At 37.4% G+C, this 72,089-nt stretch overlaps 1 long non-coding RNA gene across 1 annotated transcript; it reads left to right on the forward strand.

Moving 5' to 3' along the window:
* Positions 1 to 8,099: 8,099 nt before the first annotated feature.
* Positions 8,100 to 59,916, forward strand: LOC125094665 (uncharacterized). Its single transcript, XR_007125648.1, has 3 exons — positions 8,100 to 8,213; positions 54,314 to 54,465; positions 59,599 to 59,916. It is a non-coding gene; the product is annotated as an uncharacterized LOC125094665 (long non-coding RNA).
* Positions 59,917 to 72,089: the final 12,173 nt, after the last annotated feature.

Raw genomic sequence — 72,089 nt, forward strand, 5'->3', positions numbered from 1 at the left:
TGATCCCACTGTTCACAATAGCTCTGTAAGTGAGATATTACTATCACTGTTTGAATGAGCTTCAGAAGAAATGAGTATGTTTCTGGTGGGGTTACTCAGTTCCACCATGAGAGTGAGATCAGGCTGATAATACAGTCCCATCAGAACTCATTTTAACACAACATATGTGATGTGTGCTGTGGGCCAAGCTTCTCTGTGGTTTTATTTTGTTTTGACCTGGAAAGTTACATAGTAGGTAAAATACCTCACTCTAACTTTGTAATCAAGACCTTGCAAGTTTTATGACTTAAAACATTATTATTATTATTATTATTTTTACAAATCAATAACTTTGAGTTTAAAAGTAAAGGATGTTATAAAAGAATATAGAAAGCATCCTTATTTGCTTTTTATAGATGAGCAAGATATCAGAGGAGAGTGGTAAGGTCATTGCCTTCTGATATAATGGGTTCAATGTGATTTTTACTTCTAGTTATCTATATCTTAGCGATTTTACCTCTTTGTCCTCCCATCCCCCTAACTGAAATGGAGGTGCTTGTATAAATCCTGGGCTCTGAAAGCTGGAGATTGGCAGGTGGGTGTGCTCTGTGATTTTCTCCATCTCTCTCAGTGTGTGGGCCTAGTTCCCAGCCTGGAGCTGCTCAGCTTAGGTTCAGTGAGGTTTTCCTCTTGACTTCACATAAAACACCAGATGTGAGCTGCTTGAATTAAAGTGGGTTGGAAGTAGAGAAAGACGGAAATAATATCTTAGCCAAATCACATCCTTTTCTCAAATCTTTGGATTTGTTCTGTGTGTTTTATGTTTTTGGCATTGGTATATCTCTTTCTACTCAAATAATTAGAGTGTGCCTCACTGCTGAGGACTTGGACGCTTTGGCTTTACTTTCCTTCTACTAGTCTTGGGGAAAAGAAAATCCTGTCTGTTGGCCCCTTTGATACTCTTTCAGGATTTTTGGCTACTTCAGGAACAGAATAAGCACAGTGAGCCTTTCCTCTTGCTCCTGCCTGTGCAGGTGCTTGCTAATCTCTGTGAGGTATGCAAATGATGTAGGTGATTCCTCTTACCCTCTAAATCATCTGGGGGCAATGTTAGGTTTCTGAGATTTGTTTTGGAACAGAAAAATGCTAAACACAAGTCCACTAGACCCTGTATTTCTGGAAGAGGTAGCGGCTTGAGGATGGAAGGGATGGCTATTTTCCTTGCCCTCTTTGCAAGCGCAGGGGAGCCTCCTATGGAGTCTTTGCTCTGCCTGATGGAGGTCTTAGGTGAGGGGGGGAGCATGTAGGGAAGATGGCTTTGGCTGTGCTCTCTCAAGAAACTTACATTTCAACTCCTTTATTTACTTGATTAGGAGGCATGCTCCCTGCCTTTCCAACCCTGATTCTTTAAGAGGCTATCCATTTGGTATTTCCATTTGCTGACTATTTTCTCACTCTAGAACTGAGGTGCCATGGATAGATGGGAAGATTCTATTTTATGAGATAAGAACTTCTAATTTGGGGAAAAAAAAAGAAATGACCGTTAGTAAGTTTTTGTGTCATGGACTGGATGTTTTTGTCTCCCCAAATTCGTATGTTGAATCCTAATTCCTGATGTGATGGTGTTGGGATGTAGGGCCTTTGCAAGCTCATCAGGTGGTAAGGGTATAGTCTTCATGAATTGGATTCGTGGCTTTATTAGTGGCCTGTGAGAGATCTAATGCTCCTTCCACCATGTAAGTACACAGTGAAAAGATAGCCCTCGAGCAAGTGGGGCCTCACTACACGTGGGATCTGCCTGAATCTGCCAGTACCTTCCTCTTTATCTTCTCAGCCTCCACAAGTGTGAGAAAGAAATGTTTATTGCTTAAGCCAGCTGGTATATGATATTTTTGTTAAAATAGCTCAAACAAATTAAAGCACTTCCTTGGTTGGAGAGACTAAAGTCGTTTTTTGTTTTTGTTTTTAATAGTTGTAATCATTCCAGGCCACCAGGGTATCGTAACTTAGCCTACTTGCTGGGTGAAGCACAAAGATTTATAACATTAGCTAATCATCGTAATTAAAAAATTACTTTGAATTTGGAAAATACTTTCCAAATTATTTAAAAAAACCCTCATAAACATTTTCTCATTTTATACATGGGCATGCATACAGATACGTAAATATGAACATAACTACATGGCAGTGGCTCCCAGGGGAACACAGCATACCTCTGAAGTAGAATCCATTAGGTTGCTTGGAAATCTAAGTGGCTTCCAAAGAAGTTGCTTGGGTTGACTAGTGGAATCTATCTCAAATACCAAATCTTTCCCTAGGTAAACACCTATAATTCCCATTACTCCTGGTATTTTAGTGTAACCAAGGGTAAGAATTTTGGGAAGGAACTTTGCCTAGAGGAAGTGAAAGGTGATGATCAAGACAGTAATCCAGCCCATTGAGAGTTGGGGATGAGTTGTCAAGGGCAGTCCTTGGCTCTGATTTCATGGATAAGAAGAATAAAATGCAGTTTGTGTTTATTTTTCTCCTTGGCAAGACAAATAAGACAGAAAGAAAATAACTTTCAGACTAAAGCAGAATCTTAATAATAAGCCACGATAACAATAAATTGGAAGCAGAGTTTAATTATTGTTTTTCTTTGCATGATTCGCTCTTTGCCTTCTTTGTAAACTTCCTAGCACTTAGTTTTGATTCTTCGTTTATCCTTCATCTGCTGATGTTATTTACATCTAGAATTGTGAGGTGTTTACCATATTATTAAAATAGAACTGGATTTTAATTAGATATCAATTCAGGATCACAGCTTCAAGCTATTTGCCAGCACTGATGGTGATCAATGGAAGATGTTGAACAAAGAAGATAAACAGATTTTCCGAATAGTCAAATATTTTTCATTTCCCTCCCTTCTTCCTTCTCCTGTTTCCCTGCTCTCCTGTTCCCCTCTCGACTAGTTCCCTCATTCCCCTTCTCCATCCCTCCACCTGCTTAATTTTTCATACGTTGCATATATTTAATTTCCTGTGTGCTTTTCACTCATTCTATAGCATGCATTCAAACACGGGGAACCGGAGATGTTGACTGCCAGATCATCACGTTTGCTAATTCACAAATCTACTTCCAGTTGCCAGTTCCTTTGGATAAGGCATCTTTGAAACAGTTTCCATTATATGCTTGTTTCAGAATTATAAAATGTTATTTGCTTGATTGTGTATTTATTTTACAACAATTAATTCACCCTGATCTTTTATTTGGAAAAACCACTGCCTGCAAGAAGTAAACAGTTCTAAGTATTCTAGAATATTATACCTAATTATCCCTTTATTTTTGTAATTGTACACCATTCCTTTCCAAGTTTAGCATTTTGGTTGATTTAACTCTTGCAGAAATTAAATCTCTTTGTGAAAAATGTTGCTTAGAAAAATACAGGATTGTAGATTTGAAAGAACTATACCGAATTGGATATATGCTTCATGGAATGCAATCTTTGCCTGTACATTATAACAAGGTCATGCTGGATTAGGTGATATGCACTAATTCTTTTGCTTATGTATTCATGTATTTTTTGCAAAATTATCTGAATATAAGAAGAATTGAAAAGCAATTCAATATTACCTACTGGCAGTAGTCCACCATTCCATCAAGCCATGAATCTGATCACGTTCACTTATAGCCTGAATGTATAAATTTCCACACAATTTAGTGAAATAGTAATTCACATTGTGTATTCAGTGATATGAGAAATTTCTGTATTGTGTTTTTCCACATATAAACACATATGTTTATGTATACATATATTACATATGTATCACCTGTGTATGATCATTATACTGCTAAAATGGTCCTGGATTTTTAATTTTCTTCTCCTTCTTAGGAACATGTGTCCATTAAAGTTTCCCATATCTGTCCACTTTTACCTTTTTCTGACTGAACTTTCATCTTCCTTCTCTGTCCTTTGCTTGCTTAGGAAGATTATTCCCATATACCTCTGCCTATATACCAATAATTTCCTGAGCAAATTGCTGATTAAATCTGTGAACTTCTCCTTAGACTTGTTCTTTTGACCTCTGGGCATGTGAACTCTCTCTTTAAGGAACTCACCATTTTACACATCCCTTGCCCTTCAGCTGGGCACATGGCCTATGTTAATAATTTTCCTTCAACAAGCAATGAGCACTTGATTATTGACTTCATGATTTCTGCTCTTCACTAGCCTATGTTTGATATGGCCATTTTGCTCCACTACTTACCCTAGAATATAGTGACTTATTCTCTCCTGTCTTCCATATCCTTCCTTTTCTCTTGGGGAGAATATCGGGAAGCATGTTTTTATAATATTTTTATGGATGTTAAGGGGAGATTGCCCTATGATGCAGGGAGTAGTGCTGTGTGGACTATAGCTGATGTGTATGCATAGAGATTATTCATGAACTTTCTTGCTAAGTAAACTTGTGACTTGCCTCACTATACTCAGTGTACTGGCCAGTATAGCTCAGGTATGTTTTAATGGTTTGTGGAATGAGGGAAAGTAGGAATGAAATAGGTATGTGTATATCATTCTCAATGGGGAAAGGCTTAGAGCCTTTCCCTTAAGATCAGGGACATGACAGGGATACCCACTCTCACCACTCTTGTTCAACATAGTACTAGAAGTCCTAGCAACAGCAATCACACAACAAAAAGAAATAAAGGATATTCAAATTGGCAGAGAAGAAGTCAAACTCTCTCTCTTCACAGATGATACTTTATGTGGAAACCCCAAAAGACTCCACCCCCAAATTACTAGAACTCATACAGCAATTCAGTAATGTGGCAGGATACAAAAGCAATGCATAGAAATCAGTTGCTTTCTTATGTGCTAAAAATGTACTGAAGAAAGAGAAATTAGCGAACCAATTCTATTTACAGTAGCACCAAAAACTGTAAGATACCTTGAAATAAACCTAACCAAAGAGGTAAAAGATCTATACCCTAGGAACTACAAAACACTCATGAAAGAAATCGAAGAGACACAAAAAGATGGAAAAACATTCCATGCTCATGGATTGGAAGAATAGACATTGTTAAAATGTCTTTGCTGCCCATAACAATCTATATTTCAATGCCATCCTGATGAAAATAACAACGGCATTTTTCAAAGTGCCAGAACAAACCTAAAATTTGTATGGAATAGAAAAGACTCCGAATTGCCAAGGAAATGCTGAAAAAGAAAAACAAAGCTGGGGGCATCATGTTGCTTGATTTCAAGCTATATTACAAAGCTTTGATCACCAAGACAGCATGGTACTGGCACAAAAACAAACACATAGATCAGTGGAACAGAATAGAGAGCCCAGATATGGACTCTCAGGTCTCTGGTCAACCAGTCTTCAACAAAGCAGGAAAAAATATCCAATGGAAAAAAGACTGTCTCTTCAATAAATGGTGCTGGGAAAATTGGATAACTATATACAGAAGAACGAAGCTTGACCATTCTCTTACACTGTACGTAAAGATAAACTCAAAATGGATGAAAGATCACAGTGTGAGACAGGAATCCATCAAAATCCTGGAGGAGAACATAGGTAGTAACCTCTTCGACAGTAGCCACAGCAACTTCTTTCAAGACACATTTCCAAAGGCCAGGGAAACAAAAGTGATAACGAACTTTGGGGACTTTGTCAAGATAAAAAGCTTCTGCACAGCAAAGGAAACAGTCAACAAAACAAAGAGGCAACACACAGAATGGGAGAAGATATTTGCAATTGACACTACAGACAATGGGCTGATACTTAAGATCTATAAGGAACTTCTCAAACTCAATACCCAAACAACAAATAACCAACTCAAAAAATGGGCAGAAAACATGAACAGACACTTCTCCAAAGAAGACATACAAATGGCTAACAGACATATGAAAAAATGTTCATCATCATTAGCCATCAGGGAAATTCAAATCAAAACCACATTGAGATACCACCTTACACCAGTTAGAATGGCAAAAATTGACAAGGCAAGAAACAACAAGTGTTGGAGAAGTTGTGGAGAATGGGGAACCCTCTAATACTGTTGATGGGAATGCAAGGTGGTGCAGCCACTTTGGAAAACAGTGTGGAGGTTCTTACAAAAACTAAAAAATAGAGCTTATGACCCTGCAATTGCACTACTGGGCATTTACCCCAAAGACACAGATGTAGTGAAAAGAAGGGCCATCTGTACCCCAATGCACATAGCAGCATTGTCCACAATAGCAAAACTGTGGAAAGACCTGAGATGCCCTTCGACAGACAAATGGATAAGGAAGATGTGGTCCATATATGCAATGGAATATTACTCATCCATCAGAAAGGATGAATATCCAACTTTTGCATCAACATGGATGGGACTGGAGGAGATTGTGCTAAGTGAAATAAGTCAAGCAGAGAAAGTCAGTTATTATATGGTTTCACTTATTTGTGGAGCATAAGAAATGGCAGGTAGGACACTAGAAGAAGGAAGGGAAAAATGGAGAGTTGGGGGAATTGGAGTGGGAGATGAACCATGAGAGAATGTGGACTCCAGGAAACAAACTGAGGGTGTTGGAGGGGAGGGGGGTGGGGGGATGGGTGAGACTGATGATGGGTATTAAGGAGGGCACATATTGCAGGGAGCACTGGGTTTTATACACAAACAATCATGGAACACTACATCAAAAACTAATGGTGTACTGTATAGTGACTAAATTAATAGAATTAAAAAAAGAAAGAAATAGGTACATGTAATCCAAGAGATACAACACCAGTGCTTTACTAATAGTCCAGTGTCTATGTTTAGCAAAGAAAAATGGTGGAATTAAAAAGTAGAAATCGAGGAGTCATATGAACAAAAGGAAAAAAATCTTACTGAGGAAAGTAAAATCTGGAGATTAGAAGACAAGAAAGAAAGGGCACACTGACTGAGTAAGGCTGTTCAAAAATTAATTTAAAAAATAAATCATAGAGGCTCACATTGGAAGTCTTGGAGACAATTTGTCTTGCTACTGTAACCTTTGGAATCATAACTAAATTATATGTAATATTTAAAAATCAATAAATAGTGCAAACCAGACAGAGGAGGGGTTGAATGGCAGAGGGAACTATGGAAGGCAAGCAGAATAGAGCCTTCAAACAATATTCATGAGACAGATGCCAAAAAAAATAAATGGCCCACTTGCAACCTAGAAGAACTTTGGGGTAGAAGTTACAAAACCTGCTGCTGTTCTTTACTTGATTTTGCTGGCTCAAGGAACAGACCTTCTGCAATCCTAAACTTTCTCTGTCTAGCCATCTTGACTATTTGTCTCCCCCACAGTTCTGGTGATGTACGTAAGGCACTCACACTCTCCTTGAGGAAAATCTCATGACCCTTGCAGATGCAGGATTCTATCGAACATTGATTAAACTTTAATCAAATGATAAATGTTCTCTTTCTAAAAATTTTTTTAGAATGGAGGAAGAGTTACCAATGAGAATGGTAAAATGCTGCTGAAATCCTTAGGGGAAATGCTCCTAGGTCACTCATTCACAGCAAGGGTTTGGTACATTCAGTGTTCTTTTGTTGCAGAAGTTGGTTGGTTTGGTTGATGGTCCACAGTGGCCATTTGGGATAGAACACCTCATGAATAAAACACAACTTGTTCTTGGTATATTGGCATATTTTTTTGTCAAAGTTAAAAACAGGCATATTGGCATATTTTTTGGGTCAAAATCAGAAATGTCTGTGAGTGAGAAGTAATCACCTTATGAAATGAATCACAAGTAGCAGGTTTATATTGCCATTTAGGGAAGAGGGGAAGAAGCTTTATATGTGTATGATCCCTCCATATGCCACCTGCTCACAAACATTACACACACACAAACTCACACACACACACACACACACACACACACACACACACACACACGCATGCATACCTACCCAGGCATCCACGTTTCTGGTTATTTAAATAGTCAGGTAGCTTTTCTCTAAACACAGAAAGATAAACTTCCCAGGTAGGTGTTGACTTTTATTGGTTGACATTTAAGAGGCTTATGTCAGGTAAGGAAGTGTTTTGTCGAGGAGCTGATTGAGCCATTTAGTGTGACTGCTTAGAAAATTAATTTTGCTCTTTTTTTTCTAACGAAAGAACTGTTTCCTACATGAGACACTTTTCCTCCCACCTCTCCTCTACAACCTGTAGATTTAAGTGAAATTAATACTGGACAGACCATCAATCGTTATCTGTGGGCACTAGGAAACAGGTAAATCATGATATTATGAAACTTAAAAAGTTATCCATTAACTCCAGGTAAGTAGATAGTCAAACCCTTCTCACAGGATCATTAATTAAGATACTTATGGAGGGTAGATCTTTATTCAATCTCTCTAACTTATTTTCAGGCTGTTTATAGAGAGAGGGTTGGGGTGGGAGAGGGAGAGAGAAAGGGACTATAAATAGTTTAGTTGTAGTCATATAAGAAAAATAAAAACATTTTCATCTTTTCACACTTGAAATACTCTATCCCCAAGCAGAGTAATTGTCTTACTTTATTCAAAGCAAAACGATGTAAAAGGTTGGTACCTTAATCTCCTAGATCCATATTGTGGATAAATTGGCATGTCACAGCTTTCCAAAATCAGGGTTATCCTCTTACCAGTGAAATAACCCAAGGTAAAATATATGGTTTGATATTTCAGAGAAAATCTTATTATAAGCAACTTGGGATCATTGAGATTGAGGATATTTGGCTTTAAATAAACATCTTTCTGCCTCACGTGGGAGATGAAATCACATCTGGGAGTTGGCTTGCCTTACTTGGGGTTATTGCTGTTTCAAAACACTGTCCTTACAAGTCTGACTTGCTACTTAGATGCTTATCATTAGAGTCACTTTTTTCTTTTTTTAATTAAAACTCCAGAAGGCCCTCTTTAAATACAAATATGTGCCCAGGGAGAACTGATTTCATGAATTCCCTCGTGTTGCCATAAAGAACACTACACCGAAGGATGAAAATGCCACACAAGTGCCAGAGAAAGGAATTTGTTCAGGCACTGTGGTGGGTACAAAACTACTTCACTCATCCTCGAACACAACCCCATAGGTTATTATTCCCATTTTACAGATTATGAAAATGTGAGAATAAATAATTTGCCCAAAATTATGCTGTCAGTCAATCTGTTCTCTTTCATGTCTCTGTGTAATGAGTGCCAGCTTTTTAAAATAAGGGTATGGTTAAAAGGAAAGCTTTGTTTGTTTTGGAATCTTATTAGCATACCGACACCCTACGGAGAAAATTTACGCGGTTGAGATGGAGCATTGGGTTCAAACAGCCTCTGTAGTATTTGGAGCTGTGCTCTTGTCAGGACGGCTGAAGACGCTGCTCTTCATGACGGCTCTTTTTTAGAATGTGAGGGGGTGGAGGCAGGGAGTGAAAGGTGACTGGGAGGTAAGAGTCACACGAGTTTACCTGAGAAGTGCAAAGTGTTCGTGGGAGGTTAATGAAGAACCCAAGTTCACCTGCGACGTTATGTTGTAAGAAGGGTGAAGACAGCCGTCGGAACTCAACTCATCAAGGCAGCGTGCTTCTGCTTTTGCTTTTGGAGAAGGAGCAGTTCTAGAAACAAAGTGGGGTTTACAGAGAATGTCGATGCAATAATAATTTTCATGTCCAAGGCGGTGGCAATTTTTTTTTGATAATTTGTGTTAAAAAGGAATTCGAGTTTCTCAAAAGAGAAGGCTGAGAGGATGACTTAATTACTATCTTCAAGTATATAAGGGATTGTTACAGTATTTGGAAGATGACAACCAGCTGTTCTCTATTTCCAAAAAGAAACAAGAGAAAATGGATTTGCAAAGTGGCAAGGATTTAGACTAGAGACAAGAAAGAACTTGATTATTACATATTTTTTTTCACCACGGGGCTGTTAGATGCTGAAAGAAGGACCTGTGTGTCTGGGGGTCGTGGGGTGGGGGGGGAATCTGCGGACTTTCTAGAGTGAGTGTCATCTGGTCAGCCCACTCCTCCCTCTGGGCCAAAGGTATAGAGTATTGAGGACTGTTATTAGGAGCACATTTGAGATGGCTTTGGCACTATATGATTTTTATGATTTCTTCCTCTTTAATACTTAGAAGTCTGTTGTTTAAAAACTAATTCCCAGTAAAAATTAGTTTTTTTCAAATCTGATCAGGACATTGATAATAGAATTTAATGCTTATCTTTTTCCTCACTAAGATTTAATTTCTCACTAAGACTCAATTACAGAAAAATGCTGTAGGAGTCTTAAATTATCAGTGAACTTCCAAGTATGTCTTCTATCCTGCCACCTGGTCTTCAATGATATGGGATTAATATGTTGATAAAGAACGTGCTTATAATATTAGGCCTTTTTTTTTGTTTGACTAGGGTTCCTGATGAATTTTAGGGTGAGATTTTCTTTGTACATTGAAACTAACAGCTGTAATTCTTCTACCTAGAGAGGAAAAGATTCAGGATGGTGTTTGATGATTCTGACAGGGTGTTGCGTGTTTTTAAGCCCTGACTGATAAGCTGTAATGTGATGCAAAATCACTCTGGGTGAGTCCATATAGACAAAGAGTAACTTTGGCACTCCAGGCAAAATAACCAATCTGGATCTTTTTATAGAAGGTTCTTAACCTTCTTCGGAAACCATGTTGAAATCAAAACACAGAATCTTTTGTTATCTTATTATCTTAAACTTACCCTTTCTCCATTCATTTTTTTTAAAAGAGTTTATTTATTTATTTGACAGAGATCACAAGTAGGCAGAGGCAGGCAGAGGGGGGCAGGAAGCAGGCTCTCTGCTGAGCAGAAAGCCTGATGCTGGGCTAGATCCCAGGATCCTGGGATCATGACCTGAGCTGAAGGCAGAGGCTTTAACCCACTGAGCCACCCAGGTGCCCCACTCCATTCATTTTTTAATACTTCCCTTTTTTCTGGTTTAATAAAGTTACATAACATTTAATTACATTTGACAATGCAATTTAGTATACATGTATATTTATATTTTAAATAGCAGGAGATATTCGTAGGTAAATTCTTTCCTGATCACCTTTGGCAGCTTAAGTTTTTGAAACCCTAGATGATGGTAGGAGTTTACTTCTTAGAGAATAGGATTTTTACCTTGTTTGGCAGCTTTGTTTGCACTGTTAACTAAAAAATGTGAAAAATAAGGTATCATCTACTTCACTACTATTGTTTATAGCTATTCGTATATTACTATATATAAGAAGAGACGAGGCAATGTCATTTTATAAATACGGTGATGTTATTTATTTTGTCATAAGGAAAACCTTCATTTCACTTGACACTATAAAATGGCCCTCTCTGCACGTTGAGATGCCGATACGAGTTGTTTACCTGTCTGCTAATAGCAATTAGATTTCTTGTTAATGACCAGTTTGTAATTGAATGCTGCTAGCTAGTCATTAAAACTCAAGAGATCAGAGGAAACAATTTCTCAGGCTTGTGGCATCTTGCTCCAGAGGCTTTAAAAATAGTTCCATATATATATATATATTTTTTTTTTTTTCCTCCTGAATTTTCTACTAGAGTAGAAAGGGAGTCAGTCACTGCTGTTTTGCTCCATATACATACTTCATTAAAATAAGTCCACTCCTTACAGAATTTGTATTTTAAGAGAGCTAATGGAGACATCAGTTTAGTGTGTACTGAAAACAAGGAGGATGCCCAAAATGTCTTAAAATTTAACTATACGTACTTATACTAAAGTTCTCTAATGTCTGTCTTAGAATGGAACTCATTTAGGGAGGGAACTTGACTTTGCCAACACTCTCTACTCTCTTTTCTTAGCAAGTTTGATTTTTTTACACTCTAAGATGGCATTTTGAAATTGTTATTTTCCCCCTCAATTTCTACCAGTTACCTCCCTCTAATGATATACATAAAGAGGAGATTGAGGCAATAAAAGGAGATAAACCTCATCTTTTCATCTTCGAGTCCAGTGGTAGAACAGAGTAGGAACATTGAGGAGATTCCCTCCCTGAAGGACACTGGAGAAATCACAATGAGAACCCTTCCTCCCAGTTTGAGGTTTGTAGGGCTCTGCTGTTTCCCACCCTTTGGCTGATGTTTGGGCAACTGGAACATACCAGCAGCTCTTGTTAGGAATTATGCCCTGGCTCTCAAACACCTGAATTTAACCCACTTTACTGTTAGGCAAACTCTACATTTTTGGGGTACACAAGAGTACATTCACTATTATATTTCATGAGTGTTCCTAAATGCATACATACATACGTACACACACAAGTATGCAAGCATACACCTACCAGAACATCGTTCATAGGGCTTTCCAATTTCTCTGGGCATTAGGTGATGTTTTCAGAACCTGATGAAAAAATTTCTCATTCTCCTCTAGTCAATAAAGCGATGAGTTTTCCTGAATCTTCTCATGGGCTGATTGCCAGGCAGAATAAATTCTTTAAAACTTTTTTGCCCTTTAACTTTATTAAATGCCTGACATTTAACAACATTAGCTGATGGCAGAAGATGAGTCCTGCTCCGTGTGCTGTATCCTGGAACATGATGCAAGACATAAAAAGAAATCTGGACGGAAATGTTGCCATTAGTTTGGAAGTTGCTGTTTAATCTGAGTTATTTTGGGGAGGAAAATGACTCACAGAAGCTAAGTGTTCCTACAGATTGTGATATTGTAGGAGGTTGGCATGGCTCTTCATTAATCTTATTTCAATTAGAACTCTTCACAGCCTGTAATTAGAATGTTGCTGCTGTGATGAATCCATACTGTACATGTAGCCGAGACTGTTTTCTAATGAAGAAAAACAGGCCACTTGGCATTTTAAAGACAAATTTCCATTTTGGGTAATTCAGTAAATGCTGAGGCTTTGCCTGTTCTCTCTACACTCTTAGAATCGTTCCCTTGAAGCTATCGAAAGTTCTCGATTAATCCTAATCATGTCAAACATAACTCTCCCACATCTTCTAGAATGTGTCTTAACTGTGATGGAACGCCCCCGTAATAATGTGACACTTGTATATAGTTTAGCCTAGGGGCTCTGCAGCCTTGCTTTTAAAGGGCCAGATAATAACTATTTACGCCCATGGGCAGTATGGTCTCTGTCACCACAGCTCAACTCTGCCACTACAGCCAGTGGACAGTACGTCAGCAACTGGGTGGGTCTGTGTTTCCATACAGGTTTATTTACAAAATAGATACCTGGCCAGTGAGACATGGTTTTTGACATCTCCTAACCTATACCACCTCTGTTTATCCATTTTCTGGAGCTTGGGGGATCCAGAAAAGATGTTATCACTTTCAAATGTTCCACCTAAATTGTCTGTGTTCTTTATTCAAACTTATGCTTATAATACTGCTTTTAATATTTTTTAATGCTCCTAATATTTCTATCTTTTGGGAGATTATGGATTTGTATTTTAATACATATATTCTTTTTCTTTTAAAAATGTACTTATTTTTTTGAGAGAGAGAGAATGGGGAAAGGAGCAGAGGGAGAGAGAGAGAGAGAAAATCTCAAGCAGATTCTGTGCTCAGCACAGAGCCTGATGTGGGGGTCAGGGTCTCAAGACCCTGACATCATGACCCTGACATCATGACCTGAGCTAAAATCAAGAGTTGGGGGCTTGCCAACTGAGCCACCCAGGTGCATATATTCTTTCATGTCTGCTTCCCACTGATGCAGTGAACCAAATTGGACAAATTGTCCTCCTCATTTTCCTTTCATAATTTCCATCACTACAGAATGATTTTTTGAAAGCATTAGAAATGTCAAGATGTGACAACATGAACATTACTTTTTCTTTCAAATATTCAAGTGATTGGCAAATATTGCCTGTGCCAAGCACCTTGGTAGACATCATAAAAGACAATTTACATCCTCGTTCTTGAATAGAAACACAGAAATAGACTCTTGAAGACAGCATGGGCCAGAGATTGTGTATTCCAGGGTCTCATTTCAAACTTGCAACTTTTTTGAAGAGGCTAGACTTGCAGTCCTTCAACAGTAAACATTGTAAAGCTGTTATAAATAAGGATTAAATATTGAAGTTCATGTGCTAAGGACTGTAAGGACAGCTTCTCCATTAGCATTAATCATCTGTGATACACCAGGCACGACGCTTTGTGGAATAGAAGAGGACTAAAACAGCAGCTCACAGGGGCAGACATGTGTTTGAGGCAAGGAAAACAAAAGAGAGAAAGTAATACAGTCAGCACAGGTCAAGAAAGATTTTCTAGGGGTGGCATTTGACCTGAGTCTTGTTGATCATACAGAGAGAGCCTGAAGAGATGGTCTGTACAGAAAAGACAAGAGAAGCAGTTGCAAGTTAATCCTACTCTTACCCGAATGCAGTAACGATATCTGCCCCCGCATGTAGTAATATAAGCAGTAGACTAGGATTTGTAAAGCTTTATGAGCATGTAAACTTTATGTTAGCACTAACATCAACTTGAGTAGAGACAATAAGGAGTATTGGAGAGCATTAATTTCAGACTGAGGTAGAGCTAGACATATCCTGTTATTACCACTCAGTTACCGTGTCCCCTCAGGCAAGTTATCAAACCTCTGAGGGTCAGTTTCTTCATTTGTGAAGGGGACTATTTATAACTGTCACTTCGGCTGTTTTTATGTACAAATATCTACACAAGGGCTTCAAGGTGACACGATGGCTGCACCAATTCTAGCCATTGTACCCAGGCGTGACAGTGTCAAGCAGAAGAAGAAAGATAATAATCTCATATGGCTTGCTTTACAGGGAAGATGCTTTCCCAGAAGCATCTCACTGGATTTTCTTTTATATCTCATTGGTCAGAATTGATCACTTGCCCATTCCTGAGCCAGTCATTGTCAGGGAGAGTCGGATAGCACTAAATACAGTGCTTCTTTACTTCAGCCATGTTGTTGTTTATATTAGTAATCATCTGTTTAATTACTGAGGAGTATTACATTACTATTACATTGATATGTGTGATTCTTTATGTAGGAGTTAATAGACATTTGGACTATTTCTTCTTTTCTTTTTTTTTTATTTTTGTCCCTTGTGAACAAAGTTTTTGTGTAAGTTTGTGTTCATCCATTTTTTTTTAAAGATTTTATTTATTTCCTTCAGAGAGAGAGTGAGAGAGAAAGAAAGCAAGAGCGAGCACAAGCTGGGGTGGGGAGGAGAGGGAGCCTGATGTGGGACTGGATCCCAGGACCCTGAGATCATGACCTGAGCCGAAGGCAGATAGATGCTTAACTGACTGAGTCACCCGGGTGCCCCTGTGTTCATCCATTTTTATAGAAATACACGATCATTTCTTTTTTAAATACACCAGAAGTTTTGTTACTGGCCCATAACTGAGGCTTGGGAAGAAACTACCAAATAATTTTCCAAGGTGATTGTACCATTGTGTATTTCCATGAGCAATGAATAAGAAAGACAGTTCTTACACATCATCACCAACCCTTGGTATTACCAGTCTTTTTGTCATTTGAGTGGGTGTGAAGTGAAATCTCATTGTGGTTTTAATTTGCATTTCTCTGATGAAGAATGAATCCCACCCTCTTTCATATGCCTGTTGTCATTTATCCTCTTTTGTGAAGTGTCTTTTCAAGACTTTGCCCATTTATTTGTATTTTATTATTATTATTGATTTAATGCCATCTCTTATATAATTCTTGATACAGGTCCTTTCACAGATGTCTGTGTTATTCTTTCTGTGGCTTTTGTTTGTTTATTTGCTTGTTTGTTTTCTTAACAGTGCCTTTTGATGAGCTGAAGTTTTTAATTTGAAGAATTCTTATTTATATATATTTCTTCTGTTTACTCAGTATTTTTTGTATCTATTACAAGGATGCTGTGCTAATCTTTGGTATGTTTTCAGGAATTTTTATAACTTTTTTCTTCCAACTTACTTGTTGGTTATAGATCTATTCACATTTTCTCTTTCTTTTTTTTTTTTTTTTAAAGATTTTATTTATTTATTTGACAGAGATCACAAGTAGACAGAGAGGCAGGCAGAGAGAGAGAGAGAGAGAGGGAAGCAGCCTCCCTGCCGAGCAGAGAGCCCGATGCGGGACTCGATCCCAGGACCCTGAGATCATGACCTGAGCCAAAGGCAGCGGCTTAACCCACTGAGCCACCCAGGCGCCCCACATTTTCTCTTTCTTGAGACAGTTTTAGAAATTATTTTCTAAAAAAGTATCTTTTTATTGAGGATTCTGCATGTTAATTTATACATGTTCCCACAAATACAATTTGTCTTAATACAGAAGTAAAATTGTTTATGTGCATTTTTTTGAGTATATGTATTTTTTTTAAGATTTTATTTGTTTATTTGACAGAGATCACAAGTAGGCAGAGAGGCAGGCAGAGAGAGGTTGCGGGGAAGCAGGCTCCCCGCTGAGCCTGATGTGGGGCTCGATTCCAGGACCCTGAGACCATGACCTGAGCTAAATGCAGAGGCAACCCGCCGAGCCACCCAGGTGCCCCGGGTATGTGCATTTTAAGAAGATGCCATCTATCTTTTTCTTTCCCATTCCCTCTCCCTATAGCAGCATCCCTACATGAATATACCCCATATTAATAATCTAATAGTTACCCATCTTCTGTCTTTCTGTCCATCCATCCAACCATCCATCCATCTACTGTTGAATAGCATTCATTCTCTTCTAACAGATGAATCATATCTTGGTGGAGGAAATTTGAATTGCTGTCTTCTTAATTCGTATCAGGTATTCTACTCTTTTTTCTAGGTACCAGTATTGTAGGGGAGTAATCTGATGCTGTTCTAATACTTTTTGTGCCATATCTCTCACTTTTTTACTTTTATACTTTCATTTTTCTCTGATGACATTTTCTTCCTTGTTTTGTCATTAATGATTTGGAAGCCATGCAACTTCTTTATACTGTATTTATTATTACCTTTAAGTGAAAAACTTTTCTGAATTTGGGTTTTTCTAATTTTAATCGGCCAAATGGCTATTTTACATACACAGTGTAAGGTAGAAAATGTGTATACTTTCTTCTCCTCTTACTTCTTATGGCCTACCACTTAATTTTTTGTAGGTAAGTTTAGTTTTTCCTATTTTTATGGTATTGGCTTTTTAAAAAGCCTTATAATTCAAATGTTTTGCCGAGATAGATCTAGAAAGGAGTATTCTATCTTGAATTCTTCAAGGAATAAGTCTTTTCAACTTGCAAATCCAATTCTTTATTTTACTGGTAGATTTGTTTTTTGTATTATTTACATGTTCATTGCTTCTTGCTTCTCTTTTGAAATTCATTGTAATGTGCACTTTATCTCCCGGATCTGTCCTCCAAGCCTCTCACCTTTTCTCACATCATTTTTATTACCAGCATTTTCCCATTCGTGCTTTTAAGCTGTTTTTTGGAACTTGATTTTTTACCCCTCATTTGTGTGTGTGTGTGTTTGTGTGTGCGCCTGAGCGCTTGTGAATGTGTGTGTATGTATCTTTTGAAGGGTGGGTGGTATAGAGATATTCTTTTTGTGTAGATAGCTTCAAGCTTGCTCTGTCATTTCAGTGAAATATTTCCCACTTCTTATTTTTTAAATATTTTATTTATTTATTTGAGAGAGAGGGAGAGAGAGAGAGAGCATGAGCAGGGGAAGGGGCAAGAGGGAGGGAGAAGGAGGGCTCCAAGCTGAGTGCAGAGTCCCGTGTTTATCTCCATCTGAGACCCTGAGATCATGACTGGAGTTGTTACCTAGAGTCATATGCTTAACCAGCTGAGCCACTCAGGTGCCCCATGAATATTTCCCCCTTCTGTGATTAGGCACACAGAACCCTACATTCCAAGAGTAGCTAGGAACATTTCTGGATTGGCAGCTGAGAGTGTATTAGCCTTATAATCTTGTTAAATAATTTTCTTAAATAATTTTCTTATGTCTTTAAATACTCCCCTACCCTAAATGAGTCTTAAGTCATGACACATCAACTTCAGTAAAAAGAAAGTTAACTACAAAGGAAAATTCTCAAACACCCAAAGCACCAGTTTCCATATTACTCATATTTCCTTCTTGGTGGTCAGCACATCAGCTTCAGTTATGAGTCATTCTGTATGAATATTCAAATAATGAAGTTATTTTTACTCTCAGTGCTTTAGTGTCACTGGGTTGTATGATCACAACATGTTATATCAAGTGGGTCATGTCCCTTCTCTCTTTGTTAGAGGATCAGGATATTCTTGGGAGGTTGGATGACTAACCTAAAGTCATACATCAGTTAAACAAGGGGTTCCATTTAGAACTCACAGCTTTCCTGATAGTCAGTGTTTTGGGTTCATGCAGAATGTTAATGTAGCTCTTAAATACGGATGACATAATTCTTAGTCTTCAATGCTGTGTGCTGCTTGTCCTCAGTCTTCATCCTTCTCAATCTCTTGCATGCCTGATGTCCTCTCATTCCTTGTCTAAGTTCCAGTTTAGAAGGATAAGAAAATAATGCATCGTTCATTATTGGACAGAATACATAATAAGATTTGAGTAAGTATCCTAACTAAGAGAAAAAAACTTTTTTCTTTTCATGTTGGGGGTCTGGTAATATTTAGCAATATTTAGTCTTTGGGATACTGAATCACTAATAGTTTGTTGTTTGTTTTGAATATTTGCTCCCACACATTGTACTGTGAATACTTTCTCATTATTTATTTGTGACTAAAGTCATTAATTGACTTATGTTTTTAGCATTTTAATTGGCAAATAATGTTCCCATACATTTTAAAGCTTTTTTTCTATGCTGAACCAATAAATTTAGTGCTAATTGACACAAGTAAACTTAACACAAAGCATATTTCTAATCTTAAAGAGAATTTATATCCCACACCATTTAGATATGATGTGTTCATAGCCCAAATTCTTGTTTGTAACTATTAGTGGTATATTTAAGAAATAGCACATTGAACAAAAGATTCCATAAGTTGTAAACGGGAGGCTCATATGACCTTATATGTTGTAAGGACTTATACGTTATAAGGAAACCTGCCCTATTGGATGATAGAATCTGGCTGTAGATTGCAATGATATTTGAATTTCAGAGGGGAAAAACAAGGCATTAATAGGAAATTATTCAACAGCTCCAAGATCTTAAATTCTGTTATCAGTGGGAGTGGATAACTAAAATGTGGTGGACATTTACTAACTAACAGTAGGCAATGGTTAGAAACAATGAATTGGAAGTACATACAGCACAATGGTCTGTTCCTAAAAGGTAGATTTTAGGAAGAGGAGTAAGAACTCGAACTGTGTCCATACCGTTTAGGGAACTTAAAACCACATTCATGCACACTGAAGCACGTGTACGATGAATGGGCAAAGAAAATGTACATATTCAAGATCATATATTGGTCACATTTGAATGAATTCCCATGTTGAGGATAAGAAATGGAGAATAAGGAGAAAACATCTTTTAAAAAATTAAAAGAGTATCAGGGAAAGGTATTATATGGACTAAGGCGACAGTATACCAATAGCTGAGGATTATGAGAATTATGATGAATTCAACCCTCTTCACAAGTCTACAGAAATTATAAATTCATTGTTGCCCTGCTGGGAAGACTACTGACTAGAGAGTCAGGAAACTCAGTCCTAGCATATGTTCTGCCATATTTGCCTTGCTGCCAGCTAGCGGAATAGAGTTGACCAAGCCACATCAAGTTGTGGACATGAATTTCCTTCTTTGTAAATTCAGGTATTTGAAAATATGCTCCACAAGGTTTCTTCTAGCTTTAAGCTTTGATATATATATATATATATATATATATATATATATATATATTCATTTATATGCACATTCAGTGGGGGTTCCACACATATGTATGATTACTGGAAGTGATGTATTTAATTATAATGAAAAACTTGTTGGACAGAAGTCTGGTCCTCTCTTGGTCAGTATTAGAAAAAGGGCTTTTCTGTGCTGTATCTGATGGAAATCCTGCTGATGTGTATTTTGGGTGCCTGCACTTTGGGGGTGATCTTGTGATGGCAGTAGAACCAGCGTTGTTGAGGTAAATTACGGTTATGCCCAAGGATCGGTCGCTTCTCATCCTAAGCATTGGATGGAGCCAAAGGCCAGATTAGAACTTCAGAAATTGTTTACCATCCCAAGTATGCTGTCAGAACAGATCTGCCTCCTGGATGCCTTTCTGGTATCTTGCTCACTGCTCTGTCACTCATGCCTGGTGTCAGACTCCAGCTTTTCTTTGCCTGCTTGGCACTTTGATTTGCTGCTGCCACTGCCTCTGTGTGGTTCTGGCATTGTGGGATGCTTCACTGACATATTTGGTGGTGGTTGGTTGCTGCTGTGTACTCCCTAAAAGCTTCTATTAAAAAAGGGCCAGACTCTAATCTCGTACCTTATAATCCTTTCCTGCCACCACCCCACCTGATTTCATTTTGGCATCCTGGCCTCTCTTGGGTTACAGGATTTATAATAGGCCCTTGGTAAGAACGATGAAAGTCTCCTGTTTTAGTCCAGATCTTGGATTGAACTAAATTACACCAACAATTCACATTTTTATGTTTCCACAGCACCGATGTCTTTACTTTTTTTGGTAGAAGAAAATCATGTTGGGTGTATAGCTGGTACTAGACCTAAATAAGTCTTTTTAGATAAGATTTTCTCATACTCACATTTTCTTATAATTTTGAAGGGCTTTAAATACATATGCCATGACAACTTTGAATAAAATCTTGGGGAGTTTTTCTTTCCTTCTTGACAGCTTTTTTATGAAAAATCTGTTCTCCCCGTTATCAGGAGACTTCTGATTTTAGCAACACAGAATACTCATTTAACATAGCCCTCTTCCTAGTAGCAATAAAAATCTAAATGCATATGAACAAAATGGAATATATACAGAATTTAGATATGTAAACACTGAGCTTAGAAAAAAAGAAAAGGAAAACCCAAATGCCCACACCAGTGATTAAAGCCAGAGCAGTAAGCATCCCAGCTGATGTCACAGCAAACTGGGACCTAACACTCCTGGTTACAGGAGCTCAGGGGCTGAGTTTCTAACAACCATATGGGAACGGGAGGTAGGAGCCTTGGCTTGTGTAAGATGTGGAGCTTGAATTAAGACTCTTGCATAAGGCTAGTTCCTGAAAGTGCTGCCTGCTCACTGAGGTTCTGTGTACTCTCCTTGAAGCTCTGCGGGTGGGACAAAGTTTCCCACGAGCTAACAAAGCCACCAGTGGTGCTATGTGTGGATATTTTGACATGATGTGGAATTCCCCAAGCCAGGAAATTTATTATAAAAATTAGTTCTTTGGGGTGACTGGGTGGTGCTGTCAGTTGAGCATCTGACTCTTGGTTTTGGCTGAGGTTGTGATCTCAGGGTCATGAGAGCCTCAGGCTCCATGCTCGACCAGGGAGTCTGCTTAAAATTCTCTTTCTCTCTTCCTCTCTGCTCCTCCCCACTGTGCTCTAAAGTAAATAAATAAATCTTAAGGGAAGAAAATTAGTCCCACACTGGTAAAACCCATGGATCTCCCTCAAGAAGCAAATGTATCACTCCTCTGTCGGGATTTTTCTACAACCCAGTTAGTACAGAACTCCTAGAGTTAAAACAGCCCCTGGTAAAAGTTATAAACCATAGGAGGAAGTAATCCACTGTGGAGATCCAGAAGTGACCTACTAAGAACTTGGGTAAAAAATCTGAAGGACATTATAAAACACACATGCTTAAAATGACTTAAGGAATAAAGAAGGAATAGAAACCAAAATAAAAGAACAAAATACAGTGAGGTTTAAAAGTTAGAAAGGACTAAAAGGGGAAGGAAGTTTCTGAGCCCTAATATATTTAAAATATTTTATGTTCTCCCTCATGAGTTGTCATGTCCTGCATGTATTTATATTTCTTTTTTTTTAAGATTTTATTTATTTACTTGACAGAGATCACAAGTAGGTGGAGAGGCAGGCAGAGAGAGAAAGGGGGAAGCAGGCTTCCCACTGAGCAGAGAGCCTGATGCAGGGGCTCGATCCCAGGACCCCGGGATCACGACCTGAGCCGAAGGTAGAGGCTTCAACCCCCTGAGCCACCCAGGTGCTCCTGTATTTATATTTTATCATAACTATATATATATATACACTTATAATTTAGTATATAGTTTAATATAGTTAACTGCATAACTGTAATATATATATATATATATATATATATATATATATATATATATATATAATCTCACTTGGTGTCAAACCTATTCTAACAAATGCCATTAAAACCAAATCCACGGGATGCCTGTGTGGCTCAGTCAGTGAAGCAATCCAACTCTTGATTTCGACTCAGGTCATGATCTCAGGTTCCTGGGATCCAGCCCTTGTGTTGGGCTCCACACTCAGTGGGGAGTTTACGTCTCTTCTTCTCCCTCTCCCTCTGCCCCTCTGTGTCCCTTCTCTCTCTAAAATAAATAAATAAACCTTTAAAAAAAAATCTTTTAAAAAACCCCCAAATCCATAATTGAAGCAAATTTCAATTCTATCCAATGATGACCAGTTTTTAAAAATTCTCGTCATAAAGGTTGTTACTTGTAGTTATGAGAAGTTTTTTAGACTAGTCCATTCTTTTCAAAGATCCAGGTGTTCTACATCGATTTCTCTTGGGTAAATAGGTTTCACTTAAAGTAGTGTTTAATCAAAGGCTATATATTTACATTCTGTAATACTACAACATAATGAAGTATTCACCTCCTTGCAGATTTGAAGTACACGATGTTTTAAGGTAAACTGTATCATGGACAAGAAAAAGTTTTTAAGACCCCCTCAACTGAAGTACTGCCTTTAATGGTCTTTTAGGGAGTGTTCTCGTATTTTATTTCACATTCAACTCTTTCATTCTAAATTCAGTGCTGTGATTACTACTTGTCTCAGTTGAATTTCAGTGCTAGCCTTTCCAATTATTTCCTAAATGCTCAATTCCTTACTTATGTGCAGTAAATTTCTCATACCTTATAGAATTCCAATCAACATTCCTCAGGGCACTTTGCATTCTTTCAAAGTCTTCAAAGTCTTCTTTCCCAAAGTCAGAAATGCTTGCATTCTTTCTCTTCATAAGCGGCATACTCTCTTGAGCATTTCAAATCAAATAATAAGTTGATAACTAGATTTGAGATGCTCCCCAACTTCAATCTGATTTATCATACTTGGCTGAATTTTTTTTTTTTTTAAAGATTTTATTTATTTATCTGACAGAGAGAGATCACAAGCAGGCAGAGAGGCAGGCAGAGAGAGGAGGAAGCAGGCTCCCTGCTGAGCAGAGAGCCCGATGCAGGGCTCCATCCCAGGACTCTGAGATCATGACCTGAGCCGAAGGCAGCCGCTTAACCCACTGAGCCACCCAGGCTCCCCCTTGGCTGAATTTTTAAGGAAAGATCCAGGAGAATAAAATAAATAAATACCCCCCCCCCAAAAAAAAACCCCACTTCTCTCCATAAAGACTATGCAAAGAAACTCAAAGGAACAAAAACCAGAACTTTTATTCTTGAGGACAAAACTTCTATTTTTTTCTATAATTAAATTGCCATTATCCCAATCGATATCAGTGTAATTAAAATCTTTTGTGGTCAATATTCCAGCCTGTCCATGATTGTTCACTGTTAGTCTTAAGAAAACTTACTCTTTTCAGTTTCTCTACAAGTTGTTTGTACATGAAAAAGTGCTATGTTCAAGATTGGGTGGATCCTAGCTTTTGAGGGAGAAAAAGAGATGGAGAATGAGAGTGAGGGAGGAAGGCAGGAAGGGAAGAAGAAAGAGAGAGGAGGTAGGTGGAGGAAGAGACAGGGAGAGAGAGAGATTTTAATATTGCAATTAACAGACTGGTTTGACCACAACTTACATTCCTGGATACTTGTTTGATTCATTGCATATATTTTTCTGAGTAAACATGAAAAATGTTTTAATCTATAAGGTATCTCATACATCACATTTATAATATGTTAAAAATCATATCAATACTCAAGTGTATGTTCAGGGCTAGGGAAGTGAAACTAACATAAAGAAAATAAATCTAATTCCTGCCTACAAGATACTTTAGCTCTTGACTCATGTCAAGATAAAATATCAATAGATAAAGCAAAACAGTACACCAGTTGATTGATCAGGATGTCATACAACAGAATTAGTATGTGTTAATTTTTCCTTGCTATTTAAGGACTTGTTTATTTAAAGCTCTGTGTTGGGTTTGTATATCACATAACCATTCTTGGTTTATAGTTGGAAGACACAAGCTTGTGGCCAGAGATCTATCCTTTCTATCTATCTATCTATCTATCTATCTATCTATGCCTGGTTATCTATATATAGATATATATACATATAGATAGATAAAACATGAAATGAGAGTGTTTCTTCTTAGTGCTATTTTCTTATGGTTTTTAATTTTGAAGTACCAATCTGGAACATAAACCATGCTGATTAATATTTACTAAGACTGGAGATGCCACCTTATGTGATCCAGGATCTGGTCATGGTTTGGTAGTCCAGAGCCTCATTCGGTTTTGTCTTTGTGCCCAGAGATGTCCAGTCTCAAGAGAAACGATTCTGGTGGTTGAAACATATGGCAGCTTATGGTATTTGCTAGTTTACAGTGTGGAGTGTAAAATGAAAACAGAACTTCCAAACAGAAAGGGAAGCATGTGTCCATGGGTCAGTAAGTCGTTTCCCCAGGATGAAAGGCTACCTAGGAAGTCAAGTTACGATCAAAAGGCTATTCTGTGAGCCCGGTATCAGAACAAAGGAAGTTAGGTCAATTGTTACAGCTGTTGAGTTGACTGGCCAGAACGTGAGTTCAACTCCTCGGAGTGTCCTAGACACCTCTCTCACCACAACCCCCTGTCCTGTCTGGCCTTGCTGTTTGGATGGGGGTTTTCCCCGTGTGCCTTGGGTTTGCAGTTGCTGATGCTCGTTAGTATTGAACCCCCTCAACATGCGGCACAGCTCAACCATTAGGGGTACAGTTTTACTTGTCTAATTTCAGATACAGAATCTGCCTTTAAATATGGTGGGCATCTCACCATCAGCCTCTATATACTGTATACTAAAATATTATGTATTAACTTTTCATGAATGGCCATCTTTCATGCTCTACTGAAATGGTAGTTCCTTGAGGGTAAAAATGTAGCATATTATGAAGTCTTCATAATTCTCTTCAGTGGGCACACCATAACCTTGCTATCAGGACAGAACTTTTCACATGGGGAAAGGAGCATATATTTCCTGAGCAATCGTTGTGGACTGCTATCTTACCTCATTCATATATATATAGTGTGTATATATATATATGCACACACATATATGTAATCTTTTTTTTTTTTTTAAAGATTTTATTTATTTATTTGTCAGGGACAGAGGGAGTGAGCGAGCGAGCACAGGCAGACAGAGAGGCAGGCAGAGGCAGAGGGAGAAGCAGGTTCCCTGCCCAGCAAGGAGCCCGATGTGGGACTCGATCCCAGGACGCTGGGATCATGACCTGAGCCGAAGGCAGCCGCTTAACCAACTGAGCCACCCAGGTGTCCCACATATATGTAATCTTATATAAAAATACATAATACTTTGTGGTATTATGATCCTCATTTTATTTTTTTAATTTTTAAAGATTTTACTTATTTATTTGACAGAGAGAGAAATCACAATTAGGCAAAGAGGCAGGCAGAGAGAGGGGGGAAGCAGGCTCCCCGCTGAGCAGAGAGTCTGATGCGGGGTTTGATCCGAGGACCCTGAGATCATGACCTGAGCCAAAGGCAGAGGATTAACCCAGGAACCCCTGATCCTCATTTTATAAACAAGGAAATTAAAGCTAAGGGAAATTAAACACATTGTTCAAGTTTGCAGCTAGTACATTGACAAAGCCAGAATTTAAATCTCTGTTTCTTTGACTTCTAAGTCCGTGTGTATATGTGTGTGTGTAGAGTTGTGAGACAGATAAATTGCATTAGGTTGCCTTCTGATAAATATATATGTTGTCACATATAATATATGGTCAATAAAGCTGTTGTTTGATTTATGATCAAAAGTAATATTTATCACTTAATCATCTTCTTACAGCTCCCACGTATTTTCATTTGCTGTTTATAGAGATTTGGGAAATGGGGTAGATTTTAATTGTTTCAATCATTTAATGTTTGGCAATGTGAGCACGTAGTAACTGCTCAATAAACATCTCACATGGAAAGGTGAAGGGAATTATAGGGGAATTATGTTTCCCAGCTAGACTTATGAGGTATAACTAGTTAAAGGTCAGTCAGTCCTTCTCTGTTCTCTTTATTCAAAATGTGAATAGTATTAAATCATATTTAATATAAAGTTATTGCTACCTACATGAAAAGGATCTGAAGAAAATATTTGCTATTTAAAGTGATTCATGGCAAATGTATTAGAAAAATAGGAGACACTTTATTATTAAAACACACACACAAAATAACCCTTCGGTGGGATGAGATTTTTCCTTGTAAAGTGGGCAGGTGGATGTAGACGCCTGTATCACTCCGGGTAGTTTCAGACCAGGCAACCTAGAAAGCACAAGGTGAGAACCATTCGGGCTGGCAGTGGACCCACTGTATGAGAGATGTTGTGCTGTGGCCTCACAGCTCTACTAACCAGGGTGCTGAGAGCGGAGCGAAGCAAACCACAGGTTTGTTGTACAGTGAAAGGGTTCTTTGAATTGGAGAGCAATCTTAGAAAAGCACTTCTGTTGCCAGGGTAGCTGACACCCATGGGGAGCCTTTCTGCTAGTCCTTGGCACCCTAGCTGAGATGTTAGTGTAGGTACAAGTGTATAGTCCCAGACGAGACCCTGTGATGGCTGGAGATTGCACGGAGCCCTCCTCCTACACCATTTTATAACGCATTCCTTAGACCAGTGTCCACCGCCCCTCCCAAAGCCCTGCCTGCTGACCTTCAAGCAGTCCTGTGAAATTCTTTTTGAGTAATACACAGTTCCTTATCTAATGAGATATTCATGGAATACATTCATATGAGTTTTACATTTGCAATGTTATTTTTGCAGAAGTACGTATTATGTAGATTGTGCCCAATACAGAGTTTGGTTTCTGCATGTGATGAAGTGGCATATTTATTGCCTATTCCCAATGCCCTGTTCTAGAGTCCTCTTTTGTCTTGCTGCTCTTAAGACAGTTGATCAATTACTAAGGGTTGTTTTTAAATTATCGTGGTATAGTTCTGTAATTCTGATTTTTTGTTCATCTTCCTATTAGGCCTGTTAAAAGTCATTTAAAAATACTCTGCATTCTAGAGAGAATTGATTTAAAAAGTTGGTTATAGATTTTGGCTCTTCTTATGATTTGTCAAATTTTAATTAACATTACTCATATAATACAAAATTCCAAACATCTCCTCCCCTGCCACCAAGTGCTATCACGTTGATCTAAGGTTTACTAGGAAGGGCCCACAAATTAGTATTCTTAATCCAGTGATTTGGGAATGTTTTATCCAGCTGTTATTATTGAAGAACTTACATAATTTAAGTTGGGAAAGAGCTAACATTTATTGACTGACTACTGTGTAGAGATTAGCCTGTCACATATATCACCTTGGTAAACAGATCCAGCTCTGGGAGGCAGATATTAATATTTCCATCTAGTAGACAAAGGCATGAAACTTGAGGCATGTTAGGCAACTTGTTAGAGTCTAAGAGCCTGACTCCAAGGCCAGTGCACCCTCGCACTATTTCTGTAAATATTTGTGTATGTGCTTTCTAAACATTATTTATAAAAATGAATATGACATATATTCTCTAGAGATTGATGCTTGCTCTAATTTTGTCTTCATGTTCTATGAATTTGTGACTTTTCTAAAGAAAATTTATTTGAGAGAGAGAGAGAGAGAGCATGAGCTGTGGGGAACAGCAGAGGGAGAAGCAGACACCCTGTTCAGCAGGGAGCCCTACACAGGGCTGGATCCCAGGACACTGAGATCATGACCTGAGGTGAAGGCAGTCAGTTAACTGACTGAGCCACCCAGGTGCCCTGAGTTTGTGACATCTTGATACATAGTTTGAACCTCTGATTCTTCTTGAATACATTCATCACCCATGATTACTATGAGATTGCCATTTCAGTTATCTTCCATAAATTCTTTCCCTTGCATCCTGGTACTTTTACTCCCCCTTCTCAGCATCTTCTCTGCTGTCTTTTTCTTTTTTTTTTTTTTTATTGTGTTATGTTAGTCACGATACAGTACATCATTAGTGTTTTGACATAGTGCTCCATGATTCATTGTTTGCATATAACTCCCAGTGCTCCATGCAATCTGTGCCCTCCTTAATACCCATCACCAGGCTCACCTATCCCCCCATCCCCCTCCCTTCTAAAACCCTCGGTTTGTTTCCTGGAGTCCATAGTCTCTCATGGTTCATCTCCCACTCTGATTTCTCCCCCCTTTACTTTTCCCTTCCTTCTAATGTCCTCCGTGTTTTTCCTTATGTTCCACAAATAAGTGAAACAATATGATAATTGACTTTCTCTGACTTATTTCACTTAACATAATCTCCTCTACTCCCAACCGTGTTGATGCAAAAGTTGGATATTCATCCTTTCTGATGGCTGAATAATATTCCATTGTATATATGGACCACATCTTCTTTATCCATTCATCTGTTAAAGGGCATCTAGGCTCTTTTCCACATTTTAGCTATTGTGGACATTGCTGCAATGAACATTGGGGTACATATGGCCCTTCTTGTCACTACATCTGTATCTTCAAGTAACTGCCCAGTAGTGCAATTGCAGGGTCATAGAGTAGCTCTTTTTGAGGAACCTCCACACTATTTTCCAAAGTGGCTGCACCAACTTGCATTCCCACCAACAGTGTAAGAGGGTTCCCCGTTCTCCACATCCTCTCCAACATTCGTTGTTTCTTGCCTTGTCGATTTTTGCCATTCTAACTAGTGTAAGGTGGTGTCTCAATGTGATTTTGATTTGAATCTCCCTGATGGATGATGATGACAACACTTTTTCATGTGTCTGTTAGTCATCTGTATGACTTCTTTGGAGAAGTGTCTGCTTACGTCTTCTGCCCATTTTTTGACTTGATTACCTGTATTTTTGGGTGTTGAGTTTGAGAAGTTCTTTATGAGAGAAGATATTTGCAAATGCACTCTTATTTCTAATAAGCACTTCTAAAAGTTTGTACTACTGGTTTTTAAAAATTTTTACTCCCTAGTTCAATATTCACCATGCCTCACAATACCCTCCTGATGGTACTCATATTTTTTCCCTTACATGACTGAGACTGTATAGTATATTGAGAATAATATCAACAAAGAGGTTTTGCTTTTTTGCAGGTAGTCTAAATTCTGCTTAGATCACGCTGTCCTTAGATAAGAATTGCTGTTGCTCTAAGTCCCATAAGCATGAGCCTGAGAAGACATATCCACTTTAATGTACTCGTGGCCTTAGCAGTTGGAACTCAGGGGGAAGTGGCCACCACCAACTTCCATCAGCTAGATAGCTGCCATTTATTAGGCAGTCCTAATGTGCAAGGTATTATACAGGCACTTTATAAACATTTTGTATCTTAAATATGTATCTGACTTGACATGTACAGCACTCAGGATGGTGTCTGCTAGTAAGTTGTACACAAATGTTTGCTTTTATCATTTGCATTATCATCGCCATTGTGTTGTTTAAAGCCTTCAATGATCATTGGTTGGAGATATTTAGTCTCATTTTAAGACAAAGGAAATTGAGGTTAATCAATACTGAATTACTTGAATGGTAGAGACTGAATTTCAGGTCAGGTATATTTGGTTTTTAAGATTATTTTCTTCCTGCTCAGTTACACTGCCCCCCATAAGTGGGTAATGGCCACAGAGAAAAATATTGCCCTGCCCCTGACCTTCGCCAGGTGGGAACACCTTCTTGTCTTCTGGAGGAGAGCATGTCACACAGGGGAGACTCATCCAAAAACCATGGCTGACATTTTCACTGCATTGACTACTGTTTGGAGAAGTCTCTGTGGCCTTGAGGAGAAAGTAGCTGGATTCCTAGGGGCCCCTCTGAATATTTAAGATGTTTTGATTGCTCTGCTTATCCCAGGGAAGATAACTGCTAACTCCTGTCTCCCCCAGGGCATTCTGATTTTCCAGACAGAACTGGACTCTGCTTCTATAAATGCTTGTCTTGTCCTCTCCTTTGTCCCTTGTCATCACTTCTTCTGAACCTGACACCAGCTGTGTGCCATCTATTAACCTGTCATATTCATTGATCTCCCTAAGAAATCAAACTGTCCCTCTAATTCCCCTGTCTGATCTTTGCTTGCCAGAGCTTACTGACAAAATTGTCCCCTCATAGAAAAGCATAGTCTATTCACTTTGGCTCTAATAGCCTCAAATGCTGTATAGTCAATACATGATTTTCTGTACATTTTAAACTTTATGGCCTCATTGAAGATGAAAACTGTTTGCAGATAACTCTGATTTCACCTCCAATGGCTGTGTAAAAATATAACCAAAGTTAACCTAAAGATTAAGGAAGCTTATAGTGGAATGTATAAAACCTTTCCGTTGGGACTTTACATTTTTTGACAGAAAATAGGGTGTACTTTGCAGTTCATAATATCCAAATCCAAAATGGTGTCTAATTTTCTTTCTTCTTATTTGTTGGAGAATGTTGATAGAGGATTATAAAATCTCCAGTGTAGCTTAATATGGTTGTAATGAAGCTATGGTCATTCCCCTTTTCAGGAAATCCTCCATTGTTTGATAATGCTGTTCTTCTCACGATGTCACTGTAAATGCATGACTTCTTTGGCAGAACTAGGTAATTTGAGAATAAGAGCATCCTCATTAGTTCTTTCTTTATTCAGTAATAACACTGTACTAGGAGCTTATATTAGTAAATGTCCAGCCAGGATAACAGGAGTTATTCTAGGCACTTCAAGCAGAGATAATTCAACAGGGGAAGTAAGTTAAACATACTGGCTGTTGGATGTTCATTGCAGCCTTATTCACAAAAACCAATCCATAGAAACAACCTGAGTCCATTCATGGGTAAGTGGACAAAGAAAATGTGACAAACGTATTATGTCTGTGTACACGTAGACACATAATGGAATATTATGCAGCTGTAAAAAAGAAGAAAGTCCTGTCATTTGCAACAACATGGATGGGACCTTGAAGATGTTTTATTGGAGGAAATAAACAGAAAAATACAAATGCAATTATGATCTCACTTCTCCGTGGTATCTGAATGAACCAAAGTCATAGATACAGAGAACAGATTGGTGGTTGCAAGAGGTGGGGGAGGGAAGAAGGTAAAATGGGTGAAGATGGTCAAAAGGTACAAACTTCCAATAAGAAGACAAGTTCTGGAGATGTAATATACAGCTTAGTGACTATAGTTGGTGATACTGTATTACACGTTTGCAGAAGGCCGAAAGAGCAAATCTTAAAAGTTCACATCACAAGAAAAACATTTTTGTAACTGTATGAGGTGATTGTTGTTAACTAAACTTACTGTGATGATCATTTCAAGGTATAAACCTCTATTAAATGTGTGTTTTGGACTAATACAATGTTCCCTGTGAATTATATCTCACTAAAACTGCAGAAAATATATATTGGGAGGATAAAAATAGCAAAAGAAAAAAGTAGGTTGTGATTCAAAATTGGGAACTACTCCCTCTGGGGCTGAAAGCTAGGCATTCAGCGGCCAGTGTGCAGGGGTAGGAGCGGGGGGCTTCCAGTGCCTTGGTGAGTGCTAGCCTCATGCTGCGGCCACGGAGCAGGAAGCTAGAGTCTCCTCTCCTACAGATGCTCTGAAACTGCCCTAGAAGCTGCTGGGGATAAAAACCTCTGGCAGTCTCTCTACAAAGTTCTAGATAGGCTACTCCCTATCCTTGGAACTCACTCTTCCTCCCTGCACCTGTCACCCCACTGCCCTGCCCTCCACTTGGCTATCTTTTCTATTTCTAAAAAAAAAATAAAAATAAAAATAAGTGTGCTTTTTCAACACCTAGCACAATATTGTTACATGTGGAAGTCTCCAGCCTTACCATACTTATCCCGTCCCTTGTTTCGTGTCTTATGTTTGCAGTGTCATGGTGTATGTTACCTGTGTACTTGTCAGCCCAGCCTCTTAAAGTTGAGAGCTTCTCAGTGTTGTGCCTTTTTTTGTTTGTTTATATCCTCTCAACTAGCATGGGACCTATTAAGTCTTGACTAATATTTGTCAAAGGTATTTTAATGGAAGTATGCAAATACATAGAACTATGGTTTATCTTGGTGGGTCTCATCTCCTGGGTCAGGAATTGAAACGTTGTCCTGCAGCTGATGGGGACTAGTGCATTGGGAGACTTGCAGGGACTTGCTGTAATTCAGTGAGTCTGAGCTGGAAGAAGTTGGAGCTCGGGCAGAGTGCCCTCCATATCTGCAGTAGCCAGTAGGAGCTGAGGGTATACATCTACCTTCACTCTTCAGTGACCACTGTTTTGTTTTGTTTTTTTTTTTTTCTCTTTTGGGATGTGGGAGTATAATCTTATCTTACTTTGTTGTGGAGGTGGGGCTTTTTTCAGGATTAAAAAGTACTCTTTTTTGAGCTTCTGAAGGTATCTGGCTGACAGGTTGGCTGAGGTTTTATAATCAACCATTTATAATCATGAAATGTTCTAATTATAAAAGGTAATGTAGTCAGACATTCTAAATTATGTTCCAATTCACTTTGCCAAGTGCCTTTTCAAACCTTTTTGCTCTGGCATCCTTTCTTTTTTTTTTTTTTTTTTTGTAATTTTCTTTTTACAACACAGAAAACTGAGGAGACTGAGGAGAATCTAACTTCGGAAACAGTGTAACTCTGAACAAATTTAAAGGTGGGAGTATAAGTGGCTCGAGATAAATCACAATCTAATATCCTACCTTACAGACATGAACTCGAGTTTTTCCTCATGGAAACACTAGAACACTAGAGCTAGATGCCCATCTGCCTGAAGGTGAGATAACAGGGACAACGCAGTCATCCTTCCTATCTCAAGCTTTCTGTTCCTCCCACAAAGTCTCATTCTCAGGACAGAGGCCAATCTGATCTAGGCCAGTGGATTTCAAACCAGGTCCCACAGATCCTTGGTGATGCCTGAAGGCCCACAAGGGGAGGGAAGGAGAGACAGAGCAGACAGAACTCCATCTGCTCCAGCCTTGCTTGTCTTCGACCTCAGCAGATCCAGTCTTCTCCTTTAAGACATTTAATTCTTTAGGAAACTTCATTTACAAAAGGAATTGATCACTAAAACATTGTAAAAAAAAAAAAACCCAAAAAACACTGATCTAGTTTGCACAAATATTAAGGGAACATGCAGTTGCAGAAAAAGCTGTGTGAAGGAAAATTCCATAGATATAGACTCATAGAACCTCTCCTTTGATTTTTTTATTTTGTTTATCTAATTAGCTGTGAGTTCTTGAACAAGTTACTTAACCTCTTTGGACCTTAATTTTTCATCAGGGATGTCAAATTTAAAATTACTGAAGCTTTGAAGAAGTGGTTTGCAAATTACAATATTGTATTGAAATAAGAGTCATTGTTTTCCAGAGAATGGGTCAGTCAATTGATGAAATTCTGGAGTAATAAAACAAATGCTTCATTATTAATGGATAGTTTTGAATGCCAGCTATGATGGCCTAGTCAAGTGGACTGGGCCACGGGGTCCCCAGATAGTTGATCACACTCTATTCTTCTGTTTCTGTGAGGATTTTTTTGGGATGACATTAACATTTAAATCAGTTGACTTGAGTAAAAGAGATTGTCCCCCATAAGGTAGGTGAGCCCATCAATTGACAGCCTGAATGGAATAAAAGGCTGACCCGCCTCTGAGTAAATGAAAATTCTGCCTGATGGTCTTCAAACTGGGACATCAGCTCTTCCTGGTTCCACAGCACATTCTGACCTTGGGACTAGAACTGGGACATTGACTCTTCTAATTTTGAACTTGCCAGCCTCTGTAATTGTGTGAGCCAATTCCTTATATTAGGTAGGTAGGTAGATAGATAGATAGATGTCATACTGGGTCTGTTTTTCTGGAGAACCCTAATACACCTACTGAGGTGATCCTGAAATACAGTCACAATTCTTCAACATTCTTCCCTCCAAAAGATGGAGCCTATTTCCATTCTCCCTTGAGCTTAGTGACTTCTAATGAATGGAATATGGTAGAAGAGACAGTGTGTGGCAAGGTGATGAAAGGCACTATAGCTTTCTTCTTATTTCCTCTCTTAGATCACTTTCTCTAAGGGAAGCAAGTACCATGTATAAAGATGTTCAGGTGATAAGGAACTGAGGCCTCCAGCCAACAGACATGTGAGCCATCTTGGAAGTCGACCCTCCAGCCCACCAGACCTTTAGAAGATAGAAATGCTGACTGACATCATCATTACAACCTCATGAAAGATTCTGAATGGTCCTGACCATTCGACAAAGCTACTCCCAGATTCTTAATTCATAGTACATGAAATATCAAATTTTTTTTATTTTAAGCTATTATGTTTTCGAGTACTTTGTTTCGTAGCAAGAGATAACTAATATACCTATGTTGAATCCATTGCATTATGCTGTACCCTTCATTCCTGGACTCAGGATGGTGAATAGTTACTGGGAGGTACTGAGAATCAGTAAGGAGAATTTTCATTTAATTTTCTATTTGCATCAAGATATGGGAGAATGGCCAACATCCAGTAAGCCTGGATCAAAATTCGAAGTGCCCTTGTTGATCTGGGCAGGATGTCAAGACAACCCAAGTGAAGGTCAGTGCGGGCAAGGACAGAGCAGCAGGCCTAGGAAGAAAAGCAAACCCTTCATCAGCACAATGGGGAATAATTGGCTATGTAAGAACGATGGTTGGGCTCCCCGTGTGCTTAAAATAGGTGTTCAATACGTATGCATTGATTGATGTTGGTTGATTTATTTTGAATGCCAGACAGACTGTGAGTCATCAGTGTTGCAAGATAGCTTAAATAAATATGAACTGTGCCTGGAAAAATAGCAGTTCAGCAGTGCGGACCAAGAAGAACCATTCAGCCTCTCCCTGGGCAGCTTTCCTTGTCCCACCTACCACAGACTTCTGATTACTGAGAGAGAGGAGCTTCCCAGGTGGAAGATGAGTAATGCTTCAGGGAGAAATGAAGGAGAGCCTTCAATGGGAAAGCCTTTGGCAGAGGAGCCTAACCAATTGCTCTCAGTTTCAAGTGAGGACCTGGATTGATTTCTTGATAGGGAGATTAGTGGTATGATTTGCAGAGATGCTGAGACAGCCTCTGCCTATACTGACAGCGAGAGAGAATGGCATCAGGGGAGGTGATTGCCAGTTGGGATAGAAGAGAAATTTGATACTGTGGTGAGACATAGTTCCTGCAAAGATATTGCTTAATTTTGTTTTTGCCACTCTGTGGGTGAAAACTTTGCCATGTTTTGGCTTCAGTGGAATATATGAAAACATGACTCATGCTCTAGGTCATATATAAGTACTCTTTCTCTGTTTTGGAGAGTAAGGCCCTTTATGTGACGTGCTGAGGGCCACATGATTAACATGCTCCCATGTTCTAGTATCCCCAGGAAAATCTCTGTTTACACAACTTGTCCTAGTGTCATTATTTTAGTGCCAGTTTTACTCTGAAGGATCCTGATTTGGATGATTCGTTACATGGCAACACACTTCTGGTCACAGTGGAAGGGCAGCATGGTAGAGAAGCTGGCAAGACAGGCTCTAGTACAGAGCTCCCTGAGAGAAAAAACTAGACTCTGCTACTTCATCGTCATGTGACGTGAGATAAATTCCTTGATATCTCTGGACTGTGGTTACTGTATCTCTGGACTATGGGATAATAATAACGTCTATTCCTGTAGTTGGGTGAGGATTACTTGAGTTACTAGGCACAAAGCCCTGCCAACAGTGCCTGTATGAGAGCTCTGTAACAGTTTTAGGTCTGGTTCATACTAAATCTTCACAAAACCCTTGTAATGAAGTTGTCCTCATGCTGCTTTGTAATGAGGACACTGCACCATCAAGAGGTGAATTGAGGAACTTTTCATAGGCAGACCAGCTAGATAGTTAGAGGTACAGGAATTGGTCTTGACTCTCACCTCAAAGCTGGCACTTGCTAGAATATCCTACAAAGTATTCCTCAAAGGCTCTTTATGTCCTTTCTTCATTTCCTAGAGCAAGTCAGTATGAAGCATTATACCTGCATTCTTATTCTCATTCAATTCTATACCAGTTCTAGCTAGAAATGAGATTTAATTATTTATTTTTTACTTTATTTGTGGGGTCTGGGGGAGGAGGACTGTTTCTATTATCAGATGGTGTTTTGCACCTGTATCAGGTTCACAGAGGATGAGGCCAGGTCAGCAGCTTACCCATGATGCTGTTGGTTTTCCTTAACCACTGAGAAATTGAGAATCTGTGATCATTTCCACTGTGGAGCTTGGAAGCAATGTCCTTTGGGGAATCTCTGGAGGCTGGCCTTAAATATATGCATCATGTGAAGGACAAAAAAGGGATGATTAACGTTCACTCAGCAGCAGAATGGACATGGCCCAGGAAGCCAGCAGACCTTGGTTGCCCAGCCCAGTATGTTAAAGCTATGCCCATGTGGCCCTGTAGTCAAAGGCTGGAAGGAATAAGCATGTCTTAATGAATACCAACGCAGACGGGTAAACCGCCAGGGCCTGGGCACCTCCCCACCCTCTTAGGCTTTCTCACTGCTGAAGCCTCTTCCCCAAATTGTAGCTGAAGCTCTGCTTCATAGACAGAGACTAACCATCTGGCACCAGTGGAAGAGAGTATTCCTCTATATTTTTAGTAGAAATTTGGCTTAGTTTTGGAAAAATACAATTCCACTGCCTGCATACTTAAGTTTACAGACTTAACATTTATAGGCCTAAAACTGCTGTGCCATTTTGGGGGAGATAGTCTTATTCCCATTCTGGCCAACTGCCCTCCCTCCTGACTTTGTCTCTTTGTAAAGCATGATTCCTCAAGTTGAGCTTTTCAAGAAGATCTCAGACCCTTGCTTAAACTCTGTATCCCCATCTATAAAGTGAGAATAATAATATATCAGGGCCACTGTTAAGATTAGAAGTGATTTATATAACATGCCTGTCCTATAGGGTTGAAACACCATAGATCGCCAAATACTGCCACTATGACTACCACTCCTACTACAACTAATGATAGCGATCATGAAAATAATAATGACAACCAGACAAGTTCTAAAGCATGATCCTTTGAAATTAGTGTGCTGGTATATTCTCCATCAATATATACTTTATCAATATTAAATTCTTGAGGTTATCAAGGTTAATATATGTACCTAGGACATACTGTTAATATGAGTATCTAGGACATACAGCATGAGTATCTAGGACACAGTGTTAATATGAGTATCTAGGGCATATCTTCTCATGAATGCTAGTTTCTTTTCTTTATGCAGAGAGCCCATCCTGTTCTCCCCTGAAAGGGTATGTTTTTCTTCTCTAGACAAGCACACAGAGAGCATTTTACTTTTTTAAAGAGCACATTTCCATACCTATCAAGGAAATGAAAGCTTTTCAAGAAAATTCCTGTGAAAAATCTAAGATTATTAAAGGAATAACTGTTTAAGAAAAAAAAAAAAGAAGAAACAAAGTGTTTAACCTTTTTCCTGCGAAGTTAAAGACTGTACTTCACAAAAGCTTCTGCAACTTCCAATTTTATTCAAGAGCTAAAGAAACTAGCAATCCCCAAGGCTCCAAATTTAATTTCCATTGCATAGAATGCCTCTCACATCAGAATTAATCAGGTTTCATTTCCAATGTCCCATTTCCCTTCAGGAATTCTGTGGTATAAACCTCGAAGGTAAACACAGATATTCATCTACTCACCTGTTTTGAAGAGCCAGACATTCAGGAACGTAAATCATTGGAAGTGACTTGTATGCACTGATTTGGGCACAATTCATCTCCCCTGTCCAAAGCAGAGACTTTCCTTCAGCCTCTCCTCATGTTCCCAAGAGCAAATGCTTTACTCTGAGATACTAGGCCAAATGAGCAGACGTTTATAATTTTTACCGCCTATAAGCAGACAGAACAAATCTCAATTTTCTTTCTTTTTTTTTAAGAAGGGGAAAATCAGATATAAGAAATACAGAGAGCATTATCTGGGTGTCTAGCTTTTCTTCTTCTACAAACCTTCATTCATTGCTCTTCTAGAGTTGTAAGAAGATTATTTCTAAAATGGTCAGGTCACTTCCTGATAATAACTTGAACATATGTAGACCCACTTTCTTTGGCTGTCTCTTTGTTGGTAGAAGTTTCGGGTGTCCGCAGAAGCAAACTCAACATTGGCCGCAGCCGCAGGACGGTGATGTATCTGCAGACTTGGGGACTGACTTGTTTGTGGAAGGGTGGGCCTGGCATTGGGTGTCCACAGAGGCGAGGCTCAGCTTTAGTCTACCTGTGTGCTTTTATTTCCTGAACTTGGAGTTATACACTGCCGGGATGAGGGATGGGGCTTCCCACAGTGGCTTTTTTAGCAATAAAAAATGTCACGGTCTGCTTATCCTTTCTCCATTTCTTGCTATTTCAATCCTCAGCAAGCTCTGGTAGTTACTCCAGTTCAGGAAGTGGACAAAGTACAGAGAAGCACTCATTTTCAAATCTCTCTTTTAGGGAAGATTGTACAGAATCAGAGAGGATGAGAGGTAGCTTTAGAGTCTTTTCTTCCCTATGATAATTAGCATTCTCTTCAAATTCATGGGTCTCTGGGGAGTTTGTTCTATGTGGGCTGGCTCCAAACTATATGCAGGTATTATAGGCAGAAAAGCTCAAGGGAATTTGAAGTGTGCCTTCAGAGCATAGTAAGTAGCTTAAACTATCTTACTTACAGCATGTGTTCTTAGTGCTAAAAGAGGAAGTTTTTGAAGTCAAAAGTTGCTTTACTTCAGTTTGATTGTACAGGGAGTACGTTCCTTAAAATTATTCTTTTGTAGTTCATTTTGAATATACAGATAATAATTTAGAAATAATAGTATAGCTTGTCCTTTCATTCCTGGCGTTTGACAGACTCAAGGAGGAAAATAGAACAGTTGGTTCATTGCTGGAGAGTAGCGTAAGGAAATACTACGTCAGCTACAGAAGTTCCCTCTGACTTCTGTGGTGTCAGATAATAGGACTTCAGACACACACTGACGTTGCTGATTTCTCTGCATGTTGCTGCTCCCAGGTATTAAGTCTACAGAAGTGAAGTATTTGAGGAAGGCAGATGCTTCTGTGGGACAAGCTGGACCACATAGGAACCAACTCTTCTCAGTAAGTGTGTCTAACCAAAATGAAACCGCTGGGGAAAATGTCTTGATCCTAAAATCCCCTGTACTAGGAAGGTGTGTCTTCTGCGTTCTTCTGCAACACTTGCATTGACCTCACCAAAACTTCCCTTAAAATATGGCTTTGAAATGGCCAGGGCAGTTGCCTTTCTCCAACTAAATTGTAAGCTCCCTGACAGTAGAGACTTGGTTTTGTTCAACTAGGACATAATGGTCCCATGTCTGAATGGGAGTAAGCATTTGAAAACTGTTCTTTGAATCAATGACCCTAGAATTCCTGTGGTAAAACAAAATCTGACTCTTAAATCCTGCTGACATTTTTCTAATCTATTAAAATTACCAACAATAATAACATTCAGTGATTTGTTTTGTGTCTGACTTTGTGCTGAGCATTTAGCCTGTCACTCTTGAAAGCCTCATAATTCTGTGGATATTTGGACTAATACTGGTCAGACTGTTGTGGCTTTTGAATCAGAAAAGAGAGTTAAAACTTGTGTGCCTTGTCCCTTGTTAGCTCTTTGAGTTTGGTCTTTGTGAAACACTGAAGTTTCTCAAAGAATATGAATGTCATTTGTCTTTGTCTATCTCATAGCTTGTACCTTTTAGTTGTTACTCCCATGCTTAAGATCATTTTGTTCTTTGAGTCAATGAATACTAGAAATAATTGATCAGTTTGGAACGAGAAGGAAAATAAATATTTTTTTGCAGTCCCCTAGTGTCTTATTCTTACGTTTTCCCATACATCTACCCATTCCTTCTGATACTGGTATAACTTTGCTACTTTTAATTATTTTGAGTCTGCTATAGACAATTGCAAGCTTATGATAAGTAATAACTTCTCTTTAACAGAAACCCTTCTGCTTATCCTTGGTTACCCATTCTAGCCAGGGTCTTTTGCCAATTTTTTGATACATCCCTGTTCTCTGTACACTGTGAGAGAATTTGTTTGGATAAAATATTGTAAGCAGTCTCAACATTACATATGCCCTATCCTGACTGTGCTACCTAGGTCGAGAAAAAAATGTACCATGGTGGTAAAGACAAAAGCAAATATGGGTGTATGACTGGTCAGAGGAGATGCCTGCCATAACGTAACTGATAGGGTCCTATGCGACTGGGACATGCGTATGTCTGCGAACTAGCCGAGGGTCAGCCTGGTGGCCTGTTACCTCTTTGCCTCCCTTCTGGCCTATTTGTAAATGGGAAGAGTTCATTAACAACTGTGATAAATCCCACTCAAGTATGTTTCCTGGTGGGACTCTCTGATTACTTTTCTATACCAGTTCAAGACTCCTGTGCTGGTGGACTACTATTTCCACAGAAACCAGAAGAGACTACTATATAAAGCACATCTGCCATAAGATACTGCAACTGTCTCAACGTTTTCTTGTCCTTAAAAGTGTTTTGTTGGTGCCCTTTATGCGGATTAAGTAATATGAACGACTAAAGATAAATGCACGTTTTGGCCCAAAATTTGCATCAGTGCCTGACACAATTTGAAATATCAGAGAGTTTGAGGAAGGTAGGTGCATTGAATGTTCAAGAATGACTTGGAATATGGGAATGGGAAGGGTCTGAGATTCTACCCTGCTTACAAGTTACCATGTTAGTTTACAACAGATTCTGAGAAGTTGGCAGAGAACATGAGACTCCTGAGCCAGAGACAGGACTTGATTAGTCACGATGCAGCAAGCTGCATAATCTTCATGTTTCTGCCGGTTCCTCATGCTCCCAGTTTCCACAGAGCAACGTAGGATGATATAGATGAATACTGTTCAGGCGGTATGTTTGTGTCTCCATGAGGAATCCCAAATTTAGGAGAATACAGTCTTTTTTTTTTTTAACTTTTTTTTTTAATTTATTTTCAGCATAACAGTATTCATTGTTTTTAGTACTTGGATGAGAGAATACAGTCTTTTATAATGAGCCATAAGCAAACCCGTTTAATAGCCCTTGTCCCAGAAGGAGATACTATCTTTATTACACTGGCAAGCAAACAAATTTACCTTCTCCTCTACCGAAAGTCAGTTCCCAGTTTCCTCTGCCTGTTCTTTATAAAAAGGTCCTTGAAAAGATTGCCCAGTACAGAACTTCTCAGTGCATCTACGTGCAAAATGTACAGAGGTACAAGAGACTCCTTAAAATTCTCTCCCAACATATGAAAGCCCAGGGAGTGATCTGGCTGTGAACTAACACTAACAAGAAGATTTGAACTTTTCTCTCTCCAGTCAAAGAAGCTTCGTAAGCTCTCTCTTTTAAGCTCACGTCCTGATGAAACTTTTTTTTTTCTTTTTTCCTGAAAGATTCAGTGCCAAGGTCTTTCTCATGAAAACTCAAGCTCTGAGATGCCAGTTAACCTTGCATTGCTAAGACTGGCCAAGTTGTTGTTTCTCTGGCCAAGCTTGTACATTTAAACTTTATAAAGGTTTTGTTTTTATGGTTTATAGTGTAGAGGAAAATGACAAAACCATCTAAATCCTATCTGAGTAACAGAGAAGTGAAAGCAAAAGCTTGTTGCCTAACGAATTAATCTCTTGTTTTCCAAGCCCTTCTTATTCATAGCTGTTACAGAAATCTGTAGAAGACGAGGAAGGCTAAGAGTAGGTGCAAAAGCAGGAATGACACCAATGGGTTAAAAGGGAACTGAATTGTATCAATGCAAAATGTAGTTAGAAAGAACTTCAGAGAATCAAGTAGAGAAAAGGTCAGGAGATGATATTTCTAAGAAACCAGAAGTGAGCCAATGATGTGTCTTTATTACATTTCTATTTGTGAAGCATTTCTCACTACTTCTTAATTATTTGTTTTTCACTTAGAAACTTGGTTTTATTATTTCAACAAACTTTATATCCTACTGCTGCTTCAAATGAGAAATGTGTTCATCTTAAATACAGGCTTTGGCAGAACAGCTCGTGTTTTAAATGAGAAATATAGTCATTGAAATGCAGGCTTCGGCATACGAGCTCATTATATTTGAGCCATGTCAAATGTTGACCTGAAATAGGAAAAAAAAAATCTTGGGGTGATGAGTTAAATTTAAGTAACCATTTTTTCTGTGGGATTTGATAACCTCTGCAAAAAGCACATAAAATTCTATATTGCTAGCATCTAATTTGAGACATATTAAAATGAATAGTTGTAATTCAGTGTTGCAAGTTGGGGACCATTTTGAAAAATATGCATGGTTAATATTTTCACTTTCAAAATTAGTAGGGTATAGAGAAAATATACAGAATTAAGGACCTAATATGATCTGGAATGAAACAACAACAACAACAACAACAACAACACCTGTCAACCTGTGATATATTGACAATTCCAGTGTAAATCTCATGTAATTTTATACCTAGGTATGAGTAAATGATCTTTAATTAGTTATTGGTTTATCAATCCCAAGTGAACTTTTACAGTATAGGTTTGCTTTCATGTAGATGTTATGTACTGTATTATGTTTTCATGTGTGTGGAGGAGAGCAGGCATCAATAGTCTCATCCAGTTTTTTTCCTTCTTCTTAAGAGAGAGAAAGAGAGAGCAGGAGGAGGGGCAGAGGGGGAAGGAAAGAGAGAATCCTAAGGAGACTCCCCACTGAGCACAGAGCCCCACATGGGGCTCAATCCTGGGACCCTGAGATCATGACCTGAGTCAAAATCAAGAGTGGGGCATTTAACCGACTCAGCCACCTCATCTACTTTTAAGTTTAATTTAACCAGAGTTAAATGTATATTATTTCTGATTTTGTTCTTTTCTCAACTCTTTCCACCTTTAACCTCTCATGACTTTAAAGGAATGGTAAAAAGAACAATTCCTTTATTCGTTACTTTATCTTCCAGTTATATAACATGCAGATAGCATTTGACAATTAAAGCATCTTTATATCTTTTCATTTAGGATGTATGTTTTTTTTTTAAATGTAGCTAAATGAAAACCAAAATACTATACATGGAATAAATCATGTTGCAAAAATTTTGTATCAAATCATGTTTATGATACCTCTAAATGCTTATCAGATTGTGTTTTCAGGGACCAGAACAGAATGAGATTAGTTTCAAAAAATAGTTTGTAAAACTCGAGGGCTACTGAAGGAAGTGTTTAAGGTGTGATCAGTAATTATTCATTGCAGATTATACATGTGAAAGCTATAGCTTTGAAGGACAAACACTTAAGTGAGGGCAGGCAGGCAGGTAACAAAGTGAGTCCTTTCTGATTAGGAGAAAGGACAGTCATAAGGTTATAATGGCATCTAAAGGGTAAGTCAGATTTGGATAAATTTCCACTATTGTCATGGTTTCAAAGTAAGAAAGAGCTACAGATTCCTGAAAATACCCACAATTAGGCAAGGATTCAGTGAAGGACAATAACTTTTCTTAGAATTAAAAATATTCATGGATAAGAGTAAAGATTTCAGGGATCTTGACACCTTGTGAGACAGATGAACGATCCCAGGACATGCTTTGAGCAGCATAGGAAGACTCCAGCTTGGAAAAGGATTCGAGGATTTCTCAAATATTAATGTGAAGTTCAATCATTGAAAGTACAGATCCTAATTTGGTTGCTCTAGGATGGGGTGTAACACGCTGTTTCTAATTAGCTTCAAGGTGCTATCAATGGTTTGGTTCAAGGAGTAACTTTGAGTAAATAGGGATCAGGCAACAGCTTAGAACAAGTAAAGTTAGATGATTGTTATCCTGGTGTTTTATTATAGTTTGTCCACATACACAGACACATGTGCACACATACACTATAATGCATGCCACCTCTTTTCATATACATGTATATTTTTCAGTACAAATCTTTTGGGTGATGGGCAGTAGGGAGGACACGTGATGTGATGAGCACTGGGTGTTATAAGCAACTAATGAATCATTGAACACTACATCAAAAAACTAATGATACACTCTATGTTGGCTAATTGAATTTAAATAGAATTCTAGACAAGAAATAACATGTAAAATCAGAAAACAAAAGAAGTGCCTTTTTTGTTCTCCATTTATCTTTTCATTTAATGACCTTAATTTTTAAAAATTTTTATGAAATTCAACTTATCACTTATTTTTTTAATGGCTTATGCTTTTGGTGTCTTGTCTAAATAATCTTTGCTAAACCTAAGGTTATGAAGATTTTCTCTCATGTTTTTTTATAAAACTTTTATAATTTTAGGCTTTATTTTTAGAATGGTTTTGTGATTCTTAAAATTTTGAGTATAGTTGACACACAGTGTTACATTAGTTTCAGGTATACAATGTGGTATGATTCAATTTCTTTATCAGTTATGCTCACCACAACTATAGCTCCCATCTGTCATCATATAATGCTATTACAATATCATTGTGCCCTATGCCCCGCCTTTTATTCTTATGACTTTTTTCATTCCCTAACTGGAAGCCTGTACCTCCCACTCTCCCTCACACATTTTGCTCATCCCTTCACTCCCTACCCCTCTGGCAACCATCAGTTTGTTCTCTGCATTTATAGGTATGCTCTACTTTTTATTTATTTGTTTGAATCATTTTTTTTAAAGATTTTATTTATTTATTTGACAGATCATAAGCAGGCAGAGAGGCAGGCAGAGAGAGAGGAGGAAGCAGGCTCCCCGCTGAGTAGAGAGCCCAATGCGGGGCTCGATCCCAGGACTCTGAGATCATGACCTGAGCCCAAGGCAGCGGCTTAACCCACTGAGCCACCCAAGTGCCCCTGTTTGAATCATTTTGAATTAAGTTTTGGAAATGATAAAAGCTATATACTTTAATCAAGGTTCATTTTTTTCCCCACATGGATATCCATTTTTTCTAGCACAATTTAAAAAAAAATTTTTTTAGAGATCTTATTTATTTATTTGACAGAGATCATAAGTAGACAGAGAGGCAGGCAGAGAGGCAGAGAGGGGGAAGCAGCCCCCTGCTGAACAGAGCCCAGTGCAGCTCTATTCCAGGACCCTGGGATCATGACCTGAGCCGAAGGCAGAGGCTTAACCAACTGAGCCACCCAGGTGCCCCCCAAAAGGATATTTTTTATCCATTGAATTGCCTTTGTACTTTTATTGAAAATTTATTGGTCTTGGAACGCCTGGATGGCTCAGTCATTTAAGCAGCTGCCTTCGGTTTGGGTCATGATCCCAGAGTTCTGGGACCAGGTCCCGCATTTGGCTCCTTGCTCAGTGGGGAGCCTGCTTCTTCCTCTTCCTCTGCCTCCTACTCTGCCTGCTTGTGCTCTCTTTCTCTAACAAATAAAAAATCTTTTAAAAAAATTAATTGATCAGAGATGTGTGATGCTTTTGGATTCTGTTTTCTATTAATCTCTGTTTATTATTCCATCTTACAGATTTGGTTACTGTAGCTTCACAGTAGGTCTTAATCAGGTGTTACAAATCTTCTCACTTTGTCTTTTCAAAAGTTGTTTAGATTATCTAGATCATTTGTATTTACATATAAATTTTAGAATTAACGCATCACTTTTTACTGAAAAAACCCCTGCTGTTTTAATTATGGCATTAAAACTATAGATCAATTTGGATCTTGTGAAATCTCAGTGTGGCTTTAATTTACATTTCCTTAATGACTAGTGATGTTGGATGTCTTTTAATGTAGTTTTTGCCTACTCACATACCTTTTTTTCCTGAAATCTGTTCAGATTTTCCCCATTTTATAATTAGTAATTTTTCTTACATGATTGTGTTGTAAAGTTTTAATTTATCCTGAATACAAGCCTTTTAAAATATGTATAATTTAAATATATTTTTCCAATCTATGGTCCATCTATGAATTACCTTAACAATGTCTTTGAAAGAGCTACATTTTAAATTATAAAGGCTCAAATATATTTTTAAGTGGTTCACACTCTTTGTTGTATATCTAAGAAATGTCAAGGTCATGAAAACTTTTTTCCTATGTATTCTTCAAAAAGATGAATGGCTTTACCATTTACATTTAAGCCTATTACTATTTTGGGTTGATTTTTATGTATGGCATGAGGTAAGGGTCAAGGATTTTTTCCATGTGGATTATAGATACACATTTGTTCCATCCTTATTTATTTAAAAGATCATGCTTTGCTAAATGAATTGTCTTGGCACAATCAATTGTTCTATATATGTGTATATCTATTTCTGGACTATCTTTGGATTTGAGGTTCGATTAACTTTTTAACAAGAAACAATTCATCATGTTAACAGGAAAAGAGAAGAAAACATGATTATCTCAGTAGTTGCAGAAATATCATTAATCAAAATTCAACACCCATTTGTGATATAACTTGGAGTAAATTAAGAGTAGAGAAATCTGATAAAGGATAGCTATAAAAATATACAACTAACATAATACTTACTATTGAAAGAGTGAATAATTTCCCCTTAAAATTAGAAAAAACATGGTTGTTCACTCATTACTTTTACTTTTATTGTACTTAAAGTTCTAGAAAAGGAAATAAAAGGCATCTGGAATGGAAAGGAAGAAGTAAACTACTCTTTATTTCTGTGTGACCTATTATCCATGTAGAAAATCCAACAGAATCTATAAAAATGCTGTTAGAACTAGTGAATGAGTTTTGCAAGTTCTCAGTATACATGAATTATATGCCAAAATAAATATGTATCTATGTATAAGCAAGAAATGACCTGAATTTTTTAAGAGTCCCATTTTATGAAGTAGAAAAAAAAATAGGAAAAATTTGAATATATGAATGATCTGTACCCTAGAACCTAGAAAATACTGTTGAGAAAAATTAAAGAATAATTGAATATATGGAGAGATTATTTGTTGGTCAAAATCCTCTATGCTGTTAAGATATCAGTATTTTCCAATTGATTTATAGATTCAATACAATCCTACCAAAATCTCAGCTGAGTTTTTGGTTAGAATTTGACAAACTATTTATAAAATTCATATTTGAATGCATAGAATAACCAAAACAATATCGAGAAGGAACAAAACAGTGGGATTAATAAATGGTACATGATTTTATGACCTACTGTAAGGCTATCATATTCAATAAGTCTGGTATTCATGTCAACAGAGACAAATAGATTGACACAACAAAATGGAGAGTCCCAAAACACAGACACATATATATATGGTCATTGATTTCTGACAATAGTTAAAAGGCAATTCAATAGAGAGAATTTTTTTTTCAACAAATGGAGCTTGAAAAATTGAACATTTATATGCAACAAATTAACCTCTCCACATAACTTACACTGTATGTAAAAATAAATCAAAATTGGTTGCAGGCCTAAGTGTAATTCCCCAAACGATAAAATTTTTAGGAGAAACAGGAGAAAATTTTGTAACCTTGGGTTAAATAAGATTTCTATTCTTTTTAAATTAATTTTATTTGTTTTTAGAAAGAGAAGGAGACAGAGTGAGGCAGGGGCAGGAGAGGGAGTGAGAGAATCCTAAGCAGTCTCCATGATCAACACGGAGCCTGATGTGGGGCTTAATCTCACAACCCTAAGATCATGACCTGAGTAGAAATCCAGAGTTGGGTGCCAACTGACTGAATCACCCAGGTGTCCCTTAAGTAAGTTTTCTTAGATACAACCCCCCCAAAACATGATCAAGTAAAGAATAAATTGATAAATCAGATCTCATCAAAATTAATGTTCTTCTTTTTAAAAGACAATGCTAAAAGAACCAAAAGACAACAATAAGCCTTGGCAAAGAATTTGAAAATCATTTGTCTATCTGATAAATGACTTGTATATAAAAATATAGGTAACCCTCAAAACCCAATACTAAGAAAATAGTCCAATAAAAATGGGCAAAGGATTTTTGTGGCCACTTCAGCAAGAAGGGATTACATATAGCAAAAAGAAAATATGGAAATACTGTCTACATTGCTAGTTATTAGGGGAATGAAAAATTAAAACCTAATGAAGTATTATTACATCTTGATAAGAATGGATAAAAATAAAAAATAGGGATGCCTGGGTGACTCAGTCAGTTGAGCATCTGCCTTCAGCTCAGGTCATTATCCTAGAAATAGAGATGGAGCCCTGCTTTGGACTCCCTGCTCAGCAGGGAAGCCTGGTTCTCTATCTCCCTTTGCCTGCCATTTCCCCTGCTTGTGCTCTCTCCCTGTCTCTCTGTCAAATAAATCAATAAAATCTTTAAAGAAATTAAGGCTGTAAAATATCAAATCATGTTTTCCTCCACGTGTCTTATTTTGAACATTATCATTACAGTTATGAAGAACAAAATCTATAAGTTCATAAACCATTTGTATTTAGCAAAGAAGGTCAAGGAAATAACCCCTGCCCTTAAGAAGTTTATAATCTATTAAAGAACACCAGTTTACATTTAAAATTTCAGATTGCATTTCTGGAAATCAACAACTATTAATCATATGCAGATAATTTGAAGTGAAACAAATTCAGTACCTGAAGGTATGCAGATTTTAAAGTTTTTATTTTTTTTTAAATTTTTTTATTTTTTCAGCATAACAGTATTCATTATTTTTGCACCACACCCAGTGCTCCATGCAATCCGTGCCCTCTACAATACCCACCACCTGGTGCCCCCAACCTCCCACCCGGTATGCAGATTTTAATAGTAATCAGCTGAGTTCATATTTTTGTGGGATGGCTTGTAGGAGTGTTTTTCTCTTGTAGCAAAACTTCTTTTGTACCTGTGGATTCTCAGGTCTCAGCTCAGGATACCAAGTAAATAACTTGCTCAGCACGTGATTGGGAATTCAGTAAACACTGAATTGACACCCAAAGGATCTTTTTCTGCACCTCAGGGCAAACCTGTCACTTCTTCTGCACACTTCTGTCTAAGTCTTTATATTAGATATAAGAATATGCAATTTGGTTACTATTAGCCTTGAAATGGATTTTCTTTTTTCCTGAATGAGTCATGATTTTAGTGTGCAAAAGAACAGCATTTCATTGCCTCTTGTATTCCTTTAAAAACCAAAAATGAGAGTTTTATACAGTTGTTTTAAGTCTCATGACAATAACAACTAAGATTTGTTGAGTAACTTGTGTATACCAACCATTTCTCATGCTCTTTCTCAGTTGAGCCTCATATTATTTTTGCTCCGGTTGTTAGGGATTGTTATATTGACATAGGTTTTTGGTCTTTATTTATACATTGTGTTTTTTATTTATTTTCTTCCAAAGCTAAAGGGCAAATGCATTCTTTATCCACAGGAAGAATAAAAGGATGGATGTTGTATGGAAATTTATTGTGATATCATAATGAATTCTTATACAAATTTGAACTCAGGATCATCCATAACGTAATCAGAATGGTAAATGTGTGCAGGTTGTTTATCCTTACATGTCAACATGTGCCACATTATCCTACACAGTGTATGTCAGATTCATTTGCATAAGAACAATCAGATTTAGAATAAACAGAGTTTACAAATGCATTAAGAACAGCGAAGAATTTGGTCCTTGGAAGAGACGAACAGTGTTGCAATACTTGTTAACTGTCTCCTTACTTAAGAAGCACTACGGTGTGTGCTATTTGGATGCTTTTTAGCATAGTAAATCTATTTCTGTGGCTCAAACGTAATGTATTAAGAAAGTCAACATGCTCTGCCCGAATTTTAGAAAACATGTGGGTGCGATGCTGGATTTTGATGATCCATTCAACCTGGAATTTAGCCTAGACATGAGTCACTAAAACTTAGATAGAAAAGAAACAAAACAAACCTCATCCTCCACAGACGTGCGTTGAGTTTTGCTGTAGAAACAGATGGCAAAGTAGAAAAGCTGGTAGGAAATTGATTGAATTGGAAAAATCAGATGTGGAAAAATCAAGTAATTCAACCAATCCAATAGCTTGTCTTGAGGTTTCAGAACTTTTCTTTACCACACACTCTCCAGAATGTTTTTTCCCATGTAATTAGGAGCCACAGGTGATTATTATTTCTTTATCCTTCCCCTTAAGGAAACTTTATTTCTTATTCTAAAAGTCTCTACTCTCAAAAGTATTTCCACAAGCATGCATTTTAGTACCTAACTTCATGTTTTGAATTCTACTTGAAAAATATTCTCATCCCTTAATGTGCATGCCTTACAACATTTGTAGATAGTCTCATGTCTGTCAACCTTAATCACTACTTAGCCAAACTTACATTTATATATATGTTACTTCTCTTTGAGGGATTCACAAATGAAGCCTATTTCTGTAATTTGTCTTCTTTACTGAATTGTTTTTAAATTTTATTTCCAGGTTTTATATTCTGTGGCCATCTCTTTTCAAACCCAGTTTTCTGGGCATCTTCCAATTCAGTTGGAGGGAAACTTGTGCATTTTAGAATAGGAGACTCAAAATGAAGCCAAGGGATATAATTTGGAAAACATCAAAGCCAATTAAAAAATGAAATACAAATAAAGAATGTATGCTGCCACTAGATCAAAAACAGGGAGTATTTGCACTCCTGAGTGGCCAGAATGACATATTAAAACCAGTTCATCTTTTTCCCCCTCTCTACCATGTAAAGTAGATTGTTAGACCAGTCTACCCAATCTTCATGTTGGCTTTGTTTCTGTTAAGAGTGTACAAGCAGGGACGCCTGGGTGGCTCAGTTGGTTAAGCAGCTGCCTTTGGCTCAGGTCATGATCCCAGCGTCCTGGGATCAAGTCCCACATCGGGCTCCTTGCTTGGCGGGGAGCCTGCTTCTCCCTCTGCCTCTGCCTGCCATTCTGTCTGCCTGTGCTTGCTCTCTCTCCCTCTCTCTCTGACAAATAAATAAAATCTTTAAAAACAACAACAAAAAAACCCTTGAAAAAAAAAGTGTACAAGCAACATGATGACTCCTTGAAAAGATATATTGCTATAGAGAGTCAATAGTTAGAGCCTTCACTTCTCCTTAGTCACTCGTGGCCCTGGTATGCACTTCCGAAGAAGTGATTATTGAGAAAAGAGATCATGAAGGGGCCTCCGAAGTAGAGGTGATGTGTATCAACTCTACTTAAATAAATAAAAAAAAAATCAGAATGGCAACAGAGGAAAAACAACCACAAAACAAAACCCAGCCACCCCACCCCCCCACCAAAAAAACAAAGAGGTGTCCTACCCTGGAGACCAACATACAAAGCATTCCATTGGTGGAGCACCAAGACAGTAGTAGAAGTTATGTACGTATATTTGTCCACAAATTAGAATGGAAACAACTTTGACCATTGTTTAATAATATATGCACACATGTGGGCACCGTAATTTGATCTCTGTGTCAGCCCTGAGACGTTGCGGTGGGGGGGTAAATTCTCTACCAAGAGGCTGCCCGTGGTGTGCTCCTCTTCTGCTGGTTCAGGGTACATTGAGGTATATCACAGTCTACTTTTGCACAGGTCATAGGGTGTCAGATTATATTGTAAACCACATTAATCCTCACAAAATGAACAGATTGCTTGAAAAAATAGTGACCATATGGAGATCACAATTAAGGAACACACCAATAATAGTGCAAGGAGTGTGCACAAGAAAATGGCAGAGCTGGCTCTCCCATTCCTTGTGTGAGCTCTCCCTAGGACTCGTACTGAAGTAAAGCAATTATGATCCACTCAGTGCACAGAATGCCTAGGGAAATGAGCTGGTGATACTAGGAAGCCTAAGAAACCAAAGCAGGAGGACAGAGTTCTATAATGTTTTCAATTACGCTTAACGTTTTGTGATACCTAATGCAGTACTCTGTGTCTTCACTAAGCATAAAGACGCTTGTTTAAAAACCTCTGAGATTTCCTGTTTATTTAAACAGAATTCAAAAATGCCACTTGGTTTTCGTGGATAATAGAAACGGTTGAGAACAGTAGAGAACAGTGAGATACAAGCTAAAATACATTCCTTTGGCAGTAAATACTGGCACAAAGAAAATACTGTTTAATATTTGAAGAAACAAGTATTAGAACAAATTCACAGTGTGGGAGGTTTGCTGTGCAGTTGGTTGAAGGAACAGATGTTTCTAACGTGCCCGAGCTTATGGTATTTGCAAGATTTTGTTTTAATAATGAAATATAAAAGTAATTATTTTTGTGAGCCACTTGACTAAAGAAAAAGAGGTACTGGGCTTATACTTTAATGAAAACATTTTACCAACAAATTATGGAGGTATAAATGCTTATATTAGTGGCAGCTTGGCTGAAATTTATAAGAATGATTATAGGGCAAGGGCACAGAGCTGGCATCCCATTTAAAATATTTTTGTTCTAATTCATAGCAAAGCAGAGAAGTGAAACCACAAGGATGCAAAGTGCTATGGCCTTTCTCTGAGTTTGTAAACACAGTAGTGTTAGCTGGTGTTAATAAAAACTTCCTCTGAGCCAGGTTCTATTCTTTAGTGATTTACATGTTCACTCATTTAGTCATCAAAACTCTTGCGGGATGATACAATTATTGTCTTTTCTCAGGTAAGGAAACTGTGGTACAGAGAAGTTTGTAACCCTCCTGAAGATCATACCGTTAGAATGTGGTTAAGCCAGGTTAATCTGGTCCGTTTGACTCCAGGGACAATTACTGAATTCTACTGTCTATATGCATTTATATCTTTTTTCAGCTGTAATAACTGTTTGTATATATATTATATATGTAAAATAACCATATATATATGTGTGTGTGTATATATACAGATATATATACACACACACAATTTAGAAGCAGCAGACTTTCAATCACTGCATATTTAATTGCATTTCTCATAAAAATATTATTAAAACGATTTTTTTAGTGGAGAAGAAAGTTTCTTAGTCTTTAGTAAGTACTACAAAATATAATTATTTAGTTTCATCCTTAGACCTAAATTTTCTATTTTCATGTATTTTTGTCACATACATAGCATGCTTATAACTATATATAATGTGTATGTTAATGAGTGTATTTTTGTGTATGAGTGCATAGTTTTTTATTAGACTGCAACTGCAAAAATTTTACTGATGTGGGTACAATCAAACACTTCTGGGGATTGGTGAGTTAAAGAATGAATTGGTACTAAATGAGAAAAGAAACTGGAAAAAGCATGAAAGATAGTGAATGGGAAGAGGATTGTAAAGGCTCTGTATTGGGAGTAACCATGGGGAATTGGTGGAAATGCAGGGAGGAAGGTATGGATGGACCATGAAGAGCCAGAAAAGTGTTGGGCATGAGATGAGGGTGGAAGGGGTGTTGTGGAGAAAGTAGAAGGTCTGTCCTGAAGGAGGTCAGTGGGAGGTGATGGCTCTTGGACTAGGTTGGTGGTATAGAAATGAAGAAAAGATTTATGGAGAAAGATCTCCCTGTCTGTATATCTATCTATCATTCTATCTATCTATCTACCTATCTGTCATCTACCTACTTACCTATCCATCCAACTGTCCATCCGTCTATCCATCCATTCCATCCACACATACATCCAAGAGAAGATGATTGTCATGGTGATGAAGGGCAAGGGCGATGGAAGGTAGCAAAGGAGTATTCAACATTTTGATCAAGTAGGTTTCTAATTGCCTAGTAAGTTAAAAACTGAAAATGGACATGTAAATGTTATTATTATAAATTTAAGTTCAATTAGCTGACATACAGTACATCATTAGTTTCAGATGTTGTGTTCAAAGTTGATCAGTTTCATTCCTTATAATATCTGATACTTAAGAGTAATTTGAGGGTGCCTGTGTGGCTCAGTGGGTTGAATATCTGCCTTCAGCTTCGGTCATGATCCTGGGGTCCTGGGTTCGAGCCCTGCATCGGGCTCCCTGCTCAGTAGGGACTCTGCTTCTCCCTCTGCCCCTCCCACCCCCTAGTGCTCTCTCTCCCTCTCAAATAAATGAATAAAATTTTTTAAAAAAGTAATTTGAAACACTTCAATATTGAGTTTCTCACTATATGAGTTCTTAATAATCTATAAACAAATACCTAAAGGGACTTAAGATTTTATGTCTATCATAAAATGAGGAATTTTTTTATATCTTGAATAAGTCTATAACTAATAGGTTTGCATGAACTTTAAGTGCTCTTTTTAGTCATATAAATGTCTGTCTCACCCAGAGATGCATCTTAAGAGAAAGATCCAGCACATGTATAATCTTCACAGTTCCTTGTCTCTGAATATTATTGTTACTTTTTTAAGAATATCTTTTTCTTTGGACTTCTGAGAGTTTGACCTTAATCAGTACCTCCATATAGTTGCATAAAAGTGAAGGAAAAAGCTCTCCTCTCTTTTAAGAAAGAAGAAAGGGCACTTGGGCTCTGAGGTTGCTGATTGAAGGTCACCATGAAATGGTATGTTCCACGCCTCTCATGGGTGGTGATGGGTGGGTCTAAAGCTTCAGAACTTTGAGACTGGAGGTGGGGCTGGAATAGTGTTTTTGAGGATTATGGTGGTGTGTCTCTCATTAGTGTTGCATCGCAAACATTATGGAAGACTTCCAAAGCTTCCTTATAAAATACCCATGTTACTCTGAATCTCTGAAGAGACACTGAGACTATGAGTCAACATAAAGTCTTCAGCTAAAAAGAAAGTAAATGAGTAAATAAATGAATAATCCAGGAAATCGTAGTGAGAGGGAGTTTTATGAGCTTTGCAATATTGGAAGAAAGTAAAATTGGGCCCTGCAGTAGCAGATATTTAATTGAACTTTAAAATGAGGGGAGTCTGTGAATTTTGTGAGCATTGTGTACTTTGAGAAAGTCTTCTTAAACTTCTTCCTATATTCAGTATGAATTTTGAAAAAAGCTTTTGAAGAGTATTTTGGAAATGCAGGGTATATTGACATATTCTAGGGAAGCAGGGGGTGCAGGATCCATTAGTTCCAATCTTTCAGATTCCTTTGATTTGATGTGTTAATACAAAAGACATTAGAATTAATAGCTGCTTCTCCAGATGGAGCATGTCTGGCTGTTAAGAGCCCTTAAACAGCCTCTCTCCCTCTAATGGGACAATATGATACTAGAGTATAAGGAGTAAAAAGATGTAAGGGTCATTATTATATCCTATGAATCTCTGCAATATAATAGCAGATGGCTAATTAGGACAAAAGTTTTTCAGTTAGATACTGGAAATTTCAAAGTGCCCACTGCCCTTTTTACTTTATTTTATTTTATGTCTGGAGGTTTTCATGTTAAACTTATATTAAAAGCACAGCAAGGTGAAAATGGAAAGAGTTATTATCTTGACACAGGATGACTTTGGTTCATCCTGCAATAGTTACCTGCCTACATTTTAAGTTTCAAGTCTTTTCCCTCCCACTTAGACCTCTCATTAGTGATTCATGAATGAAGTCCTTTCTTAGTGTAACACATTTTTTTTTTTTTTTTGGTATCTGGGTTAGATGATTCGATATATTCAATGAAGGTAAAAAAAATGCATCCATTTGGACAAGAAAAGGTCGAAGTAACTTGAGCCATTAAAAATTAATTATAATTATTCCCTGTACTTGGCATCCAAACATCATCAAACAAGACTGGAGAATTTCCTGCACTTGAATCATTATAAAATTTTAGGGTGGTCAGCACACAGTAGAGTTAACAAATAGATGACAATGTGTTACTCAAGCCCATCGTCCCCTCCCAGGAAAATGGCCGTGGTTGGTAATAAGATCTCAACTTTCTTTGTTGCTGACCTCTAGACTTATTAACACAGATGATATCAATAATGATACTTGACATATGAATTAAAACACATCTGCCGTTGCTTATTTACAATGGGAATATTTTAACCAAAAACTTGTGTAAGAAAGAGAACTGAATATGTAAAAACAATCATTGGAGGCACCTGTAACATAGCAAGCTCGGGGGTATGGTATGTGGTACTGAGACTATGGAGCCCTTTGACTGTTAGGTCTGGCAGCCCTGTTATCCCCCTGATTTGATTGTTCTCCTTTTTCATTTCCTATTAAATTTCTAATAGAGAAGAGGAAAAATTGATGAAGAGGCCTGACTTGGAGCTATGTGGAAACGTCTTTTGAGGGAGGAGATTCCAAAAGTGGAATCAATAGTGGATGATATGAATTTCTTTATATTTTCTAGAAATTTACTTCTCGATGATTTAAGACATCAGTATCATTTTTCCTTCAAAATCTCCCATGTAATATTAAAATATCACTTAATTATGAAAAAGGTCTGAGTGGTTAAAAAGGTAAAAATAAAATTATTACAAAATTATGTTAACAATTGTCAAAATAATTTGTAAAAAATAAAAAGATGACCCCTTTGCATATTTTTTTTTCTTAAGAATATCTTTGATTATGACATCATCCTGGTACAACTGGTACACAAATATTTTGTAGGAATGTTTCCACTGAGGAATAGAATTTCTTCCAGATACCAACACTTCCTAGGTATGAGCCCGAATTGGGTTCAATTTTAGATGGTGTATTAGGTACGTATTGCTGCATAACAAATGACTCCAAAACTTAGTGGCTTAAAATGACAAAGGTTTATTTTTTTATATAAATTTAAAAAAATATTTATTTATTTGACACAGAGAGACACAGCAAGAGAGGGAACACAAGCAGGAGGAGTGGGAGAGGGAGAAGCACGCTTCCCATTGAGCAGGGAGCCCGGTATGGAGCTCAATTCCAGGACACTGGGATCATGACCTGAACCTAAGGCAGACACTTAATGACTGAGCCACCCAGGTGCCCCTGTGACAAAGGTTTATTATGTCAAGGTTTCTATGGGTCAAGAATCTAGGGGCATGTAGGTGTCTGTAGTTCAGGTTCTCTCACAGGTGATGACCAGGCTGTAGTCATCTCAAGGCCCATTTGGGGAAAGATCTGTTGCCATGTTCACTCAGTGATTACTGACATGGCTCAGGACATCACTAGCTGATGGCCAGTTCCTTGCCATGTGGGCCTCTCCATAAGGTGGTTCCATGGCAGCTGGCTTGCCTCGGAGCAAGACAGCAAGATGGGGGGGTGGTTGGGGGGGCAAACAAGGCAGAAGCCACAGCCCTTCTGAAATCTAATTGCAGAAATGTCTCCTATCACTTTTGCTGTATTCTGTGTATTAGAAGGGAGTCACTAGGTGCAGTCTACATACAAAGGAAAAGGGTGCTCTTCCAGAGCATGGAAGAATCAATGAGGCCATCTTAGAGATTGTCTATTACAGAAGACATGTACTACATTGTAAAGCAGGAATTTATTTTAACTTTTTATTCTAAAAGATGATTCTTCTTCAGCATTATCGGAAAATCAATGATCCTTTGATTATTTTGTGTAGGAAAGCTAATTGAAACCTTTGGGAAGTAGATTATCTAATTCAACAATTCATTTAGATATATGAGACATTTTTGCCAAGTAGAAGCAGGAGAAAGAAATTCCATAATTTTTCTTAAAATAATGGTAAATGGGGTTTTATTTGTAGAAAAAAAAATCAAGTCTGTCTATTCCAGAATTTTTATTCAAAATAAAGTATGTAACTTTTAAGGATTTGGGTATTTTAAAACACATTCACTTAAAGTAATAGGAATTTTGTCAGCTAACGCCATCTTACAACCTTTTTCAGTTGGTTTTCCATTTTTACTTCCTGTTTTTCAATCCCTGGAAAAGAGATTTCCTGTCTTTTCCATTCTTAAATAATTTCTCAACTTACAATAAAATTGCTCAGAAATAAATATTCTTTGTCCTTCTGCATAAGAGACTGAGTGACCAGAGTAATTCTGAAAGAATAGACAATGATGACTAAATGTTTGGTAGTCAAAAATCCTGTATTTTGAAGACGGATTACCCTTCAAAAGAGAAATCAGTATAATAGGACAAGAGTGTTTGTAACCTGTTGCAAACAAATAAAAACTGCTTTGTGTGTGTGTGTGATATCTGAAACATATCTGTAATTTTGTTCAAATATCTTCACTAGACTTCTGGTAGTGGAAATCTTAAGAGTTCTCAAGACTTTAAGAATGTTTTAATGTTACCTATGCTATTTTGTATAATATACAGATATGTTCCATTCGATGATTGTAAGCAATTTTCTCCTAATATGTTATTTGATGAATAATTCTTTGTTTCAGTAAGGTCACTTTAATAGCCAGGCATATTTTGGCTGTATTATTTGCAATTAGCGTGGATACCTATTTTGTCTACATAGAATAAAGAATTATTAGTATATATATATTTTTTGTTAACAATCAGCTTATGTTTTCTGTATCATTTCCTCACGAGCTCTCCAGTTAGTACAGGCTATGTATACACAGAATTTTTTCAGAGCACTGTAAATATCTGTTAAAATTTAATCTTTCTATGTCCAGTCCTACCTTTAAATCATTCTCTTCATTGCTAAGAATTTTTCTGTTCTCTTGAACTTTCTATGTATTTGAAACTATTTTCTATGAAAAGAATGTGAGATCTTCAGTCTATTTAGATCTAGATATATCTTTCATATGGAATTTAGATTTAACTTTGTAAAAGCAAAATATAATTATCATTCCTGTCTATGTAGTGCTGTCTTTTGGAAACCTAGGTCATATGATCAACATAAATCTGGAAATTGGATTTCTAAATTTGGCATTTGATTTTGACATGAAACAATATTAACCCAAAGAATATTCAAAGACTAAATGAAAGTTAAATTCATTCTTTAAAATTATTATCAATATTTAATTTGGGCCTAAACAGCAGTCCCAACAAAATGGAGCTAGAGAAAGAGGAATGTCTTGTTTTACTAATTTTTTTTAAAAAGCCCAAGATCTTTAACACTTTGATAAAACAGGATTAAAAAAAAAAAAAAAGAAAACCACCTAAAATATAGTGAGTTTTTATATATATTTTTTTAGTCTTGAAAACTTGGATTCAGCAGTTTCCAGTATCTGAAATTGCCATGAAATATATTTAATACCTATAATAAGGTCTTGTTTACTCAAAATGTAACCAAGTATCATGGGGGACACCTCATGCGATGTAAGTTACTTTTTCTCAGGATTCAGAAACCTTCATGGTCATTGAGTAATCTCTGCTAGGCTCCAGGGTGGGGCTGGGGGAATGTAGGGATCATTACCAGCTGGATTCAGAGGAGGTGAGGGACCACACTCAGGTAGAGCCACACTACTGATGAAGCAGCCTGGACTCCCCTTCTTGGAATCCCAACACCAGAAGAAAAGCCACAACTGTCTCAGAAATGCTTTTGTGTACTTTTATGTAACTTAATAAATTTCCAAATGTGTTGTTGGCTCAAACCAAACAATATATTTCTAATTTACAATTGCTGTTCTGTGAGATGGTGGGCAGTTTTCTGTGCAATAAAATGGTACATCAAGATTTGTAGGCAGTTCTCACTGTGAACATAGTGCATTGGGACAAGCATAAATGATACCATTAAAGATTCATTCCGCAACCCTCACTAGAGTTTTATACAGCTACATGGCATTACTTTTAATACAGATTTAGAATATATTTTTTCTTTCCTTTCGTTTTATAGTTTAAGTATTTGTGGTTTGTTTGGTGTAGCACCTGCTTTGATGTTAACCTTCCAAGATGGAGCACCTCCCATTTGAGTATCTCCTCAGCTGTTTCTCCAGACTCTCCTTAAAAGAAATACTTGTGAGGATTTCTTGCAAAGTAAGTGCAGCTCATCTCTTCTGTTCATGACCTTCTCAGAAACTGAGACCTAACACTGAGCTAAGATGGACTGCCCTCTCTCAAACCATTCCTGGAGCAAGAAAATTTAATGTTTATTTAACAAAAGACTTTTGGTTGGGATACAAAGTCATATGTAAAAAGAGAGAGAAAAGGTTAAAAATCGATGATATCAATAAAGTTCTGTTTGTTAAAAAATAAGAGACTGTCTTCAAGGCATGTACAATTTGTCTGGTACTTTAGGCGCTGAGAAATAAATCAGAACACCAGATTTGCTTTGGCCACACCCCCCTGTAGCTTAGACTTCTCACGGCTGGAAATTGTCTGCTATACCCAGTGAAACACTTTGGGGTCTTTCAAACTTCTCTTTTTAAATGTAAATATTATTTTACTTGCTATAAAATACTTCTTAGTTTTTCTCTTGATTTTTATCTCTAAGGGTTCTTTTAACCATTTTTGGGATCACAGCTCCCCATGATTGTTTGATTCATCTGTTCATTCAACCAATTTTTTTAAACGTGTGTGTTTTCAAGAGACCTTGAAAGCTGGGTCCACAGAAAAACTAACTTGCAGAGAATAGTGTATACACAGTCTTTGTCTACAATTTCTGGGATTTATGGAGTCTCTTCAGACCATCCAGGCATTTCTCTAAGAACACCTGTTCTATTTTTCTTTTTCTTCAGCATGCAAATGTATTCTAGAGTGACTCTCCCTTAGTTAAAACAAACAACACAAAAATATCCCTTCATTTGAATGCTTTAGGCTCTGGCATAGTTAAAAAAAATGCATTCCTCTTTCAACATTCATTATCTTCCAGCTACCATTCCATTTCTTTTCTTCCCTTCAGGGGTATAATCACTTTCTCCGGCTTCCCACATCTCATCGATTGCTCAGGCTGCTGCCTTCTGGCTTCTGTTTTGTTGAAATTGCTCTTGGTCAGGTCACCAAATAACTTCCTAGTTTTTGATACTATTGGACACTTTAAAAATCTTTATCTGTTTCTTCCTTTGGCATTGGGCCTTTCTGTGGGAAGAAAGAAAAGAAGAAAATGAAGTACTTTCTAGGTCATCTGAACTTCTTCTTGATTTCCTTTATGTCTTCTGATCATCTTGACACCATGTTTCCTTGTTTCCTAGCATCCCATCACCATTTTTTGCCTCTTGAATTTCCCAGGTGAGTGTGTGTAGGCTGAGAGGCTCTCATATCTCTCTATTCCTGACCAAGAGTGCTCTGAGTGCTAAGCTCCTCAGCCTAGCAAGTCTTGTACATTTTCTCCTGGTAGTCTCACAGATATCTCAAAATCAGAATTCGGAATTAAACTCATCTTCTCTGAAAAAACGTATTTCCTCTGTATTTTTTGTCTCAATCAGGGACTTTGTTGCAAACTCAGTTATCTAATAGAAGAACTCAGGAGTCATCCTGTGTTTCTCTTCCCTCATGTAACACATTTGATTGGTGACCAAATCTTATAGACTCAAACTCTTTTGTATCTTTCTACTTTCCTCTTACACTCACTTCAGAAATATATATGAAGTAGAGCTAATTGGATTGGACAAGAGAATGAAAAAGAAGAAAGATTTCTAAGATGACTTCCAAATATATATATATATATATATATATGTACATATATATATACACACACATACACACATACATATAATCTCATGCCTTTGTGCTGCAATCTTTTTTTTTTTTATATTTTATTTATTTATTTGACTACGATAGCACAAATAGAGTGGCAGGCAGAGGGAGGGAGAAGCAGGTTCTCCACAGAGCAAGGAGCCCGATGGGTAACTTGATCCCTGGACCCTGGATACATGACCTGAGCTGAAGGCAGCCACTTAACTAACTGAGCCACCCAGATGCCCTGTGTTGCAATCTTGAGGCAGAATTTCTTTTCTGGGAAATGTTAGTTTTTGCTTTTGTATCTTTTCCACTGACTGGATGAGGCCCACCCGGAGAATAGAGTCTTATCTCCTTTATGTACAGGTAATTGATGCAGATGTTAATTACATCAGCAAAATACCTAGATTAGTGTTTGATTAAGTAACTGACTACTGTAGCCTAGCCAGGTTGACACATAAGACTAATCATCACAAGTGAGAATAGTTCAGCTTCTACCAGAGGTTTGAACCACCCAGGATTGCTGTGTTACCAGGTTATCATTTCTAATAGATTCTTACTTGATTGTCCTGAGGGGAGGTAAAGGGAGAGGAGAGGAGAACTAGGATTGAAGGTACTGTCTCTATAAATGGTCTGTGATCTTTTGATTTCTTGTCTTCACAATGCCAAAGAAAAGCAACCTGGTTAGTGAATTCACATCAAATTACCTGTATCTACATGAGTTAATCTCTCTCTACAGTATTAGTAAAGTAGGAGACCAACAGACAACAAGGAGGAGCCCTGAATATATGAATTTAACATTTTAAACACTATGAATTTAAATATTTTAATAGGTTGCTTTGCTTCTATCACAGCATGTGACCCTCTGCTCTGCCTGTGCATGGGGCTAAACTGGTAGGGCTCACTCATCTCACTTCCAGACCTAACAAAGCTCGCAGCAGCCACCCTGTGGCCTCATAGAAGGGAAATGAGCCCCAAAGCATTGTAATTGATAATGACATGGTCATTAAGACCCGAGGTAAATAGGACAGTTGATCATCAGCATGCTACAAGAAGGAGCAAGTTGAAAACAATGGCCCAGTAAAAGAAATGTACAGTTTGACGGATGTGGTGATGATTACATTCAGCCCATGATTTTTTTGTCAATTTGTTTGACTTTACTTTTTTCCCCCTGGCAGTTGAATTGTCTGCTTTTTCCTCAAAGCTGTTAAGGCTCAAGAAGGAAAACAACATAGACATTTTAATTAACTTAGATGTGGTGTTTGCTTGAAAAGTAGTCACTCTGAAATAACGTGGTCTCCTCTGCATTGACAGCAGCAGTTTCAAAGGGTCTACTGGAAGAATAAGAGAGGCTTAAGTTTCAACTAAAAGTAACACGACAGTTACAAGCTCTGCATTCATGCTGTGTTCAAAAGCTTCCTCTATTTCAATTTCCCTTCCTTTTAGAATAAGTAGGGAGGAAGAGAATAAATAATATCTTGTAGAAGTTTTCCTCCTGCGGGACTCCATCTTTCTGCAGTGAGCTACTGCACATTTCCTAGTCAAAGGACATAAATGCAGACCTCCAGGGGGATTTTAAAGAAAAAGATCACCAGAAAGGTGACACTTCTAGAAATAGTATCATGGTGTTCGCTCATTAGCCTTGGCTGGTGCTGAGATATTCCTCTTGAAGAATCCCTCTTAAAATCCTGCACTTCTAAACTTGGCATCATAAAAGGCCGTGGAAACTCTTCACTTGAAAACAATTTATATTCTCTTACTATCTGACCGGCATTTGGAGTAAAAGATCCAGAAAGCAAAGAACCTAATTTACCTTACTTACCCAGTATTTTCAGTTGTTCTTTCCTGCTCATTTCCTATTGATCTATGTGTGAGAGCCTCCTAAAAGGTCCCCAGTGATCTTGCCTCCTGGTATAAACACCCTTGGGTACTTCCCTACCCTTGTGTGGATCTTACGACTTTTTTCCAGTGAAAAGCATGTGGCAAAAACAATGGGATGTCATTTCCAAGAAGAAGTTGCAAAACGTCTTTGGTTTCCAGCAGAAGCACCCTCTGTTCTTCTTTTGCTGGCTCAAAAGGGAAGCCAGCTGCTGCATTCTGAGCTTCCCTATGGAGAAGTTGGCATGGCAAGGAGTTGGCGTCTCTGGTCAGCAGCTAGTGAAGAGTTGAGACCTGCTGACAGTCTCATCAGGGAAGTCAAGAATGTGTCCTACCACCCATCCAGATTTGAGATGACAAGCTCAGTCGACACCTGCATTATAGCCTTGTAAAATATCCTTTGGGAGAGGACCCAGCTAAGCTGTGCCTGAACTCCTGACCAACAGAAACTGTGAGATAAATATTTGTCATTTAAAGCTGCTAAATTCAGGGGTAGTATTTTATTCAGTGGTAAGATAATACATGTTATGTAATATAAAAAAATAATTATTTTTCCAAGAAACTCAATGTATTTGCTTCTACCTGGCACAAAAAGGAAGAACAGGCAAGATCTCCAGATAATTTAATCAATTTAAATAGGCTAGATTATTCAGCTTCAGAGAAAATGCTCTTTTCAATATGATCCGGTTTCACTGTCTTCATTGATTAAGTTAACTTAATGATAGCCAACTTCCCTGCTTTACTTTCTTATGGCTTATATACAGAGGCTATATAATTCAGAATCCATTTCTTTTCATTTAGTTTGTTTATTTAGGAAAAAACAGAAGATTTTTTTTTAGCAATGCTAGCAAAGACAATTTAAACGGATATTAAAAGAGATAGAGTGTTACTCGTACTTTTGGAATAAGACATATTTTAATATTGAAACAAACAGAAAATTTTTCCGAGGTAAAAGTTATAGTGAGCAGAATTACCTGGAGAGTCATTTGAGTAAGTGTGGTAATTAGCCTAAGCCTGAGATAGGACACACGTGATCATGCAGGTTAGTAGAAAGGAGAATTGTTCTAGTAGAAATTACTCCCATCATGGTGGCATAAGTGGGGGAATCTGGTAATGAAGTTAATAATATTTACCAAGCATAGTTAATAGTTATAGAAAATATTTTTAAACATTTATTACTTCCTGGTCATTAGCATAGTTAATCTCCACAGTAAACTTTTGAGTCAGATGCTGTCATCATCTTCATTTTATAGATGAGGAAATGGAGATTAGGAAAGGTGAAATAACTTGCGTAAGATCACACAGTAAGTCGCAAAGCAAGTGCTCAAACCTCTTTTTCCTGTTCTCTTAGGGTACACAAAAGCTAAAGTGGATTTTGATTGAATTCATAGTAACTGGAGCCTTCTGTAATTATTTAGAATAGGACTTTAATCCTCTTTTCATTTCCACATTTGTTCTATTCTAGGTGAGGTGAGTCCATTAAATGAGATTTCTGTTGATCAATCATATCTTTATATCTGAAAAAGAGTTGATCTAATTTCCTTCTGGATAGAAGGTAAAAGAAACAGAATTATATGTTCTGAGACCAGGGAGTATATACCATGTGAAATCACATCCATCTTTTAAGACAAAAAAATTAAAAATTAAGTTATTCTTTTAAATAAAACAATATGCTCTTTTGAAAAACCAGCAAGCCTGGGGAGTAACATCTGCAAGATGGAGGAAAAGGAAGCCCCAGATGTCATTCCCCCATGGAGATATTGACTTGACAACAATATATGATCCAAAAAAGCTCTTATTAGAATTCCAGAAACTAGCTAAGAAATCTCAGTACTTCAAGCAGGCTCAAAGACAAGAACAGTAGCATTGAAACTGATAAGAAAAACCATTTTGATTTAGCTACATCAACCCTTACCCCACGCTGGCACAGCTTACTGCAGTCAGGAGAAAAAAAAAAAAAAAACAATTTACAGCTTCTTCCTTGAGAGAGAAAGAGAAGAATGTAACATTATCCAGCATTCTGACTTTTGAGGGGTTGCACAAGGGACGGGTTTCTGCTCACCTGACTTGAGAACATTGACAGGGAACCGGTATACTTTGGATACATAGGGCAGATAAAAACAAAAGAGCTCATTAGCTTGTTGTAGCACCAGAGCACCTCCAACCACTTCAGACAGAAGCTAGTACAGTTCAAGGGGATTAAGAAAAATTGCCCAGTTTGTGACTTCTACCTCAGGAGGGAAAGAGAAGACTGGAATGTGTATGTCCAATGTTCAGCTTTTAAGGGACTTCTTGAAGAATTGGTTTCTGTTTCACTTGACTTAGAGCGCTCATGGGACTGGCATACTTTGGATGCTTGGGGGTCAGAGAGGATAAAAGAGAGCTCATTGGCTCCTTGAAGCCCCAGAGAACCTTTAGAACCACGGACAGATCCTAGAATCAACAAGAGATTATAAACTTCTGAAAAGTTAACAGCAGCCTCTTAAATAGAGAGATGTAAGCCCTGAAAGACACAACCCCATACTCCTCATAAAATATGACTTGAAGGGCTCTAGGAATCTCCAACCAGATGATTGGTGAAGTTGTTCCCCAGTATGATGCCATACTGGGAGAGGTGGCTATTTTTTTCAAATGCACAAATCATTGCAAATAAGTAACAAGGCACACAAAGAACAAGAAATATGGCCCAATAAAAGGAGCAAAATAAATCTCTCTAGAAACTGAGCTTAAAGAAAGAAAGAAAGATCAATGAATTAATTGATAAAGAATTCAAAATAACCACCTTGGAAATCTCAATGTACTATGAGAGAACATAGACAATTAAACAAAATCTGGAAAAAGGTACATGAGCAAAATGGACATACCAACAAAACTAACATATAGGAAGTATAGAAAATAGGAAGTATAGAAAAGAAGCAAACATTCTGGAGTTGAAGAATAGAAGAACTAAATAAAAAAAATTACCAGAGAGGTTCAATATCAGACATGATCAAGTGGAAGAAAGAATCAGCAAACTCAAAGACAAATCATTTAGATTGATTGAGTCAGAGGAAAATAAAAATAGAATGAAGAAAAGTAACCATCCAGGCCAGCACTTGCAACCTGGCTACCGTTGCTAGGCTAGGTACTATCGCAGCTAGGTACCATTGCTACCATTGCTACCACTTGCTTGGCTGGCTACCATTCCCCTGGTGACAGCCTACCCCAGCACCACCTTTGGCCCCAGGCTGAATCTTATGGAACAAGGCTCCTGGCATGCCCCAATATACAGGCACCAACTCAAGGCCACAAAGGTCACAAATAATCAAGGAGACATGACTCCATCAAAGGAATAAATGAACTACCAGTAAGCAGCCCTAAAGAAATGGAGAACTATGAACTGTCTGACAAAGATTTCAAAATAATCATGCAAATGAAGCTCAGAGAACTACAAGAGAATACATACAGGCAACCAAACAAAATCAGGAAAATAATACATAAAATGAGAAGTTCAACAAAGAGATAGAAACCATAAAAAAGAATATTAGGCCACAAAATAAATGTTTGCAAATTTAAGAAGATTGAAATCATATTAAATTTATTGTCTGACTTGAAAGACATGAAATTAAAAATCATTAATGGGAAGAAAATTCGTAAGTAAGTAGAGATTACCAGATTCCTAAGTATCCAGTGGGCCAAAGAAGAAATTACAAGGAAATCAAAAAATCTTATGACAAATGAAAATGGAAAAACAACATATAAAACTTATGAGATACAGCAAAAGCAAGTTTAAGAGAGAATTTTGTAGTGATAAATACCTAGAGTAAGAAAAAAGAAAGATCTCAAATTAGCAACCTAACTTTTCACCCTAGGGAATTAGAAAACAAGAATACATTAAGCCCAAAGGTAGAAAAAGGAAAGAAATAATAAAGACCAGAAAAGAAATAAATTAGAGACTAGCAAAATAGTAGAAAAGTGAAACTAAGAGTTGGCATTTTGAAAGGGTTAAAAAAATTGACAAACATTTAACTAGACTAAGAAAAAAGCAATGACTTAAATGAATAAAAACAAATGCAAGAGGAGATATTACAAATGATATAATAGAGATACAAAGGATCATAAGAACACTAGAAATCTAAAGCACTGGCATGATGATTATCATTAGTAATACTGTATTGGATACTGAAAATATGCTAAGAGAGTAGCTCTCAGGTTCTTCCTCATACACACACGAAGTTAACTATGTCAGGAGATAGTATGTTAGCTTGACTGTAGCAATCATTTTATTATGTGTATATATTTCACATCATCATGAATTACACATAATATATAAAATTTTATTTAAAAATATTACAAGTAAAGAAGTTTGCAGAACTGCCCCCTCCCCCAGAAAAACACTATAATTTAATTTCACTATCAAAAGTCAGAGAGAATCTTGAAAGAAGCAAGGAAAAGTATCTCCATGTACAAAGGAGTTTTCATAAAAAATTGTCAGTTGGTTTCTCAGCAAAAGCATTACAGACCAGAAGAGAATGGGATATTGTATTCAAAGTGCTAAAAGAAAAGAACAGTTTACCAAGAACACTATATCCAGTAAAACTGGTATTCAAAAATAAGGAAAAATATGGACTTTCCCAAATATTAAAACCTAATAGAGTTTATCACCCCTCTACCTCAAAAGAATTACAAAGAGAATCCTTCAAGTTCAAACAGGACACTATTAAAGCAACATAAAAACATACAAAAATATGAAGTTCTTTGCTAAAAGTATAGAGACAAATACAAAGTCATGTAATACTATAATAATGATGTATAAATCACTTTTAGTTCAGATACAGAATGTAAAAGATAAAAGTGTAAATAACTATGAAACCATGTAGATTGCTATAAAATGTAAAGTATTTAATTTGTGATGTCAATAACAAAAAATGGGTGGAGATGTAAAGATATAACGTGTTTGTATTAGATTGAAGTGAAGTTTTTATCAGTTAGAAATATGTATTTGTAACTATGAGATGTTTCATGAAATCCCCAATGGTAACCATAAAGAATATACTTACAGAAGATGCATACAAAAAAATGGGACTGAATCAAAGCATGCACACACACACACACACGAACATAGGACAGCAGTAAGAGAGGAAAATAAGGACAAAATAACTGCAAGACATACAGAGGTCAGAAACAAATGGCAATAATAAGTCCTTCCCTATCAATATTTACTTTGAATATAAATGGATTAAACTCTGCCGGCAAATCCAGCAATGGTGAGCAACATCTCTATGTTGTTTACAAAAGACTCTAGATACAGGGACATACATAAGCTGAAAATGAAAAGATAATAAAAGGTTTCATTTGAATGGTAACTAGAAGACAGTAGGGACGGCCATACTTCTGTTAAACACAAGAGACTTTAAGTCAAAAACTGGTAGACCTCACACAGTAACAACACCCAGTCCAACAGTCAAATACGCATTCTTCTCAAGTGCACATGGAGCATTCCTCTGGGTAGATCACATATTACGCCACAAAACAAGAAAATTTAAGAAGACTGACATCATATCAAGTATATTTTCTGACCTGTGGAATGAAACTAGAAATCAATAGCTAAAGAAAAACTGGAAAATTAACATATATGTGGAAATTAAAAAACACACTATTGAACAAGCAATAAGTTAAAAAAAGAAATCACATGGGAACTTAAAAAAAAATACCTTGAGAGAGATGAAAACAAAAATATAGCATACCAAAACTTACATGCTATAGCCCAAAGAGTATTAAGAGCAAAGTTGATAGTGGTAAGTTTTTAAGTTTTTACATTAAAAAAGAATTAAAAAGTAACCTAACTTTCCTTAAGGAGCTAGGAAAAGGGCAAACTAAACCCAAAGTTAATAGAAGGAATAAAATAATAACTATTAGAGCAGAGCAGAAATAAATGAGATAGAAAGTAGAAAAATAGTAGAAAAAAATCAATGAAATTAAGAGTTCTTTTTTCTTTTTCTTTTTTTTTTTTTTTTTTTTTTTTTTTGGTAGACTAAGAAAATTGACAAACCCCTTAGCTAGACTCAGGGAAAAAAAAAGATTCAAGTAAATAAAATCAGAAATACGAGGGAATACATTAAGATTTGTGCCATAGAAATAAAATGGATCGTGAGACTACTATGAACATTTATATGCCAACAAATTGAAATACCTGGGTAAAAAAGGGTAAATTTTAGAAACAGGCAATCTACCAAGACTGAATCAAGAAGAAATAAATAATCTGAACAGATACATAATGAGTAAGAAGATTGAATCCATAATCAAAAAGCTCCTGACAAAGAAAATCCAAGACCAGATGGCTTCACTGGAGAATTCTACCAAATATTTAAGGAAGAATTAACATTAATCTTTTTCCAACTCTTCCAAAAAATTGAAAAGGAGAGAATACTTTCAAATTCATTCTGTGAGGCCAGCATCAACCTGCTACCAAAATCGGACAAAGATACTACAAGGAAAGAAAACTACAGACCAGTGTCCCTGATGAGTATTGATGTTAAAATCCTCGACAAATACTATCAAACTGAACTCAATAGTATTTTTAGAGGGTCATACACCATAACCACATAGGATTTATCTATGGAATGCAAACTATTTCAACACATGAAAATCAATCAATGTGATACACCATATTAACAGAATAAGGAGGAAAACCATAGGACCTGTATTTTTTTTTTTAAAGATTTTATTTATTTATTGGACAGAGAGAGAGCACAGCAAGGGCAGCAGTAGGCAGAGGGAGAGGGAGAAGCAGGCTCGCCAAGCAGGGAGCGTGATGTGGCTCCATCCCAGGACCCCGGGATCATGGCCTGAGCTGAAGGCAGATGCTTGGAGACTGAGCCACCCAGGTGCCCCTGTATTTCAATTAATATAGAAAGAGCCCTTGACAACATTCAACACATTTCCATAATAAAACACTGAAGAAACTAGTAGTAGAAGAAAATGACCTCAGGAAAATAAAGGCCATACATGAGAAGCCCACAGCTAATTATACTCAATGGTGAAAAACTGAAAGCTTTCCCTCTAACCTCAGGAACAAGGCAAGGATGCACACTCTTTTCTCTCTATTCGACATGGTACTGGAAGTCCTGGCCACAGCACTCAGGCAAGAAAAAGAAATAAAAGGCATCCAAATTGAAAAAGGAGAAATAAAATTATCTCTGCTATATGACTTATATAGAAAACCCCAGAGATTCCACTAAAAAACTTCTAGAACTAATAAATTTAGCAAAGTTGCAGGATACAAAATCAACCCACAGTATCATTTGTGTTCTTGTATACTAAAAATGAACAATGCAAAAAGGAAATTAAGAAACAATTCACTTTATAATAGCACCAAAAAGAGTAAAATATTTAGAAATAAGCTTATCTGGGGATTCAGAAATCTTGCAGACTGAAAACTACCAAGCATTTCTGTAAGATATTAAAAATACAAATAAAATATATCTCAGATCCATGGATTGGAAAGCTTAACATTATTAAAATGTGCATACTGCTCAAGGTGATCTGCAGATTCAATGAAATCCTTCTTATCAAAATCTTAATGACAATATTTTAGAAATAGAAAAAAAATCCTAAAATTCATATGGAATCTGAAAAGACCCCAAATAGCTAATCTTGAGAAAGAACATCAATGCTGATTTTGAAACATATTACAAAGCTAGTGAATCTAAACAGTATGGTATTGGTTTGAAGACAGAACAGACAGCCCAGAAATAAACTTTCATATATATGGTCAAATGACCTTTGGCAAGGAGGCCAAGGGTACACTATGGGGAAAGAATTATCCTTTAACAAATGGCATTAAGAAAACTGGATATTAACATGCAAAAGCATGAAGTTGGATCTTTATCTTAAACCATATATAAAAATTAACTCAAAATGAAATAAAGACCTAAATGTAAAACCTAAGAAAATATAAAATTCATAGAAGAAAACAGGAAAAATCTTCACGACATTGGATTTGGCAATGAGTTCTTAGATATGACAACAAAAGCACAAACATAATAGACAAATGAGACTACACCAAACTTAAAAAGTTTTCTGCGGCATATGAAACAATCAAAAGAGTGGAAAGGCAAACTACATAATGGGAGAAAATATTTGCAAGCCATATATCTGATACTGCATTAATCTCTACTGTATATATTTTTTAAAGATTTTATTTACTCATGAGAGAGAGAGAGTGCGCATAAGAAGGGGGAGAGGCAGAAGAAGAGGGAGAAACAGGCTTTCCAGGGAGCAGGAATCTCGACTTGGGGATTGATCCCAGGACCCCGGAATTAGGACCTGAGCTGGAAATGGCCAACAAGCACATGAAAAAATGCTCAGCATCGCTAATCACCAGGGAATCACCAGGGAAATGCAAATCAAAACCATAATAAGATATGACTTCACTATCAAAAAACAGAAAATAGATGGCCACTATCAAAAAATCAGAAAATAACAAAGTGTTGGCTAGGTTGTAGAAATTGTAGGCTTTGTGCAAAATGATACAGCTTCTATGGAAGATAGTATGGAGTTCCCCCCCCCCAAAAAAAATATATATATACATATACATATGTGTGTGTGTGTGTATGTATAAATTACCATATGTTTCAGCAATTCCAGTTCAGGATATATATCTAAAATAATTGAAAACCAGATCTTGTAGAGATATTTGCACCCCCATGTCCATTGCATCAGCAAACATGATAGCTAAGATATGTGGAAACCCCCCACATGTTTATCAATGGATAGATGTGGTGTATATGTATGTGTACAGTGGGATATTATTCATCCATGAGAAGGAGGAAAATCCTGCCATTTGCTACA

Source organism: Lutra lutra, chromosome 3 (assembly GCF_902655055.1).
Source record: "Lutra lutra chromosome 3, mLutLut1.2, whole genome shotgun sequence".
Taxonomy (NCBI): domain Eukaryota; kingdom Metazoa; phylum Chordata; class Mammalia; order Carnivora; family Mustelidae; genus Lutra; species Lutra lutra.